The sequence below is a fragment of the Crinia signifera genome, chromosome 8 (assembly GCF_055691185.1).
Source record: "Crinia signifera chromosome 8, ASM5569118v1, whole genome shotgun sequence".
Taxonomy (NCBI): Eukaryota; Metazoa; Chordata; class Amphibia; order Anura; family Myobatrachidae; genus Crinia; species Crinia signifera.
This window is the reverse complement of record NC_139224.1, coordinates 173,256,003-173,328,091: the sequence shown is the minus strand read 5'-3', so window position 1 is coordinate 173,328,091 and position 72,089 is coordinate 173,256,003.

Below are 72,089 nucleotides of genomic sequence, written 5' to 3'. Positions count from 1 at the left end.
GCTTCCCTACATCCCAGCTGTATTGTGTACTGAGCATTGTGCTTCTGTTACCTGTGCTGTTGTAGTGTCTCAGTCACTGTAATGTTCTGTGTCCCCTGTATTGTACTAATGTGTGCCCTATGTACAGTGCTGCCCCTGGTAGTACACTGACACCTCCTCTGCTTCCCTACATCCCAGCTGTATTGTGTACTGAGCATTGTGCTGCTGTTACCTGTGCTGTTGTAGTGTCTCGGTCACTGTAATGTTCTGTGTCCTCTGTATTGTACTAATGTGTGCCCTATGTACAGCGCAGCCCCCGGTAGTACACGGACACCTCCTCTGCTTCCCTACATCCCAGCTGTATTGTGTACTGAGCATTGTGCTGCTGTTACCTGTGCTGTTGTAGTGTCTCAGTCACTGTAATGTTCTGTGTCCCCTGTATTGTACTAATGTGTGCCCTATGTACAGCGCTGCCCCTAGTAGTACACGGACACCTCCTCTGCTTCCCTACATCCCAGCTGTATTGTGTACTGATCATTGTGCTGCTGTTACCTGTGCTATTGTAGTGTCTCAGTCACTGTAATGTTCTGTGTCCCCTGTATTGTACTAATGTGTGCCCCATGTACAGCGCTGCCCCTGGTAGTACACGGACACCACCTCTGCTTCCCTACATCCCAGCTGTATTGTGTACTGAGCATTGTGCTTCTGTTACCTGTGCTGTTGTAGTGTCTCAGTCACTGTAATGTTCTGTGTCCCCTGTATTGTACTAATGTGTGCCCTATGTACGGCGCTGCCCCTGGTAGTACACGGACACTTCCTCTGCTTCCCTACATCCCAGCTGTATTGTGTACTGAGCATTGTGCTGCTGTTACCTGTGCTGTTGTAGTTTCTCAATCACTGTAATGTTCTGTGTCCCCTGTATTGTACTAATGTGTGCCCTATGTACGGCGCTGCCCCTGGTAGTACACAGACACCTCCTCTGCTTCCCTACATCCCAGCTGTATTTTGTACTGAGCATTGTGCTGCTGTTACCTGTGCTTCTGTAGTGTCTCAGTCACTGTAATGTTCTGTGTCCCCTGTATTGTACTAATGTGTGCCCTATGTACAGCGCTGTCCCTGGTAGTACACGGACACCTCCTCTGCTTCCCTACATCCCAGCTGTATTGTGTACTGAGCATTGTGCTGCTGTTACCTGTGCTGTTGTAGTGTCTCAGTCACTGTAATGTTCTGTGTCCCCTGTATTGTACTAATGTGTGCCCTATGTACGGCACTGCCCCTGGTAGTACACAAACACCTCCTCAGCTTCCCTACATCCCAGCTGTATTGTGTACTGAGCATTGTGCTGCTGTTACCTGTGCTGTTGTAGTGTCTCAGTCACTGTAATGTTCTGTGTCCTCTGTATTGTACTAATGTGTGCCCTATGTACAGCGCTGCCCCTGGTAGTACACGGACACCTCCTCTGCTTCCCTACATCCCAGCTGTATTGTGTACTGAGCATTGTGCTGCTGTTACCTGTGCTGTTGTAGTGTCTCAGTCACTGTAATGTTCTGTGTCCCCTGTATTGTACTAATGTGTGCCCTATGTACAGCGCTGCCCCTGGTAATACACGGACACCGCCTCTTCTTCCCTACATCCCAGCTGTATTGTGTTCTGAGCATTGTGCTGCTGTTACCTGTGTTGTTGTAGTGTCTCAGTCACTGTAATGTTAAGTGTCCTCTGTATTGTACTAATGTGTGCCCTATGTACAGCGCTCCCCCTGGTAGTACACGGACACCTCCTCTGCTTCCCTACATCCCAGCTGTATTGTGTACTGAGCATTGTGCTCCTGTTACCTGTGCTGTTGTAGTGTCTCGGTCACTGTAATGTTCTGTGTCCCCTGTATTGTACTAATGTGTGCCCTATGTACAGCGCTGCCCTTGGTAGTACACGGACACCTCCTCTGCTTCCCTACATCCCAGCTGTATTGTGTACTGAGCATTGTGCTGTTGTAGTGTCTCAGTCACTTTAATGTTCTGTGTCCCCTGTATTGTACTAATGTGTGCCCTATGTACGGCGCTGCCCCTGGTAGTACACGGACACCTCCTCTGCTTCCCTACAATCCAGCTGTATTGTGTACTGAGCATTGTGCTGCTGTTACCTGTGCTGTTGTAGTGTCTCAGTCACTGTAATGTTCTGTGTCTCCTGTTGTTTCCGTTGCTATATGGGATTGTGAAATATTTTGCTTATCTTTACACTATTTATAAAGAAACCCCTAAATAAAGCCCCTCTGTAACGTGATGACCAAGTCACAGTTTCAAATGACATAATCACGATGTAGGTAGGGAGGTTCCTTCCTGCTGAGATCATTCTTTTTTTCCTGTTCAATTTAAACCACTGATCGCCTGATGCCCCTCACCACTCAACACCTTGAACCCCGTGACTTGTCTCCTCACAATTCCCCTTGTACCTGAAATAACCATTCGGAGTCAAGTAAATTTGGCGAATTAATTGGTCACAATTTATTAACTTGTTTACAAATTCTCTGTTACTTAATTTTGGGTGGCAAAGATAGCACTGCGGTCCACCAGCCCCTTATCAACTGAATCATGTAACCGCCTGGGAGACCGGGATCCCCTTCTCGCAACTGGCGACTTGTACCCGTGGGTGATCCCGTTTTGCCCCCCGACACCAGGCCTGGCGCCCTCCATTGGCTGGCCCGCAGTACTTCCGCCCCCGACGCCAGGCCTAGCGCCATACCATGGCTGGTCCGCATTACTTCCGTCTGCTGCTTTGCCATCTTGACGTTGCTTAATGTTGTTCCTTCTTCCTCTTGGGATGGGTGGGTGGGATCCTTGCTGAGATGACTCTGAGTGTGCTGACCCCTGTCCTCCCCCCTCCTTAAGTATGGCTTATACCCTGGGGGGTGGGCTGCCTATTCCATTGTCTTTTCCCTATCTCCTTTTTGCCCTAATCTGTCCCCTTCCCCCCCTGCAGCACCTATGTCTCTATTTTGTGGGACACAGGCTAAGTTTTTATCTTCATTCGCTGCTATTTGCAGCTCACTCTCTTTAAACCACTGATCGCCTGATGCCCCTCACCACTCAACACCTTGAACCCCGTGACTTGTCTCCTCACAATTCCCCTTGTACCTGAAATAACCATTCGGAGTCAAGTAAATTTGGCGAATTAATTGGTCACAATTTATTAACTTGTTTACAAATTCTCTGTTACTTAATTTTGGGTGGCAAAGATAGCACTGCGGTCCACCAGCCCCTTATCAACTGAATCATGTAACCGCCTGGGAGACCGGGATCCCCTTCTCGCAACTGGCGACTTGTACCCGTGGGTGATCCCGTTTTGCCCCCCGACACCAGGCCTGGCGCCCTCCATTGGCTGGCCCGCAGTACTTCCGCCAACGCTAGGTCCTATGACCGTAGCCCGCCACCCAACCGTGACCCTGTCTCGCCCTGGGACCTACTCTATTCTGGTTTCCTGTCCCCTGATGCCTGCCCGTGTCCTTATCCCCTGTTTACTCGCTGTCCAGAAGTTTCTTGCTTGTTGCCGTGATAATCTGGGTTGGGTTATGGGATGCTCAGATGGGTGTTAGTTGTGTAACATTTCCTTTGTTGACCGTATATACTTTTTGTAACTTGCAGATTGCCATCTGCCAATGTCTTTTATAGTTTTCTCTGAGCACCCTGCTTCGGATGCCGACGTGGCTGCTCCAATTCTAAAAGAGTGCGTGCCATAATCCTTTTCTTTCCTGCCGCTTGTTACCACGCAGCGCTTGAACAATGTTCTGAACTGGTAAATGGTGAGTGGAGTTGCGTCTGCATGATCTAGGAATGATGTGCCCTCCCCCGTTCTGTGCCCCAAGAAATCTTTTACCCGCTTGACTGGGCATGTTGTTGGGTTGCTTCCTTCCTTCAGCGTCACCCATTTTCCTTTCCCTTGCTGGTCTGTCTTGGACCTGTGAATTTTGCAGATCACCATTGTTTCGCTAATCGATACGTTGCTTGCCAACATGCCCGATGTCTTGCACCTCTTTGACGCGGCCACCAGCTCGCTCACTCTAAAAGCCCCGTAAAAAGCCATTGCAAAAGCCGCCCTCAGCAGTGCTGTTTCGTGTTCTCCCTTGCAAACTTCGCTCGCTGCCGACATGAGCTGTTCTAACATGGGCTCTGTAATGGGCCGTCTAGAGTCCGGTTCGGCTGGCCTTCGCCTGCCCCATCCTTTCATCATCCTGCTGATGTTAAAGTTCTTAGTTATGTCGGCTCTCCCCGACATCTTGGAGAAGAAGGCGATGCCGGCTAGCGCCACCCTTGCTTGCGCTCTAGATTTGCCGTCTTTGTACATGTCCCACAGAAATGCCTTTAGCAATTCGTTCTCCTCCCTCTTTTTCTTACCCTCTCTTGCTGCCGTTTCTCTATGCTTCTCCCACTTTTCCCAAGCTGCATTGTAGTTTCTCCATGTCACCGGCGCTAGTGAATCCCTCACCATCTTGTTCACCCCGTCTTCACAATCTGCCATAAGTGAGGAGGACAGGTTAGACCCTGCAGCTGAGCCTGCGGTGCCGCCTCCCTAAAGGCTTTGCATTTTCCCCGGGAGAGGGCGTCGGCTATTGTGTTGTCTATCCCAGGCACGTGCTTGGCGTGGAAGTTTATGTTGTTTTGCAGGCAACCCAAAACCAGGTGCCTGATCAGGTTAATCGCTGGCGGGGAGGAGGCACTTTGCTTGTTGACCGACTGCACCACCCCCAAGTTGTCACACCAGAAAGTTATCTCCTTATTGGCTAACCTGCTGCCCCACAATTCCACTGCTACTATTATTGGGAAAAGCTCCAATAGCAGCAAGTTCTTTGTCAGCCCCTCCTCTGCCCAGCTAGGGGGCCACAGCGCCGCGCACCATTCTCCTTCTAGGTAAGCTCCGAAGCCCCATGACCCCGCTGCATCGGTGTATAGTTGCAGCTTCTTGTTGGGCACTGACGGTGCCGGCCAGATCCGTACTCCGTTGAATGTTTGCAAAAAGGTTTCCCACATGAGCATGTCTTCTCTAATTTCTGCCGTTAACGTAACTAAGTGGTGCGCCTTCTTCACCCCCGCTGTGGCCCTTTCCAGTTTGCGGCAGAAGATTCTGCCCATGGGGATCACCCTGCAGGCAAAGTTTAGTGACCCCAGCAATGATTGGAGCTGTTTTAGTGTCAGTTTCCTTGCCCTTGCGTGCTCGCTAATCTGCCCCAGGAGGTTGGACACCTTGTCTTCCGGTAACCTGCATAGCTTGTCTGAGGTGTCTATTTCAATGCCCAGGTAGGAGAGCCTTGTTGTTGGCCCTTCCGTTTTTTCGGTTGCTATTGGTACCCCGAATGTGTGGAATAGTGCCTGGGTGGATTTGAGCAGCTGCTCGCATCTATCGGTATTAGCCTGGCCGACCAGTAGAAAGTCGTCCAAGTAGTGTGCCATAGTCTTGCTGCCTGTTCCGGCTTCCACACACCAGTGCAGGAACGTGCTGAATTTTTCGAAGAAAGCGCATGAAATGGCGCAGCCCATCGGTAAGCATAGGTCAATGAAGTAACTGCCTTCAAATTTGAGGCCCATGAATTTTTGACTCTGGGGATGAAGTGGAAGGAGCCTGAATGCTGATTCAATGTCTATCTTCCCCATAAGGGCCCCTTCCCCGCAGCTGCGCACTATTTTGAGCGCATCCTCAAAGGACTGGTAAGCCACGCTGCACTGCTGTTTTTCTATGGCGTCATTTACCGACCCTCCTGCGGGGTATGACATGTGCTGTATTAGCCTGAATTTTCCAGGCGCCTTCTTTGGTACTACCCCCAAGGGGGACACTACTAGCTGCTGTAAAGGGGGTTCTTGGAAGGGGCCTGCTATGCGACCCGCTTCTATTTCTTTAAACAATTTTTCTCTTACTATGTGGGGGAATTCCGTGGCTGATTTTAAATTACGCGGTATTACTGCGCCTCTGACTGTTCCTTCAATGGGTAACTTAAAACCGTCTCTGAACCCCTTTTCTAGAAACTCTGCATCTTCCTTGTTGTGGTACCATCCTAGCCATTTTTGCATGTTTTTTAGTTGTATTGGAGACGCTGCCTTACTTATTGCGCCGTTCCCCTTCCTTTTTGGGCACGGTGAGACCTCCTGCCTTCCTGTAGCATTCCTTTGCTGGGTGTCCTTTGCCGCAGTGTGTGCATGTGTGTCGGAATTTGCAGTACTGGCCCCTGGTGCAGTATGTGTTGTTGTACGCGAAGCATTTTCCTCCCGGTTTTTCCTGTAAACTAGGCCTCCCCGCCCGACTCCCCCAATCGCTGGGCGGTTCCTCTTCTTTGGGCTGTGTAACCACCAGCCATATTTCCACATCCTTTGCGCCCAATGTTAGCACTTTCCTCCCGCTGTGTTTCCTACGGAAGGCTTCGTCGTACTCCCTCCAGGTGTTTGCCTTACTGTTCTCCACCATGTCATGTATCATATTCATGTATTTTAAAACATTCATGTTTTCCCCAGGTCTGGTCTTAAGGTAACATGCTGCAAATTTGTACATCCCGCTTAACCATCTGTTGTATGTTCTATATGCTGCCTCCGCCCCTGGGCCTTTGGTAGCTGCCAGCTCACTTGCCTTCCTGGCCTCCTTTGTCATGGCGAAGATGTCCACATATTTGCCAGTTTTTATATCCTTTACTACTGCGCTGCGTACACCCGTGTCGATTGTGGTGGATGCGCATGTAAGTGACTCCTGTGCATCTAGTTCCTTGCTCTTCCTCTTCTTCTCCCGTCCCTTACGGCTGCCCTTTTTCCCATTCCTGATCTGCCTGACCATTCTAAGGAGCTTGGCCTGGCCTTGGTTAGATGTGTTTGCATCGCTATCATTGTCACTTGAATCAGAGTCGGAGTCCGAAGACCCTGCGTTTGACTCACCATTACTCCCGCTTGTATTTCCATCTTCGTGACGCGTTTGGGACTCTTCTCCTCTTTGCTGTATTATTGCTCCACTCTCTTGTCCATCTTGATCGCCCGCCGGTGTCTGACGGGTGCTTGGCACTGTGGTATTGCTGTCCGTTGATTTGCTTGTCTGTCCTGTAGCCAGATGCCCCTGGGCCTCCCCCCTTGGTTGTAGTCCTGTGGCTTGTCCTTGTTCCCTTTGTGGCGGTCGATCCATGGTCATAGTGTCTCTCTGAAGTGGGTACCCGCTGGGTGGCACTACTTGTTGTGCGCACTGCTGTTGGGCAAGCGATGGCTGCGCTGGCTGGTAATGCTGCCATGGCTGGGGGTAATACCCCTGCCCTGGGTATATGTTGTGGGGCTGGTGTGAATAAGGGTAGCGTGGCTCAGAATGGGTTGGGGCTGGGTAATGTGGTCCCTGGTAGTTGGCCACCTGATACTGGGGGCCTGGGTGCTGCGAAAGGTGACCGTACCCTTGTTGCCCGTAATTGGGGAATCCCGGCTGCGGGGGGTAATTTGCTGCCTGGGTGGGGTATGGGAGGTTCCCCTGTGGGCATGGCGGGTGGATGGGAGGAGGCCATATATTTGCCGGGCTGCGCCCGAGGGCTTCAATGGATTGCTGCACGGGTAACGCGGGCGTGGGCCAGGTGTTGGGGTTGTGCCCATGCGGAATGGGCGCAGACTGTGCTTGGGGGACCCGCCCCTGCTGCTCGTACGGGTGTCCCTGCTGTGGGGGTTGGGTTTGCTGCAGGGGCTCAGTGGATTCACCTGCAGCCATAACTGGCTGCAAGTCGCTTTGTGGGGGCTGCAGGTGGGGGTTGCCTAGCAACTGGTTGTTGTTGGTGTAAGGGGCGGGATAGTGGGCTGGTCCGTTTTGTATGTGACCTCCCCCACTCCCTCCTACCTGCACTGCGTGCAGATATTGCTGGCTGGGCACCTGAATCCGGGGGGAAGGGCTAGGCTGATGCAGCTGGTTATACTGATGCTGCCTCTCATCGGATTGGCTGCTGGGGGGGGTAGGGTCCCATGCTGTAAACAGCTCTGGGGACTGCTGGCTGGGGATGGGTGAAGAAGCCCCCGGGGGAGGGTGATCTGCCTGGGGGTCCCTGGTGTGCTGGGCTGGGAGCTGGCGCTGGTGATTGCCATCTTCTCCCTCTGCCCCAGGTAATTGCGTGCTGATGTACTGGCCGCCAGCAGGGGAGCTGTGGGGGACGTTGTGCCTCCCTGCCTGCTTGCTACACTGCTGCAGGGGCTCAGGGGGAGTGCTGCGGGACACGGAGGCTGTGTCCCGCTGATGGAGCTCCGGGCGATGCAGGGGCTCGGTGCGGGCGCTGGGGGGGGCGGCGCCCGGGCTGGGGGGGGCGGTGGCCGGTACTTGTGATTGACTGCGGGGCTTGTTGAGGGCGGTGCGGGGGGTGGCGGGTGCGTGCTTGTCCCGGCGCTCCGGCTGCTCTGGCTCCCTTTCCGGCGGGTTGCTGCGAGCGGGGGCTTGATCCTGGTCTCGGCGGTGATTGGCAGTGTGGGCGCTGTGGGGAGCGGCGGCTTGCTGACCGCTGCTGCTGGGTGTCGGGTAGAGCGGGGACGGGCTGCTGATTACCGTGTCTTGCAATGCTGCTTCTCCCCGCCGCCGCTGGTCGCCATCTTCCGCCTCTCCGCGTCTCCTTCTCTTCGCCTCTTCTCTGCTGGATTCTCTGGGTGCTTCCTCCGGTCCCCGTCCTGCCGCCGACCTCCGGACTGCTGCTGGCCTCTTCGCCCTCTGCTGCTCTGCCGGTACGCGGAATCTTGCTGGGGCTTCTCTGGATCTCCTAGGCCGGTCCATTGTATTAGTAGTATTTTGCACAAAACGACGCTGCTGCTTGCTCCTTGCTGAGATGACTCTGAGTGTGCTGACCCCTGTCCTCCCCCCTCCTTAAGTATGGCTTATACCCTGGGGGGTGGGCTGCCTATTCCATTGTCTTTTCCCTATCTCCTTTTTGCCCTAATCTGTCCCCTTCCCCCCCTGCAGCACCTATGTCTCTATTTTGTGGGACACAGGCTAAGTTTTTATCTTCATTCGCTGCTATTTGCAGCTCACTCTCTTTTCTCTAACTCAAGCTATAGCAGAGAGGCAGGGTTCACTCACTCCCCCAATCACCACATTAAGAGTCATTTGTATCACGTGTAATTATATTTCTCTCCAGCCAATGCGACCAGCTACACTGTAGAACAGTAACGTAATGATACATAATACAATTAGTAAACATTCAGGTTGCATTTGTTTCCATCGTTGTACTGTAACTATATAGCTAACAATTTCTAGACCTCTTTTTACCTAACTCCGTAAAGGGTTTGCTTATACACCAAACATTGTGTCATATTACCCTGACCTATGTTTGATGACCTTAATGCTTTCCCTTACAGTTGAGCAGTACAGTTAGAATATATCTGTGGTATATTATACATAGCTTTCTACACTAGCACAGATAATGGTTACCTTCCTTTGCATGGTATAATTAGCGCAGTGGAGTGTAAGCAATTAGTGCAGAGGAATGTAAACGTGATGCACACTAGCCACATTATCAGTGATATAATGATACACTAACACTGCAGAAACATAAATGAAGTGAACATAAATACAAGGAAGCCGGATTAGACAGTCCCCAGAGGCGGCGTGTTATTATTACGTCTGACTCTATTAAGCACATAAATACAGACAGCCCACTGGTGTCAGTGTCAGATATCTCCAGTATTGGCCTAAAGCCAACACAGGCAGCTGAGAGGCGGCTAATTAGTGTCGGCTTCTGCTGGGTCAACAATGCTGCCGTGGGATTTAAAAAGGATAAACCAGTTTTCTGTTAACTTCTTACTAAAAATGGGGCAGATGTACTAAGCCTTAACAAGAGATAAATGCAAGTGTGATAAGGAAAGATAAACGTCCAGCCAATCACCTGCTAACTGACTTTTTTCAAACACAGCCTGTAACATGGCAGGTAGGATATGATTGGCTGGATGTTTAACTCTCTTTATCACCATACATTTATCTCTTTTTAAGGCTTAATACATCTGCCCCAATATTACAAATGATGCAACTGATGCCATATCTAGGAAGCGGAGCTGCTGACAATACCACCAGCTAGAGGGCAGGGCTGCTGACACTGCAGCCGGCTACTGTAAGTAGCACACTACCTGCGGCATCCTAAGTACTCGGCGGGCAGCTCTGCAGTAGTGCTAGTGGCTGCAGGGCCCTTCGCTCTGTGTGGCGGCTCTCTCACTCCTAGCTATGGCCCCGGGTGCAAATAAGGCATAAAAATACATAATAAGTGTCTTTTATGTTTCAGTAATAAAACAAGTTGGATGTGTGAATTGTGGAAGAATTTTTTTTTGTTGTATTGTTTTAATTCTTCTTTTGCGGCAGGTCTGAGCACAACCCTTTGTGCACGTATCCAGCTGTGACTTTCCTGTCACATAACATAACTGTAATCCAAAATGTACTCACACTTGGACAGATACACGTTGTGCGAAAGTGTAAAAACAACCTGAACTATGGGGGTAATTCAGCATGGATTGCTTATCAAAGAATTTGCAGTGCACAGCGAGCAGAAAGCCGCCGCGCAGATGGCTAGAAAATGGCAAATGCATCACAAATAGCGATATTTTCACATATCCATTAGCAACAACCAGTTTTTTCCATCTGCTCCACTCTAGGACTTCCACTAAAGGTGCACAGGTGCATTCAATGAACATGGACACATTTTAAAAGATCCACAGATGGAGCTAATTATTTCACTTGTGATTCTGTGAGGAGACCTGCAAAACATGCACCGTGTGGGGCCCTGAGGACCGACTTTGAGTACCTGTGCTCTAAACCACTGTTTCCTAGAACAGCATTGTCAGTTCCTGGGCCAAAACAGAGAGCTGGCTATTCAGAGACAGTCCATGTTATGGGGGTATTACGGTACTGTAGTAGGTGGGCTACCTATCTGGTTGAGAACCCTCAATCACTCACACTGGAGGCTGTACTCAGAGTAGCATGGGGACAGGAATAACCAAATGTATAATGGGTGCAAAGTGTGCCACAAAATGCCCCCCCTACAATTAAATCTCCAGAGCCCTGCTGCGATGGCCAGCGCTGCAGACATTAATAACTGGGAAAATGGCAGCCGTGGATGTGTAAGAGAGATGTCCCCAGGTACAAGGCCCAGGGGACATGTTCCTGGAGACCAGCTCATGCACAGTGAAGCCAGAGTGTACTCGCTGCCATAGAAGAGGGATCTGCATGGAGCCTTCTCCTCTCTTATAACGCCCCTGGGGCAAGTTTGTTGCAAACAATGGTGGCATCTAAACACCAAATAATACCACTTTTACACCAGAATCCCGGGTAGGACCCGGGAATTTGAACTCTGGAAATTGTGAGGGTGTGCCCAGCCTCAGACTCCATTTACACTGAGGTTATTCCCTGGTAATGCCCTTTAACACTGAAAACTGGTCAGCCTGACTTTCCTTGCTGCTGTCATTAAAAATTACCTTTTTGGGCTGTTTATGATGAAGTCACAATAAAGGGAACAGGAAACTCTTTAATAAAGTTTTTTTTGCTTTATTATTCTGAAAATATGCATAAAACTCTTCATACATTTGTAATCTTTATATATAGATGGTATACAGTATTATAATGAAAGATAAAGATGTATATGAGTAAGTATAGGCAAAAACTTGGAAAATAGACCATTAGAAAAACTTTGTGCCCAAAAGGTTTAACATCCTAGGACGCTTTATAAAAGGTGTCTTGCAGCACACTACATATAATGTGTTACACATTACCTACATTATATGGCACCGGTTCTGAAGTTTGGTCCACAGGACCCCACACAGTGCATGTTCTGACCTGGGCTTTGAGAACCACTGGTATAATAAAACTCCCTACACTGTATGTAAAACACAGAACCACATGACTGCTCCTATAGGGAATCACACAGCCATAAATACAAAGAAATAAAGGCCCTTATTCAGATCTGATCGCAGTACAAATTTGTTCTCAAAATGGACAAAACCATGTGCACTGCAGGTGGGGCAGATGTAACATGTGCAGAGAGAGTTAGATTTGTGTGAGTTTTGTTTGTGCAGGGTAAATACTGATTGCATTATTCTTACACTGCAATTTAGATTTCAGTTTCAACACACCTCACCCAAATTTAACTCTCTCTGCACATGTTACATCTGCCCCACCTGCAGTGCACATGGTTTTGCCCATTTTGAGAACAAATTTGTACTGCAATCAGATCTGAATAAGGGCCAAAGTGCAACCTTTTAAAAAAATTTTAAGAGTACCCAACCTTAGGTAAAATTCCTGTACACAGAAAATTCTGTTTTAAGATTTGTGAGTTGCTCACTGTAGAGCTAGGAGCACCAGTGCCATAGTTTAAATTGGTCCCTCTGTATTCTGGTGACTGTTGGTTTGGTTGGGTGTCACATCCTGAGGAAGGCCTTTATAGGTTAAAACCTGTAGGTGGAGAGTCGTGGGGTTCCAGAGACCATTTAACTGCTGCATGCACTGCACTTTACTTCAAATTCAGAGGTATCAGTCCGGACCTGATCTCCTGCAAAAAGTTAAGTAGTTCCATCTTGTCCTTGCAGAAAGTTGTGGTTTACTGACTCCAGTTTTGGTACTTGTTTCCTAGCACGGCCACAAATCTTGGCCATCGGGGGTAATTTTAGTGGCCTGCGACGCGACCGACGCGATGCCCCCGATTTTTCCATTGAAATGCATTGAAAACAGTGAAAAATCGGGTCGGTCGCGTCGTGTGCGCCTAAAAATGCTTAAATGGTCCACCCGCGATGGCCGCGATTTCCCCATAGAGAACAATGTTAAATGCCTCAATTTACCCGCGATGACCCCGATTTCCCATAGGAAACAATGTTAAATGGGTCAATTTTCCCAAATCATCATAGGGAAGAATGGTAAATGGGCCAGAAAGCACAAAAAACCCCCCTGACCAGTGAAATGTCCCCCCAAAAGTAGTTCACGCCACCCCGTGATGAACGTGAACCCGAAGCGTGGCGAGCGCAGCGAGTCCGCGAGGGGCGGCGGTACGCGTCCTCCGACCTTTTCATACCCCCACTATCCACTAGGGCGTGGAGTAAGAATAGAATAGTGTGGCGAGCGCAGCGAGCCACAGAGCCCGAAGCGTGGCGAGCGCAGCGAGCCCCGCGAGGGGACGCGGATACCTTCACAGGTAAACGCGTCCCTTCGCGGCCTTCACAGGTATCCGCGTCCCCTCGCGGGGCTCGCTGCGCTCGCCACGCTTCGGGCTCAGTGGTTTGCTGCGCTCGCCACACTATTCTATTCTCACTCCACGCCCTAGTGGATAGTAGGGGTATGAAAAGGTCGGAGGACGCATACCGCCGCCCCTCGCGGGCTCGCTACGCTCGCCATGCTTCGGGTTCACGTTGATCACGTGGTGGCGTAAACTACTTTTGGGGGGACATTTCAATGTTCAGGGGTGTTTTTGGCCCATTTACCATTGTTCCTATGATAATTTGGGTAAATTTAGCCATTTCACATTGTTTCCTATGGGAAATCGTGGTCATCGTGGGTAAATTGAGGCATTTAACATTGTTCTCTATGGGGAAATCGCGGGCATCGCGTCTGGCCCATCGCACCCAATTTTTTTGCGCATGTGATGCCCGCGATGGCCCCGATTTTACCCCCGATGACCGCGATTATGATCGTTGTGGCCGTGCTAGGAAACAAGTACTCCAGTTTTTTATTATATAATGTGTTTTACTGTTAAAACTTTTTTTAAATAAACAAGTTGTTATTTTTATAAGTACCGACTGTACTTTTTGTTTTGATCCTTACACGAACACTTCGAGAGAAAAGTGAGTTTGGGTCAGATGACCTGGTAAAGATACCCTGATAGGATTGACATCACACTGAGTCGTGTAAGTGGGGTACGTCCCCGTCTGCATTTTTATATACCTACCTTTATAAAATCCTTGGTGAAGGTGAAACTGTCTCGGTGGAAAAAGATACCTTTTTGTGAGGTGCCTGCACTTGCCTGATGTGAGTTTTGTGTACGAGATACACATATACCTTATAAAGAAACCTTTATATGAGGAATACACCCCCACTTGGTGTGAGTAGGGTACGCAACTCTCCCATACAATTAATCACGTTTACATCTAAGTGGTAGAAATATATCTGCAAAAATTGTGTATACATACTATACCATATCCTACTCTTCTCTTTTACATATACTCCCATGTACGGAGGAATAAAGAAGAGTAACAAACAACGGGAAAAAGAACTGAGGATTACCACCAGAATACACTTAAAGTAACTTCAGGTTGTGAGCGCAGTGTGCGACAGGGAAACCTCATTTTTGTATTTTTTTTTTATCAAAATCCAGTTGGTGATGTTCCACTATCACATTTGTCATCGCTTTAGCCACTTGTTCAGACCGGTTAGGCTTTTTCTTTTTGGCAGGAACGGTGTACGCTGCAATTAGGCGAAAGAAAATAATCACATAAGAAACTTCTTTGATACCTGATATAGAAGAATAGCAGTATTGTTTGTGTTAAATGTGCTAGTGGCCTTCTCCCACCTGCATGCTAGCAACATTCTGCAACAGATATCATCGTCTATTGTTGTTCGGACGCTGTCAAATTACATTGATGAATCCATCACATTATTCTCTGCTGCACTATCATCACCAAACAGGAGTGGGGATGCCGGGCTCAGATGTGCTGACGTCTGAGTGCCTTCTGAAGCTGATGAGAACGGTGATGAGAACGGTGATGATGGCTGGGTAGTCGGTGCGTCATGGCTATCCTGGATATTGTCCTTCTGGCTGCAATACAGTGCAATCATGGAGGACAGGGCTACTGGGTTGCAGAGTGCCTTGTTCCCAAACACACTGTAGCACAGATTGTAGTGCACCCAATCCGGCCTAGAAGCACCGCTTTTCTAGCGCTTCAGGTCATGCACTTTGCTGAACTGCTTCCGTAGAGATGTAAATTTATTCACAACCTGTTGTTGCGTGCGATGGATACCTCTGGATTCCAGTATTTTTCAATATTGCGATACACCACCGCGTCCGTAATGGTGCCGGTCATCTGACGCCGAATATCCTCATCTGCCCTGATTTGCAGGAGCTCATGTACCTCCTTATCGGACTAGTTCCTGGAAGCACATATGATGGTGCATGTCAGGTTTGGGGTCTCCCAAACAGTCAGGCTGAGGGTGATGCTGTGGGACACACTGCATGACACAGCCAGCGTGTGCTGCAGATGAGGCTGTAAACACAGTGTGGAGAGTTCTTGCAGCACAGACTGTTGCTGTAGTGTAGGGTACAGGCTACAAACAGCCTGGTAACGCTGCTGCTGCTGCTGAGATGCTCCATGTGCTCTGTACGGGTCTCCGGCTGATGACATCATCTACCAGAGCCACAGTAGCGCCAATCAGCTCTTTGTGACGTTCTCCGGGTCAAATAACCTGGATAAGTACCATTTACACAGCCACTAACCCCAGATAAGCCCCGTGTCCGACCCTGATCCTGTGTCAGATTGCCGGGGAACAGGACCCGCATAATTTTTTTTTTCAGCCCATTTACACCAACATCCGGCCGGACTGGAGTGGCAATAACCGAACCCTGGTCGAGGTTCTGATAGAGCGAGGGCCACATAGGCTGGAGGGAATTTAAGAGCCTGTGAATTTGTTGTCCATTAGCAAAGTTATAAGCATTAGTATAAAGCCCAAGGGAATAGCAGTGGAGTGGCAGCTAGAGCTGCCAATCAGGTAGCATGGGGGCAATTGGTTTGGTAATAGTGTCCTTGAGATTCAGCTTGAAAAAGGGGACAGCGTTATCCCCGAAACGCGTTGCTGGAGCGGCTATCATAGCTGCTTTTTCACTTGCTGCTGGCACTTGGCACTTTATTCACCAGGCACTTTCTGCACGAAGCACTTTCATCCCGGTTGGTACTCTGGACTATACTTGAAGCACGCTGCACTTTCTTTGGCAAAAGAACTAAGCTACCTGCGGTGTGGTCGCAGGACCTTTCCACTAAAGGGCTAAGCCCACCGCAGCACCGTGATTTGGTGAGGAGATAGTCACTTTGCAGATTGTCCAAATTGTACAGAATAACGAAGGGATGTATTGTGCATAATTAATGCCTGAAATGAATTTATCACTTGTGTCTTGTTTTATATGTGTTTTTTAGGTGTACACCATTGTTGAATAAATTCTTTTTAATTACAGATGGTGTTTTATACATCCTTCTAGTGTGGGTTGCGCCACCCAAGGACACTATTACCAAACCAATTGTTCCACATAGGAGGTGGTGTACCTCCATAAAGTGTCACTGGGGCTGCACCCACCTAGTTAATTAGCGCTCACCATACCACTATACCATATTTTTTCAAGGTAGCATGGGGGCGTCAGCATAGAGAGGGATATATTAGGGATCAGAGCCAGGAAGTAAGCCTCTTTGAGTCTGGATCCCCACCACCCCTACCCTTTTTCCTCTGTGCTACCCGGCCTAAGGCCATCCACCAAATTTGGAAATTTTATACTTTAGCTTTAATTAATCTGCGAGAAGGCGCTCTCGACCAGCAGTCAGGTGGGGTGTCAGGTGGTCTCTGTGCGGTATTGCCCCCCCTTTGCCAGGACGGCGGGCGAGTCCCCACACTTCGGCTGGGGGCGTTGGACACTTCATGGAAGGTCTGCGCCATGCAATAGAAGGGGCGGTATGTCCGTCACAGCGCGGGCTGTACCCCACAAGAAGGGGTGTTGTCAGATTGGGGCGCTCCGGTCGCTACCATGGCAACACCGGGACTGGTGCTGGTCTCAAGTGCTTTCTTTGCCATCCCTTAGACAAATAGGGGTCATCCCATTTCAATAAATAATCATGACCTTTTAAACTTACGCAGTTGGTTTCCGTGTCGTTATTTGTAGATAAGGTGTTTGTGTCAGTTATTTCTAGGCATAAGAGTTAAGAAAAGGTATCGGCCAACAACATAATTCATTAGAGTCTCAAACCGCTCATACCGGGCGCCCCAGCGCTTGCGCAGTCAGACGTACACTTGTACAACATGGGGAGGGTTATTGCCGTAAAGTCTCAGACACCAGTACAGTAAAAGATGCTAAAGCGGAGTCAGAAGCAGCCCACTAATCCTTACTACAGAGACAGGAATAGTCTGATGCTTCATTATTACATTTCCCGTTACCGCAGGTGATAATTGATCCTACACCGCAGGGAAATGGGCACTGAAGTCTAATCACTGCAGTCACTGAGATAAGTGTAAGTCAGATGCATTTGCTGCCAGTTTCAGGACCTGCGGCTGAGGACTGTATCAGTTCCCTAATTATAAAAGACAACAGGGGTGACATTAACGCTCCTGACAATCGCTAAACCTAACACGTAGAGCTCTGCCACCCAAGGAGAACCCAGGGCACCTTAATTACAGCGGTGAGCCAGCCCCGATGCTACATTGATCTTCCACCAAACAGGATATCTGACCTCAGAGAAATGATGCTGAACGTTTATTCCTTAAGTGAGCGCATCACGGAAAGCCGCAGATGGCGGGAATAAAAATAACACCTAGGAAAAGACAGAAAGCCAATTACAGGTCAGTCAGGACGTGACTCATTTGAGACCGTTCTGTCCAGTCTTAAGACAAGTGAGATGCTCTGCGGACTGAGTGATTGCGTCAGAGCGTTCATGGACGACATGAGTCAGCATCAATTCTGAATCTGTAAATAACACACTCAGGGGTCTATGTACTAAGAGAGAAATAAAGTAGAGAGATAAAGTACCAGCCTATCAGCTCTTAAATGCCATGTTACAGGCTGCGGGGGTCTATTTACTAAGACTTGGGGAGAGATAAAATACCAGCCAATCAGCTCCTAACTGTCATTTTTTAAACAAACAGTAAGGAGCGGATTGGCTGGTACTTTATTCGCTTTATCAATTTAGTACATAGACCCCCATAGTAACCAGAGTAGGATTTGCTGTGCGGTCTTTGCTGTGCCCTGGTTTTTTGGACGGATGCTATTGTTGTGACTCCTGAGGACGGTCCCTCTTGGGAATGAAACACTGAGTATCACCTGATTTGTACCAAAATGCAAGTTTGATTAAAACCACAGCATTGTTTTATTTGCAATACTAATCTGGAGAGTGCTTCCTAATTTTTTTCTATATATTTATTTCTTTGGTTCTGGAGGACACCCCAGTGAGTACATGATTTTTGGATGAGAGTGCGATCTTTTTTTACATAAATATATATATATATATATATATATATCTCCATCGCGTATATATTGGTTTACATGCACCCTATTTGCAACCAAATACCCCGTCTGTTTTTCCCAGTCCACATCGTTTTCGCTGTAATGCCATTCCCCTCCTCCGTTGCTCATTACATACCCATTAGTTGACTTGGGGCCTTATTCAGACCTAATATGTGAAAATTGCAATTAGGCAATTTTGACATATCTGCACATATCTGTGCATCCAATGGGGGGGGGGGGGTAAGCAAAGACACGGTGGGGGTGAGGACAGACCATTGGGGTGCAGGCCCTAGTGTTTTCTGGGAGCGCCCTGGAAAATGCCATGGTGTCTGGGCGGCTCCAGTGGAAGGCTGCAGTAAACATGGTGGTTGCCGGACATATGTGCTAGTGGAGCGGAACGCTTGTACTTTAGCAATGTGCCCTGTACATTTTTGTGGGCAGATTGCAGGGTGGGGGGGGGACCAAGCAAGGATGGTGGTCTTGCCCTGTTGTACTTTTGGGAAATTGCGCTAAAGTACAGTTAAGTCTGAATCAGGCCCTTGGTCAATGAAGGAGTTGAAGTGTACTGCTTGTGCAGGACACACTGCCATATAATGCTAAAGAGTATGTTGCACATTCAGAATACATTCAGTGCCCTGTCCCATATCTGCCTATGTTATAGGTGATTTGTTGGTTTATTACCTCCTGGACCTCTTCAGTTATTACTACGCCATTTAATATGCAGATACTTGGACCCAAGTACAGTCCTTGTAATATTATTAGTTTCTATCTTTGTGCGAGTGGCAAATAGATTCACGTTAATTATTTTATTTTTATGTTCAATCCATTATTTTGATCGTGAAGTGACTTCCTCTGTTCTCCTTCTGCAACATGGCTGAAATAGAAGATCGGCCCAATTGTCTCCTGGAACACTCTGTGCTGCTGTGAACATTTTCACCATCTCAACAAGCACAGATTGTTCTGCTCCTACCCTAAAACTGGCTATGCATGATGCAATCAGCAGACGTAGCTTGATAACAGGGGGGCTCTCTGACCCAAAACCTACATTAAATCACCTCCATTTCAATAACATTCTAAATAAGTCGGAAAAGAAATTAAAAAAAATGGGTCCTTTAATAGACATTCGGAGAAGTGAGGCCCAGTCCTGTAGAACAGAAGAGGAGGGCGGCTGACAAGGTGACCTCTTATTCTAAGTAGCACAAAGGATGGAGGGCGTCTCTTTAATACAATATAAGAGCAATGAAGTTGTACTAAAGCGAGAATTACTGTATTTATCAATGATTATCTCCAATGGCTGTTATAATGAATAATCTCCCACAATAGCCCCATATAATGTAAGCCAAGCCTACGGCTCCAAGAACAAGATAATTACAGACGATGGGAATTGGAGAATGAAGTGGTCGCGGAGATCAGGGTGTACGGGTCACCTCTAGTCGCCATTAGCACTAACAATACTCCTTGGTCTATAGTATACACGAGAGGCCCAGGAACATTGCTATTTCCAGCCTCTGGTCCCATCTACGCACCTCCTCCATCAGCCAGTTGTTGTTCTGTTTGGGTCTCTTGTATAATTTGCTCTTCCCACTGTGCTGATCCGAGGGATGATTAGGAAGATGTCCAAATATCCAAATATATTACAGTATTTAGATTTACATAGTACAGTGTATACATTTTAGTGTTCGTTCCAGCATCCTGCACCTTATGCTGCCCATACACTTGTGAGATATTGCATGCAATCATTAGATTCCGACCACATCTGGGCGATAAATCGAATGATTGCATGCACAAAAGGTTGTGTATCATTCGTCGCGATGCGCGGGTGAGCCGGTCGAATGTCGGGTCTCACGGTCTTATGTGCTGCACATAATAATTATCGAATTGCAGGAGCAATCGCCTGTGGTTTTTAACCACATGCGATGCTCGAATGCAATCCGATGGTGGGGGGGCGGATGGAATGCTTTTTCAGCGGCGTGGGGAAGGGGAGAGGGGGCCAGAGGGACCACTGGCAGCGTGGGAGACGGCGAGCAGAGGGCAGCATTGCAGCTGTAGCGCAAGCGGGCGGCGAGGGTCAGCCCTCTTCCAGCACCCGATGTGATATCTCAAGATGGCATGTGACATCGGGTGCTGTAAAGGGGGCACTTTTAGCAACACAAGATGTGATTGGGTTCGATGTACATCGCACTTCGTTGTTGCATCGAATCCGATCGCACAAGTGTATGGGCAGCATAGCAAAAACTTATGCAGTTCCTTTTTCCTGCCTGGGGTGTTGCTTCTAGCACAGCGTGGTCTGTATATAAGTGCTGAGAAACAGATCAGCCTGTGCTAGAAGCACCAGGCAAGAAAGGGGCACTGCATGGGTTTTGAATGGTGCAGGGTGCTTTATTAATGCACAGTTTGACAGCTGATTGGCTGGAGCACCATTGATCGTGCACAATGAGTTTTATCACTCATTGATAAATGGGCCCCTATAATTTGGGATGATACTGGACAGAAAAAGAGTTATTTAATGATGGATTTTGCTATGGGGCGAGTGGAAACGCCGCAAACTGGGGTGAGAAATCTGTCAGCAGAGAAGTCTCCGCCCCTCATTCTTACTTTTCCTTTGTATTTTTCTAACAGAAAAGTTCATTATGGTTGACATACAGTGGTCAACTGTCAAAATGTCGACATTAAAAGGTTGACATGCATAAAGTCAAATTGGTAATGCTTGAATACTTTTTCATCTATGTGGACTCCGATTGGGAATGGTAAAGTCTGCTGGGCACAGCGATAGTGGAGCGAAGGATGTAGCAAGGGTTCACAGGACTTTTTTTATAGGTCCACAAGCTGTAGTGTCAACGCTGACACCCAAAAAAGTGAAAAACCCCACGTCGACATTTTCCTGTGTCGACCTAATAACTGTCACCCTAGGCATTGTCTGTGAGCCATATATTATGGGGTTAGGAAGTCACTGCCCAGTAGATAATACACCACCAGTTATGGTCCTGCCTGGGAAGGACTATATGGGAGCCAGAGCCAGCAGAGGGCGTAGCACAGGCGATTATCCTGCTCACAACACGCATAGCAAGAACACGGACCTACATATGTTATGTGTCACCCAGACTGCTTGTGTTGTGGTATTTCCTGGCTGGATACAGGGGGTGTCATGGCGGCACAGGCAGTATGGCGCGTTTCGCTGCAGTCCGCCCCAGGTGGGGACAATGTCCTATTTTCTGTCTCATGGAACTGAATGAAATGAATCAAGCTCCAGGACTGAGCGGCCATTCTTCAGCACAGCGCTGAGTTCTCAGTGAGCGGCAATCACAGGACGTCCTGTGGTGGAATTTCAGAAGCTTCCTAATTAGGAAAGTTTAAACGCCCCAGGAATTTACTAATTTAATGCTCAATTTAAATCTGCTGCCGTGGAATAACGTGGCGTCAGTGAGAGGGTGACACAAACACCGGGATTATGCTGCAATCCTGGAACAGTACCGTGATTTAGCAATACGAATGCATTACAATGATATATAACTATTATTTATATATATATATATATATATATATATATATATATATATATATACCTTACATGTGTGAAAACAAATACAATTATAGGTATTAGTGTTAAAATTAAAAATATTTTAAATCTGGTTTGTTTAACCCTTTGAGTGCCAGCGTCGCTGTGAGAGATCCTCAAAATATCCAAATACCCTTGGGGTGTTCCTGCAGTCAGAGAAGAAAATGATTGGTCTGTGTCAGAGCCCTAATTAGACTTTTTGGTGCCATGTGCCAGGAATTGCCCTCCCACCCCATGATAAAATGAAGCACATTCCCACATATGTTTATATACAGTATATATTATACACAGTTGTTATAGAATACTGCTAGAAAATGTATTTGAACACAAATCCTCTTTTATACCATTAATAAATAACAAATTTCAGCTTACTGCCATTCCCAGGGGGTTAAACCCAAAACCTGTTATATCCCACTCAAGCACCCTACTCATTGAGCTATTAGGTCCTGCAATAAAGCTAAGATATTTGTAACAATATGAAGCTACTTGTACATTGTAAAAATGATTAGCATTGCAAATAAGCAGATCTATGTAGTGTGCAGCCTCACATCCAATTCCTTGCAGCCATGCACTACATCATTCCTCTCAACTGTTAGAGTTTTGCAGGACAGCGTTTTTGGGGGATTGTTGCACTTGTGGGTAGCAGTGCGCCATGGTGGGGAGGGGGGCAGCTGGGAATTCTCCTGTCACTCGCTGTTCTGCTTTGCACTAAAAGATTAACAAGGGGGCATTCCAGCATCTCGAGTGCTGGACATGCCCCAATAGGGATGGCTTGCGATCCTAAAAGAACATGCCCTGCACACCAGGGGCCATATTCCTTTTACAAAACATAGGAATTCCTATTTACAGAAACAAAAGTTGGGAGATATGCACTACATAGATCTACTCAGCTGAAATGCTGATTATATTTTCACAGTAAAAAGTGAGTCAGAATTATCTGATTTATGTGCAATGCATAGAGTGTCTGACTGCAATACTATAGGCTATAGGTCCGAATCCCTGGTATGTCAGCATTTCGAAAGATAATAATGGACAGTGTAACTGAAAATGAAAGAGCTCTCAAGTTACTAATGTTGTACAGGTATTGGTTGGAAAGGATCAGGGCCAATCCGGAGATGTTGGGCTTCAAAGAGGAGGAAAGCAATACGTGAAAGTAGATAATTGACAAGTGCCAACAACAGTGCCCCCTACCCCCAAATATTTCTGAACAGACCCAAGAAGTTCTCTTCAAAATAATAGTATTTTTTTTTTTTTTTCAAGAACTAGTGTTTGCTAAATACTGGAATACGAGAGTGCTGTAGAATTGGTTGTGAAGTTCAACGATGTAAGAAAATTTTCTTCTGGCAGAGAAAACAAGCAATAAACCCTTTGTCTCAGGATGACTAAGGAGAAATCCATGCATGGAAAATAAATACAGGAGAACAGGAAATCCAAACCCCAGAGAGGCTGATGTATCGTGCGTGGAATAATTGGAATAAGTCCGCAGGAAAATGGACCTGTGTTGTGTAACTCCACTTATCCGATATTCTCTAATCGATTACGATTATCAAAGACCAGTAAATAGCACATGAACCATTCTCTATAGCGTTCTACCGTCCTCCAATCCATCGTCATCACGACGGGCAGGTGACTAAGCGGTCATATGCATGGTATGGAAATAAATGAGCAAACATAGGGCCTGATACGCATTAGTACATAACCCGATGGTTTACATACTGTTCCTTTGTTTCTGGGTCTGTGCAGATGTAAGACCGATTTTGTGCATCGTCCTGTGTGAGCTCACTCGCTGCGGCGTCTGGGGGGTGGCAATAAGACCGCTCTACAAAATGCAAGCATGTTACGTAAAAGTTGTGCCCCCTGCCAAAAAGGTAAGTTTCTGCGGTACTTGTGTATTTTGGCGGCGCATGATTTCAGCATCGTACGATGAACGTATCGCATCGCATGCCATGTACCCGATGGCATGCGATGCGATGCGACGCGATTTTGACCCCCTATACGATGAAAAATCGTATAAGCACCCTAAAGGGTGCTTACAATGTTAAATGCACCCCCACGCCACCCCCCCACTATAAACGTGAACCCGAAGCGTGGCGAGCGCAGCGAGCCCGCGAGGGGCGGCGGTACGCGTCCTACGACCTTTTCATACCCCCACTATCCACGTCGGCGTGGAGTTGAGAATAGATTAGTGTGGCGAGCGCAGCGAGCCACCGAGCCCGAAGCGTGGCGAGCGGACGCGGATACCTTCACAGGTAAACGCGTCCCTTCGCGGGCTTCACAGGTATCCGCGTCCGCTCGCCACGCTTCGGGCTCGGTGGCTCGCTGCGCTCGCCACGCTTCGGGTTCACGTTTATAGTGGGGGGGTGGCGTGGGGGTGCATTTAACATTGTAAGCACCCATTAGGGTGCTTAACATTGTGTAAGCACCCATTAGGGTGCTTATACAATGTTTAATCGCATCGCATCGTATGGCATTGTATGCCATGTACAATGGCATACAATTTGAAAATTGTATGCCAACGTACACTAACCAACGAAATCGCGTCGCATCGCATACCATCGCATGCGTTATGGTATGCGATGCGATGGGCGCCGCCAAAATACACAAGTACCGTTTCTGCTTATTGCCAGGTTGTTGAATGCTCATTGCATGCTCATTGCCAGAGATAACATGCTCATTGACAGGTGTTTCATGCTCGTTACCAGGTGTTACATGCTCATTGCCAGAGATAACATGCTCATTGACAGGTGTTTCATGCTCGTTACCAGGTGGTTACATGCTTGTTGCCAGAAATAACATGCTCATTGACAGGTGTTTCATGCTCGTTACCAGTGGATTACATGCTCGTTGCCAGTGGGTAGGTGCTCACAGAACACCACCACTCCCAGAATTCTTCTGGGTAGAGCTGTACGCGCTGCACTCCCCTGACAGACACTAGAGGTCCAGTAGGACGCCTGCAGGATCCAAAAGTGGTCCAGATAACCGCACAGAACAGATACAAATATTACCTCAAAGTCAACAAGGGTGTGGATGAAAACATCTACCGTGTCTAGGTAGAAAACCAATAGGTCGAGACCAAAAGATCGACATACAAAGGCCAACATTGACAAAATGTCAACATGCAAAATGTCAATATTGCAAAAAGGTCATGAGACAGGATCCCCAATTTGTGTATTGTGTTTCCGCACACGGCTCACCATGCTTCAGGCACTGGTACTTCGCTCCACTTCCGCTGTGCTTGGCGCTTTTTACGGTTCCCACCCAGAATCCGCATGGATGGTAAAACATGAAACTGTGGACAAAAGTGAAAACCTCATGTCCACTTTTTGAATGTTGAAATAAGTCAATGTCGACCTTCTGATGCCAACCTGGACACTGGAGACCTGTCATCCAGATACCACAGGACTTACAAAGTGGAATAAGGACGTCACCCAGTTATTGTAGCTGGAACATTATACCACAGTAGTAATAGAGGTTTCTTATACATTATACCGCAGTAGTGATAGAGGTTTCTTATACATTATACCGCAGTAGTGATAGAGGTTTCTTATACATTATACCGCAGTAGTGATAGAGGTTTCTTATACATTATACCGTAGTAGTGATAGAGGTTTCTTATACATTATACCGCAGTAGTGATAGAGGTTTCTTATACATTATACCGCAGTAGTGATAGAGGTTTCTTATACATTATACCGCAGTAGTGATAGAGGTTTCTTATACATTATACCGCAGTAGTGATAGAGGTTTCTTATACATTATACCGCAGTAGTGATAGAGGTTTCTTATACATTATACCGCAGTAGTGATAGAGGTTTCTTATACATTATACCGCAGTAGTGATAGAGGTTTCTTATACATTATACCGCAGTAGTGATAGAGGTTTCTTATACATTATACCGCAGTAGTGATAGAGGTTTCTTATACATTATACCGCAGTAGTGATAGAGGTTTCATATACATTATACCGCAGTAGTGATAGAGGTTTCTTATACATTATACCGCAGTAGTGATAGAGGTTTCTTATACATTATACCGCAGTAGTGATAGAGGTTTCTTATACATTATACCGCAGTAGTGATAGAGGTTTCTTATACATTATACCGCAGTAGTGATAGAGGTTTCTTATACATTATACCGCAGTAGTGATAGAGGTTTCTTATACATTATACCGCAGTAGTGATAGAGGTTTCTTATACATTATACCGCAGTAGTGATAGAGGTTTCTTATACATTATACCGCAGTAGTGATAGAGGTTTCTTATACATTATACCGCAGTAGTGATAGAGGTTTCTTATACATTATACCGCAGTAGTGATAGAGGTTTCTTATACATTATACCGCAGTAGTGATAGAGGTTTCTTATACATTATACCGCAGTAGTGATAGAGGTTTCTTATACATTATACCGCAGTAGTGATAGAGGTTTCTTATACATTATACCGCAGTAGTGATAGAGGTTTCTTATACATTATCCCGCAGTAGTGATAGAGGTTTCTTATATATTATACCGCAGTAGTGATAGAGGTTTCTTATACATTATACCGCAGTAGTGATAGAGGTTTCTTATACATTATACCGCAGTAGTGATAGAGGTTTCTTATACATTATACCGCAGTAGTGATAGAGGATTCTTATACATTATTCAGCGAGATTTGTTTATCTAGGCTTATAATAGTCCCTTTCGCTTCTCTGTGTTAGGAAATATTATTCGTCTACGCGTCTGAGCTGACATGATTTATTATTCAGGCCACATCTCCCAATGTAACGCCCTCTTCCAGCCAACTCCTCTGACTCACGTTGCCACACGTGATCCCCACCTACAGCATCTGATCCTGATTTTCATCCTGCGGTAATGTGATTGCACAGTCCTGAGACCGATCACAAAATGTTACGTTCCCTAAACCTTTATTTAGTTTATATTGCACAACACATCAGTGCCCTGCGGGGTAACTGTATATAAGTCAACCTACTTAGGCGCCTGCCTGGGGCCCAGCAGGTCCCAATGGGCCCCATAAAGATACCCTGGTCATCCAAAACATTCCCATAGGAGCACTGAGCACTGTGCGACTACCACATGATGTTATGACATCACATGCACCTGCCCAAACTCCCGGAGACCCTTTGATGTTCTGTGATAGGATAAAACAAGTTTGGACACACAGAATGGTCTCCCCCACTGTATGTTGGCAGTCAGGTTACTGTACATGTGACCCAGGTATGAGGCTACTTCCAAAATAGCTACAGCCTGACTTGTGCGCAATGCCGATGGTCACGCAGCCGAGCATTTATCAGTATAAAGAGGTCTTATGCTCATATGTTACAATGGGGCCCATTTATCATCAGATGTTTGAGGCTGTTTCTCACAATTTCGGGGTTAGCCTCAAATATTAGGTATCATGTGAATGTTTAGGAGGACGGCAGTGTGGTACGGGCGTGGCTCACACTGTGTCTAGGCAGACAGGCAATAGGCCAACAATAAATGTTGACATTCAATATTCCGACATTAACAAATTGTCGACACAAGCAAAATGTTGACATTGCAATAGTCGACACCTTAAAAAAATCTACTTGCCTTTTTCATGATTTCTTTTTTTCCCACTGCCATCCATGTGGACTCCGATTGGGAACAGTAAACCTGTAAACGGTAAATGCGCTACACTACTTGTCAGCACGCGCCGCGGCCGGTGCCGTCTCTCTGCACACGCGCTGTAGCTCCATCAGGCTCATTGTTAATCCGGCCCTGCCTGCCAGGCTGCCTCATCTACGAATTTCTGGAATACTCCACAAATCAGACTCATGCATGTAAGAAAATCATTGCACCTTTGTGTTCTGACATTACCGCTGCATCCGACATTACCGCTGCGTCTGACATTACCGCTGCATCCGACATGACCGCTGCGTCCGACATTACCGTTGCATCCGACATTACCTCTGCGTCTCATATTACCGCTGAGTCTCACATTACCGCTGCATCCGACATTACCACTGCGTCTGACATTACCGCTGCATCCGACATGACCGCTGCGTCCAACATGACCGCTGCGTCCGATATTACCGCTGCATCCGACATTACCGCTGCATCCGACATTACCGCTGCATCGAACATTACCTCTGCGTCTGACATTACCGCCGCATCTGACATTACTGCTGCATCCGACATTACCGCTGCGTCTGACATTACCGCTGCATCCGACATGACCGCTGCGTCCGACATTACCGTTGCATCCGACATTACCTCTGCGTCTTACATTACCGCTGAGTCTCACATTACCGCTGCATCCGACATTACCGCTGCGTCTGACATTACCACTGCATCCGACATGACCGCTGCGTCCGACATTACCGCTGCATCCGACATTACCGCTGCATCCGACATTACCGCTGCATCCGACATTACCTCTGCGTCTGACATTACCGCCGCATCTGACATTACTGCCGCGTCCGACATTACTGCTGCGACATTACCGCTGCGACATTACCGCTGCGTCCGACATTACCGCTGCGTCTGACATTACCGCTGCATCCGACATTACCCCTGCAGCCGACATTACCGCTGTGTCGGACATTACCGCTGCATCCAACATTACCACTTCGTTTGACATTACAACTGCATCCAACTCAGAATGAGGCCCTGCATATTACATTCTCTGTGGATCATTCGGTTGACACTATTAGGTCGACATGCATTAAGGTCAACATGCAAGAAGGTCGACATTAATGTAGGTCAACATGGGTTAGGGCAACAGGGTCATTAGGTCGACATGGGGAAGGTCAACAGTCAAAAGGTCGACATGGGGTTTTTCACATATTTTTTGTCCCGAATTTCGACACAGTCGACATGAACACTGAAACATAAGACCGCGTCCCTTCACATGACTCACTTTGCACCCCATGCTCGCTGCGCTCGGCACACTATTTTATTCTCCCACCACGCCCTAGTAGATGGTAGGGCATGAAATGCCGCCTGTCCGCACATGTCGGCTCAAAATAATGTGAAAACCCCATGTCGACCTTTTGATTCTCCACCTGTCGACCTAATGACCCTGTCAACATTCCTGCATGTCAACCTTCCTGCATGTCGACCTTTTGATTCTCCACCTGTCGACCTAATGACCCTGTCAACATTCCTGCATGTCAACCTTCCTGCATGTCGACCTTAATGTTTGTCGACCATCTACTTGTAGACCTAGTGACCGTATCCCCTGATCAGGATATACATGTCATTAGCAGAACAGTGAGACGACGTGTCCGGGCAGTCACTGTTCTAGATGCTCCGTCAGAGAAGTGAGGCCGCAGCTGTGCCCAGCCCGCGCCTGTGAGATCCTGGCAGAGCGCTGTCTGAGTACCAGCTGCACAGAGCTCTGATACCTGGACTGGAACTGTTTCTGCACTGATGGGGGTGATTCCGCTGGAGTGTGCGTGTGACGGCCGTGTCCCTGGCAGAAATCCCATTCTTGCCTCTAAACCAGGCATGTCCAACGTTGGCCCTCCAGATGTTTTGAAACTACACATCCCAGCATGCTTTGCAATAGTTTTAGCATTCTCTAATAGCAAAACTGTGGCAAAGCATGCTGGGATGTGTAGTTTCACAACATCTGGAGGGCCAACGTTGGACATGCCTGCTCTAAACGTTTATTTTCTTGTTGTCACATGGTCATCAGCAATATACATGCAGTCGCCGGCACCCCGCCGGGTCAACTGACCTGCAGTACTAAAGCCAGGTACACACTGGGCCATATGCTGTCCGGTCAGACGGATTGGCCCGACATATCGCTCAGTGTGTATGCGTGATATGTGCACCCCCCCGGTCACTTGTGATGATCACTAGCGGCACCATCGATGGAACAGTGATCGCTACGTCCTTCATTAACATCGCTGCCGTATGTAGGACTGATCTGGGCTGGACGTGTCTGAACTACAGTGTGTACCCAGCTTAAGTATTACCTCCTCTACGCAGAGCAGGAAACGCTCATATTGTCTACAGCAACTAGGTCGACAAGCTTTGGGTCGACATCGGTCTAGGTCGACATGGGTCTAGGTCGACATGCGTTTAGGTCAACAGGTCATTAGGTCAACACAAGCATTAGGTTGACATGGGCAAGGTCAACAGTCAAAAGGTCGACATGGGGGTTTTGACTGTTTTTTGAGCCGCCATGTGCCGACACACAATATTTCATGCCCTACCATCCACTAGGGTGTGGCGGGAGAACAAAATAGTGTGCCGAGCGTAGCGAGGCACCAAGCCTGAAGGGGACACGGTGCACTTTAACCTGTGTCCATGTCAACTGTGTCAGGTAAAAAAAACAGTGAAAAACACCATGTCGACTTTTTTGACTGTCGACCTAATACTTGTGTTGACCTAATGACCTGTCGACCTAAAGCCATTTCAACCTAGACCCATGTCGACCTTGACCCATGTCGACCTAGACCCATGTCCACCTAGTGGTGTCGACCCAATGCTTGTTGACCTAGTTGCTGTAGACAATATGATCCACACCCCACAGAGTTGCAACATTGTTTCACCAATGTATAAAACAACAGACACGTTCTAGAGCAGAAGGTTCAGGTGCCCACACACTTGAACGATTTTTTTCCAATGACTGTTTTCCAACCGATCAGCCGATTGTTACCACAAAATCGTCCAATCTCGATCGAATGTGCGCTTCCATGGCTCTTTTTCTAAATCTTCTGATCTTACGTGCTGCATGAAAGATCAGAAGATTTAGCAAAAGATCCGTAGGAACGCACACGGGATCTTAAAGCTGCCCATACACTAGCCGATTTTGGTCCGATTTCGGCCAGATCAGTCGGATCTGGCCGAAATCGGACCAAAATCGGCTAGTTTTGATGCCCCCTCAGATCCGATGCGTGGTCCAGTGCGCATTGGATCTGCGTCGGGTGGTCGGACCTGCTGCACGTCCGATCACCCGACTTGGGACCTAGTCTGTAGTGGTAGTGGGGCGTTGGGGTGGGCGGCAAGTGCAGGGTCCGGGGCGGCTCTGCAGAAACACTGCGCTGGTCAGCGGCGGCAGTGTTTTGAAAACAATTCAAACGATAGGCCTGCCGCTGATTGGCTGAGGGAGAGAGCGCTCCCAGCCAATCATCAACGAGGTCGCTGATTGGTTGAGAGCGCATCCTCTCTCAGCGGCCAGCCTATAGTTTGAATTGTTTTCAAAACACTGCCGCCGCTGACCGCATGGTCTCCGCAGTGACCATGCAGCTGGACACTGTGGAGACTCCTGGACCCCATCCAGCTCGGACTCCAGACCCCCTGCAGCTCCCCGGGAATTTACATGGGATAAATCGCATGCAATTTATCCCATGTGAAAAATGGCACATCAAGTGCCAAATCGTAGTGAGCTCTCCCGGGGAGCTGCCGGAAGAGCTCAGAGGACATTAGGTCCGACTTGTCTTTCAGACAAGTCGGCCTAATGTATGGGGGCCTTTAGAGAAATCTTTGGTGAAGATGTGCGCTCGCCTGAAATCTATCGTCCAGGACGGACAAAAGATTTCAAGGCTAATTTATGCGCACATCTTAAGATCGCAGATCTTTCTAGTGTGTGGGCACCTTAACGGTAGGTACGTGGTGATTTCAAACAAACTGGTGACTAATCTGCAATCTGATGCTTTTCTGTGGATCAGCTGTCTCATCTCCGTAGCAGAACGTATTACAGGAGTAAGCCAGGAAAACCCATTTAGGGGAAGTTATTGGTTATTACACTCAGACGACCGTTAAATCCTCATTTCCTAATTATTGATCTGAAATAAATCCTGAAGTTTCCTCCCGCTGAGCACAGTGAGTACAGGGCTGAGGAGGACTAGATTAGATGCATCCTCTGTAAGCGGCGTCCTCTCCGGGCGACTTTGTGGATTTGCTTTTCATTTAAAAACGTAAATAAATTATTGATGCCCAATATGTGCTCAATGGGAACAGAACAAAGCGATAAAAGGTTAAATATAGGAAAGTAAAACTAGGCAATGATCTAAGAAAATCATACTTGTCCAAAAAGTAGGGATGGCCAGCGAACATCAGAGATTCATAATCATCGATGTGAAATACTGTGGCCAACTATGGCGGAAACCTAGATGGTTTACCTCCATCGATGGCACAGCATAACCAAATAGTTTGTTTTGTTCTCCAGGAGCTGAACCACAGATCATAGCTCTGTAGGCGACACCCATGAAGCCCCACCTGCATGTTGTGATTGGCCCACGCACCAGAATCACTTTATTGCCAAGTATATCAGTGCACAAATCCAATACACAATACACAAGGAATTTGTTTCCGATAACCGCTGCTCCCATACAGTATAGTTAGTGAAACCATCAATGGTCATTAATTGCATGGTATGCTGCCATCGATGGCCATTTGCAATACCACCATCGATGTCAACCATTGATGATGACCACATCGATAGATATACCTACGAGGGAGTAGGTGGCGGTGTGGGAAGTGATGCGCCACAGGCGTCAGGGGTGGAGACGAGGCAAGGGGACATGTTGGCAGAGACGCATCAGCGTAGCCCTGCTCCAATGCTAAGATTACCAGCATTATACAGCAGGGGGCGTGGCCAGGGTACCGCGATTCATCAGCCTCCTGCACCGCCCATTTTACTTGTGAGGTGTGGGCTGGGCCTGGGCTGTGCGAAGATGTCATTAAATTTAAATCAATTGAATTTATTCTTCCTCTGCCTCTCTGTGATTGTCATGGATCGGATGTAACTCCATGTAAAGTTGTAACTAGTGTTGTGTACTTACAGTATATGTGCTGTTGTGTATTGTACTTGCTGTATGCTTTGTAGTAGTATTAACTCCACCTCTCTGCAGCGCTGCAGACACTTTGTGGCGCCTTAAATACAAAAGCCCATAGTATTAATAATAAAATGAATTAATTGGTGAAGTCTCACGGAAAGGATTGAAAGTCAGGACGTGCCTTGAGCAGTCTATGGTAGAGGCATCCTGATACATGTAGTTCTTTGTATCCCACTGGCCTGTGTTGCTGCCCATGAAATCCGGCCGGTGATTTTATATTTTATTCATTCTGAATTTTATTCCCAATAAGAGTAATAAGGCGCCAGAGAACAGATGCTTGACGAAAAACAACATCAATATTTATTAAATCCGCATTATACTAATTTTGAAAAGAAATAAAAATATCTCATCATAACGCAGGACCGATACTGGCGCTGATATACAGCCTCTAATTATAACTCTCTGGCCACCGATATTGGATCAGTCCAATTATTAATAGGGAACTATAATAAATAATATACTCCAACTTCATACAGGTTCATTTAGTGTTTGTGGTGCATTAATGAGCAGTAAATAAATCTCTAACAGCAATAATCCATCATTCGTACAGTGCGTCTCATCCAGCTGCAGTTGTAGTTTAGCAAAAATTGGCATAACTTCCGACGCTAACATGAGGGGGAGGCAACGCTGCCCTAAATGATGGGTCTTGCCCGCAATCCCATTGCACCCGATTGCACCCATTTTGTGTGAGCACTTTGCTATATAGTGATGTTTCTGTTCACAGCAGCTGTGTATGATGTCACACAGCTGCCGCTGCCAGCTCCGCAAATGGTGCGCACACGACTGCTTTGTCTGGACTACGCCCCCGCAACGTGTGGCACCACCCCAAAAATGCTGCATTGCCTTCTCCCTGCCGGCCCTTAGATTTCAGTTAATGTGATGCTGTTTCCGGGCTCACGCACACAACATGGACACCGTATAAGTGTCCTGTACTTGCTGCGCTCGGAACCCTGTTATATACTCCCTCTACAGTATGTCCACTGGGATGGTAGAAAAATCATGTGATAAATTCATGTCTTCTTTTTTTTTGTCGACCTTTGCATGTCGACCTTTTGCTTGTGTAGACCATTTGTGTATGTCGAACTACTGCATTTTAACCTTTTTGACATGTCAACCTTTGGCCTGTCAACCAACAGTGATTGACCTAATAACTGTCAGAGTAGAGTAGCACAATGCCACGCAGTCACAGTGAACAATACAGCCGGCACCACCATTCAGCTCAGCCGCGCCGCTCCGCAGCTTACCGCCTGCATTCCAAATGTTTATCACTGGCGCGTTTCACCATCTTATGACACAGCGATTTCATCAGGGATCCCGGTTCTAGGCTGAGTTAGAACTTTATGTACGAGGCTAAGCGGCCCATTTGTCAAGGATTGCAATGCTATCTGGGTAGAATATTAGTGCCCTGATCCTATCAGCGGCATGTATTAACCCCGCTCACAGGGACAGGGCTTCGAAAGGGGTCTGCGCATGTGCCGGCCGCTAACATCTGCGTATAATAAGGACAGATTGTGCCGTCCTTTAGGCTCTGTAAATATAGCAAATATGGTTCTATGAAAGTTCCTTGAAGCGAATCCAATGTAAGTTAGAGACGAGGAATCTGGGCACTTGTAGCATCAGAAGGTAGAAGATCAGATTACTGTATGTTGCTTGGCCGAGGAGAGATCGCCCAGTTGTGCTGCTCAGCAGAGAAATGGGAACAAGGATGTAAGTGCTAGAACTGTTGAATGACATAGAGATTTCTCACCTATCCGGGATTCCGACCGCTGGGATTTTAACTGCATCCCGGCTACCCCAGCTTTAGATCCTACATGACTGGCGAGTCCCTGAGCGCAGGGCCGCCGACAGGGGGGTGCCAGGGGTACAACTGTCCCGGGCCCCTAGCCTCTGGCACGGCACCACTTTTTGAGCTAATTATTATTATTATTAGTTGCAAAAAAAGTTTCTTTCTTCCAGCGCGGCGCAACAGTACTTTTTTTTTTTTTAAATCACACCACTGCGTGCCGTTGCCCCCCCCCCCCCCCTTAGCAGGTGTTGTCTATCGGCTCGTGCCTTGCGGGCCTCGTGGGAAATCCGTCCCTGCTTGTGAGTCAACCAGAATAAGGGCCACTGCGTGCATGCTAAGCAGTGGCCCCAGTGAACGCTGGCATTCCCCTATCTGCTTGGGGCCAGCGAATAAGTCTGTGCATGCCCCAGTGTTGCATCGCTACAAGCAGCCACAGAGCGACTCCTGGGTTACGCGGCAGCTGTGAGCGCCGGGCAGAGGAGGAGAAATCATTTGCTGCTAAATAACCATCAAATGCTTTCTCCTCTGAGCGAGCGCTTGTGAACGTATGTGTATAAGTACGCGTATACATCTGTTTGCAGCCCTGCAAAGGGATTCGGACGGTGAGCGGGCCTGAATCGCCATAAGAAGCATTTAAGCATAGACACGCCCATATGTTTAGATAGCAACACCCATATGAGTATATATACAAGCCCATATGTGTAGCTAGACACACCCACATGTGGAGCTAGACACACCCACATGTGGAGCTAGACACGATCTTTGGGCAGAGTGTGACACCATAGTGTGTGTGTGATAGGGAGTATAGATTGTAAGCTCCATGGGGTAGCGGCTGATGTGAATGGCTGCAATATCCCCTGTATATACTGCAGAATATATACGCAGTGCATAAATAGCTGGTAACAATAATGGCTTTTCATCTTATTTCTGAATCCCACTAGACGCAGACAGCGACCGTCGCCTGGAAGCTTGCAATCACACAGAGACGTATTGACTGGGAAAATATTTCACTTTAACTACAAGTCCGTTTTGAAATGTCTCATTTTAGATTCCACCGCTCCGATTTACCCAGCGGGTGTCGGGACAAACTAGAACCTTCCATGTTGTTGTATATTAAAGGCAGACGTGACAAATGATCCGTGTGAAGCGCAGTCATCAGAGGTGGATAACAAGGGAAATGCAAAGTACAAAAGTAAATCACAATCTGAGTATTTGTGACAAAGAAGTGACATTGTGCCGATCATTATTATTTATATATAAACGTTCTTATACAGCGCAGGAAATTCTGTGTATATCATAATAAACGTTCCTGTATTGTAACATCAAATAACTGAGACAATGGGTGAGATATAATAGGATGAGAGATTCTGAAAGTGAGAGATTTGGGAAGAAATCTCCAGGTTTTTTAAAGCGGCAATCATTTACACTGCAACATTAAACTGGCTGTGCAGAGTAAATGATTGCCGCTTTAAAAAAACTGGAGATTTCTCACCAAATCTCTCACTTTCTGAATCTCTCATCCTATTAAATATCACCCATTATGTTCTGCTCTCCCCATTATGTTGTACATTCCAGATGAACAAGTATAACGAGCGCAAAGAGGAACGTCAGAGGAACGTAGCCCATTTTCAGTATTATGGATCGCATATTCAATGCACTCTGGGCAGGATCTTACCGCCCGCGATCACATTGCAATATGGGATCCTAATGGAGGGATGCATCACTGTGTACTGACAGGAACTCTGAAAGGAGCCTAATGCTGGGTACACACCAGGACGACTAGGGCCCGATCCGCACAATCTAGATCCAATTCCGATCAATTGGATGTAGATTGTGTGCTGATTGGGCCCTTTTCTGACCTGGTGTGGACCGATACCGATCCGATGCGCAGTCCCGCGGGTTGGTCGGTCGTTATTGAGATCCTACCTGCTGCAGGTAGGATCTCAATGACGACCATACAGCCGGGTGCGGGTCGCCATCGGATCGGACCCACTCACGGTGCACATCGTGAGCGGGTCGTGCCCCCCCGCGTCATCGTGAGCGGGTCGGACGAGACACTGACGACCCGCTCACGATGTGCATCGTGAGCGGGTCGTCCTGGTGTGTACCCCGCATAACCCTGTGATCTGCTCTGCCGGGTGCCGGGGGGGGGGAGTCTGCACATGTGCCGTCAGTGCTGACCCCTGGCTAGCCGCACCCCCAAAGTATCCTCTAAGTTCTTTAAAGTTTCTGGGCTTTGCACAGAGTCCGGGCCTCATTCCCCCCTAGGTGTATGCAGTGTCAGGCCTGCAACGCACGGACATACCTAGGGGGTGTATAATTGGGCCCAGAGTACACGTGTAGATGCAGCCAGACTGCAGTAATGGTGCAGCCGCCTGGGCTCTGGTGCACTCGTTCTAATGCAGGGTAACAATGAAGATGATGATCATTGGAGAATTACACCTATTTATGCAAAGGCACTAATCTTGCTGTATACTGATCTTTCACTATACACAGCAGGGCACACTCATGACTTACACCAATACGGAATGCATCACACAATTGGGGGAGGGGAAGCCTGCACATACATTATAATATGTCAGAATACATTATATATGTGCTTGTAAAATCTGACCGTGCATTCAGCGAAACGCGTTGGTACCATCGGGACCTGTGCTCTAAGGACCCAATACTTTCCTGCTTCATCTTCTGAACAGATTTCCTGCAATTCTGGAAGTCCTTTGCTATTTCTGACCTGGATAAACACCAAATGCTAGTTGAGGTTCTCTGGACTTGGTGACTTACCATACTAAATTATCAGGACCCCCCACCCCGAGCAGGACAGGGTTGTGTGAGCAGCTTACACCCGGACCCCCCACCCCGAGCAGGACAGGGTTGTGTGAGCAGCTTTACACCCGGACCCCCCACCCCGAGCAGGACAGGATTGTGTGAGCAGCTTTACACCCGGAACCCCCACCCCGAGCAGGACAGGATTGTGTGAGCAGCTTTACACCCGGAACCCCCACCCCGAGCAGGACAGGATTGTGTGAGCAGCTTTACACCCGGACCCCCCACCCCGAACAGGACAGGGTTGTGTGAGCAGCTTTACACCCGGACCCCCCACCCCGAGCAGGACAGGATTGTGTGAGCAGCTTTACACCCGGACCCCCCACCCCGAGCAGGACAGGATTGTGTGAGCAGCTTTACACCCGGACCCCCCACCCCGAACAGGACAGGGTTGTGTGAGCAGCTTTACACCCGGACCCCCCACCCCGAGCAGGACAGGATTGTGTGAGCAGCTTTACACCCGGACCCCCCACCCCGAGCAGGACAGGGTTGTGTGAGCAGCTTTACACCCGGACCCCCCACCCCGAGCAGGACAGGATTATGTGACCACCTTACACCCGGATCCCCCACCCCGAGCAGGACAGGGTTGTGTGAGCACCTTACACTCGGATCCCCCACTCTGAGCATGACAGGATTATATGACCACCTTACACCCGGATCCCCCACCCCGAGCAGTACAGAATTGTGTGAGCACCTTACACCCGGATCCCCCACTCTGAGCAGGACAGGATTGTGTGAGCACCTTACACCCGGATCCCCCACCCAGAGCAGGACAGGGTTGTGTGAGCACCTTACACTCGGATCCCCCACTCTGAGCATGACAGGATTATATGACCACCTTACACCCGGATCCCCCACCCCGAGCAGTACAGAATTGTGTGAGCACCTTACACCCGGATCCCCCACTCTGAGCAGGACAGGATTGTGTGAGCACCTTACACCCGGATCCCCCACCCCGAGCAGGACAGAATTGTGTGAGCACCTTACACCCGGATCCCCCACCCCGAGCAGGACAGGATTGTGTGAGCACCTTACACCCGGATCCCCCACTCCGAGCAGCACAGGGTTGTGTGAGCACCTTACACCCGGATCCCCCACTCCGAGCAGGACAGGATTGTGTGAGCACCTTACACCCAGATCCCCCACCCCGAGCAGGACAGGATTGTGTGAGCACTTTACACACGGATCCCCCACCCCGAGCATGACAGGGTTGTGTGAGCACCTTACACCCGGATCCCCCACTCCGAGCAGGACAGGATTGTGTGAGCACCTTACACCCGGATCCCCCACCCCGAGCATGACAGGATTGTGTGAGCATCTTACACCCGGATCCCCCACCCCGAGCATGACAGGATTGTGTGAGCATCTTACACCCGGATCCCCCACCCCGAGCAGCACAGGATTGTGAGAGCACTTTACACACGGACCCCCACCCCGAGCAGGACAGGATTGTGTGAGCAGCTTTACACCCGGACCCCCCACCCCGAGCAGCACAGGATTGTGTGAGCAGCTTTACACCCATATCCCCCACCCCGAGCAGGACAGGATTGTGTGAGCACCTTACACCCGGATCCCCCACCCCGAGCAGGACAGGATTGTGTGAGCAGCTTTACACCCATATCCCCCACCCCGAGCAGCACAGGGTTGTGTGAGCAGCTTACACCCGGATCCCCCACCCCGAGCAGCACAGGATTGTGTGAGATTATTATGCCCTCTCTGGTTACATTGATACAGGCTGTCATGTCATGTATGATACATGGAGGCAGAGCACTGTTACACGGACCAGGGGAAACACGCAGTACAGTGTGTTCTATCTGGTCATGTTCCTCTAGAGCGTTCAGTCCTGGAAATGACTGTTACAGCAAAGTGCTGCTTCCCGCGGCCTTACTTCCATTATCCACTTCAGTGTATGAAGCGTGAGCGGAGAGGACAGGCGGGGTGCTAAGTCTCACAGTTTGTGCTGCAGACGGTGACACATCCCTGAGCATTGTGACATTCAGTGCAGAACCCGGGCTTCTGTTCTTGTGTAGAAGCCTCTCCGTGGGCAGCCCGCATCTACCAGACTCAGTGGCATAACTACAAATGTTGCGCCCCTCCCCCTTTCAAAAAGTTTTTGGCAAACACCCCCCCCCCCCCCACAATACATTTGTTATAATTTCTTTGCTACATCACACCTCACAACTTCATCTTTAAAAAAGGGACACTCACACGATGGAGCTGCGTGCACACCCAAAAAGGGGGCATGGCCTATGTAGATGACGGCGTGTCATACTCAAATGAGGCACCGGGCCACGCCCCGTTTGTAGCCCTGCATCGCTGAATAGACGCTGTGCGCAGTTGTACTTCTCTTTGTCCATATGTTTCATGATTGGCAGCCACCAGAACTGGTCTTACTTATCCCGTTTGACTTGGTCCTGGACCACCCACCCGCGGTGCCCCTGCAAGAGCCTCAGGGGAACCCAAGGTGTCCAGCCACACAGTTTGGGAACCAGTGGCTTAGTGTCCTGGCTTACAAGTACATGCTGTAATAGGGGCCAGGGGGCTGTGTCTGCAACGGTGTCCAGACTCATGATAGACTGACTCTAGGTCGGCAGCCATACGGTACAGTAGACCACTACTGGTCGACAATCAAAAGGTCAACAGGGTCCAAAGGTTGACAGTTAAAAGGTCGACTGGGTCAAAAGGTTGACATGCATTTTTTTTACAACATTTTGAGCCGACATGTGCCGACAGGTGGTGTTTCATACCCTACCATCCACAAATATAATAGTGTGCTGAGTGCAGCTAGGCAACGAGGGGGCGAGGGGGGGGGGGGGGGTGAACACTGATAGAGATGTGCAGAACCAGTACTTCTATGGGGGCGAGGAAGAGTTTGTAGCGTGGTTCGGATTATGTGAATTGAGGGAGAGAAACGCCAGTCGCTCATTGTAGGGTCTGCGTTGTGGGAACAGGGTCTCTTGCACAACAATCCGGGGAGAGAGAGAGAGAGAGAGAGAGAGAGAGAGAGAGATCTGCTTTCCGTCAGCGCTCGGACCATTGTGACACACAAAGCAAAAGATGCCAAAATGCACCAGATTCTCTGCACGGCTAAGTATTTATGTGTTATTGTGGATTCCGGCAACCGGAAATAAAGGATATGTGGCAAAGTCACCAATTCACCCAGGCGTTGGATGTGCCGTTACTAGCGCAGGTGTGGCCCCAAAGTCCAGGCGCCCTGTCATCATTTTATGTATAGATTTCATCAAATACTATAGAGTTGAACGTGCAGGGATTTTCCTCCTACCCATGTGCGAAATGATGGGGTAAATAGCCACTGCGCCATTTTCTTGGTGATCTTGCAGTGCTGCCTCCGCCGACGGGAGACTCCGGACAGGGGAGTATAGTTCTGTGTCTTTACATCTTACATTCTCTTATTATAGTTGGGTTTGGGTGATGCAGGGATGACAGTCAAGTGTCTTGGTCAACTCCAGAAGGTGCACATTCCCAATGTCAACATGAGGTAAAATTTGACACTAGTAGAGAGTCGGCACAGAAATTGTTGACACATGAAAAAATCGAAATGAGTTTATCACCTTTTTTGTGTCAATTTGTAGATTTGAGCACATGGGCACCAAATGAGTGTGCCACGTACACCCGCGTTGCTTGCTTTGCCTGCCATGCTTCCAGCCTGGTGCCACGCTCTGCTATCACTGTGGTCTGCACACGTTCCCAGCCGTATCCATGTGGAAAGTATGAAAAACTTTAAAAAAATGTGAAAAACTTTTTCGCGTTTCGACAAATACATCATTACCTGTTATGTTGACCTATTGTCCATGTCGACTCATTGCATGTTAAACAATAGTAGTAGAACTTTTGGCTGCCGACCCATATTCCGTTTCTCCCGACGAGCAGCTCAGACATCATTAGTAGTACGAGATGTATATGACACACAGGGGGTCATTCAGGCCCGCTCGCTGTATGCTGAATTTGCTCTCCTGACCGATGGAGTGGGTTTGCGCATGCGCGGATATGTGGGCTGGCAGGGTGTGGAAGCAAGGGAATGCCCAGCCATTTTGTGGGCGTGCCCACAAACAATGCTGGCTGTACCCCCGCAGATGCAGGCGTGTGGATGCCTACCTGGGGCGGCAGAGGTCACATGATGGCAGTGCCCGCCCCAGATTCGGAGGGCATCTCTAAGTAAATCCTGGGGGAACCGTAAGCGTACTAGTGCTAGTGCAGGATTGGCTCGGCAGGGGGTATGCATTCGGCGGGGCGGCGTTTACCTGTGAGTATATGCAGCCTAGCGAACTGTCCTGAATTAGGCCCATAGTGGCTTTTGCAAAACATGTGACTCCCTCCCGCACCCACACATTTTACATAATCATTTCTTTAAAAAAAAAAAAAAGTTTATGACTGACTTTGTGTCACCTCTTTAATGAAAAAACATTGATGTCAATAGAAATGATGCCTGTTAGGAACAAGCCGCGCATTGTAGTGTGCTGGGAAATGTCCCGTCAGATGTGTTCTCACCTCTTACAGTCACCAATACTACAGTGTAGTGATGCAATGTATACTAAGAGGAGATCTGTGTTTGTGCTGGGCCGGTCCTTTGGCCCAGCGTGGGACACAGTCCTGGATAATGACACACGCAGATAGAGAACACACAATCCAGGCCTGACCGGCATCCAGGAAGTCCTAGAATGTGTGTTTTGAGTCATCTACAAATAGCCCTTATTACTGCGCTTGGGTCTTATTCATAGATGTACATAAACCTGATGTTTACACACATCCCTGTTGTTCCTAGGTCCTGGGGGTGCGGTGCGGATCTCAGTGCCCCTGATGCGGCAGCATGACAGGGGACAGCAATGGAAAGCTTTCCAGAAAATGCAGCGGTGTCAGCAAGGCTATAGATTCCCCAGGCAAGTTGGGGCGTGGCCGAATAAAGGATGTGGGACCACTCCCCCTTTTCAAAATGCAAAAAAAATATATTTGTGTGCCAAGGAGTTGCACCGACCTTAAGAGGGGTGGTGGGGAGGAGGGGAGTTCAGGGTGAGACTGCTACACCCACCGCACCCTGGACCCATTGCAGCCCAGAGACTGTGGCAGCACAGATGGTATAATGGTTAGCATTACTGCGTCACAGCACTGAGGTCTTGGGTTCTATTCCCACCATGTGTTATATATACAGGGCAGTACGGACGGTGTAATGGTTATAGCATTACTGCCTCACAGCACTGAGGTCATGGGTTCTATTCCCACCATGTGTTATATATACGGGGCAGTACGGATGGTGTAATGGTTAGTATTACTGCCTCCCCGCAGTATATGTATATATCCCCACCATTTGTTATATATACATGGCAGTACAGACGGTGTAATGGTTAGCATTACTGCCTCACAGCACTGAGGTCATGGGTTCTATTCCCACCATGTGTTATATATACGGGGCAGTATGGATGGTGTAATGGTTAGCATTACTGCCTCACAGCCCTGAGGTCATGGGTTCTATCCCCACCATGTTATATATATACGGGGCAGTACGGACGGTGTAATGGTTACATTACTGCCTCACAGCACTGAGGTCATGGGTTCTATTCCCACTATGTGTTATATATACGGGGCAGTACGGACGGTGTAATGGTTAGCATTACTGCCTCACAGCGCTGAGGTCATGGGCTCTATCCCCACCATGGACCTAACTGTGTGGAGTTGGTATATTCTCCCCGTACTTGCGTGGGTTTCCTCCGGGTACTCCGGTTTCCTCCCACAATCCAAAAATATACTGCTGGCTCCCAACAAAATTAACCCTAGAATGTTTGTGTGTGCGTGATGTGAATGTTTATTTTTCCTTGGTGAAATAATCTGACAGTTGGAGCCTGACAGGCAGTGACTCCAATGTCTCTGGCATCAGAGATTTTAGGCATGGCTACCTGCTGTATGCGTGCCACTTCTCTGAGTCAGAGAACTCTGCGATCAGCTCTCAGCTTGACGGCAGGCAGCGGTTGGCATGTCACCAGACCGGGACGAGCTGGTTGTGGCAGTCCTACCACGTTCTGTACTCTCAGCTCAGCTCTGAATGAGACAGTGGGAGCAGCATGTCCGTAACAAAAATGGCCACCGGAAGAGGGCTCCTGTGCATGGCCAGTAGCAACATCTTCTGTGCCCATGGGCCGAGCCTGCACTGATGTCCGCAGACCACCAGCTCAACGGAAGGGAGATGAGATCAGTCACATTGGCGTTTTCACGTCAGGTGCTAGGGGGCACAACCTAAATCTTGCTTTGCTGTATACGGGTGATATATTCCTTTTACGTGCGGCTCTGTCCCAGACATGCCAGCGTGGCACTGATGTGACTGCTGCCAGTGTGACGAGTCTGCGGAGACACTTTTGTAGCATTGTGAAATCCATGAGAGCGGTTATGTGTTCCTTGTTATGTGTGGCCAGACCCTGGTGCCCGGGGATCCCTGTGTAACATGATCACTGCTCTTACTAATTAGGCCTGATTCTGGTTCTCTTGCAAAACCAAATTCGGTACTTGTGTATTATCACGGCGCCCCCGATTTCCATCGTAGGGCATTGTACGATGAAAAGTCACATCGATGCAATGCAATGCGATTTCACCCGATTTTTAAATGTACAGGCACCCAGATGCCTTATTGCCATGTTAAATGCCCCCCCAGACCCGATTTTTAATTGTATACCCACCCTCATGGGTCATGAGTATGTGAAATGCCCCCCATTGTTAACGCCACCCCACTATTAACGCCAACCCGAAGCGTGGCGAGCGGTGGCGGTGCGCGTCCTCCGACCTTTTCATACCCTCACTATCCACGTCGGTGTCGAGCTGACTTTACAAAGTGTGGTGAGCGCAGCGAACCACCGAGCCCGAAGCGTGGCGAGAACCATACCTGTGAAGTAATGCGCATCCGCTCGCCACGCTTCGGGCTCGGTGGCTCGCTGCACTCACCACACTTTATAAAATCAACTCCACGCCAATGTGGATGGTGGGGGTATGAAAAGGTCGGAGGACGCGTACCGCTTCGCTCGCAACGCTTCGGGTTGGCGTTGATAGTGGGGGGCCGTTAACAATGTGGCATTTTACATATTTATTACCCATCAGGGTGGGTATACAATAAAAAATCGGGTCTGGGGGTGCCATTTAACATGGGACTCAATGGTAAATCACGTCGCATCGCATGCCATTGTAATGGCATGCGATGTGACCCGATTTTAAAATTGTATACTCAGCCCGGAAAAAAGGCTGAAATCGGGTCTATTGCATGCCATCGCATACCTTAATTAGTGGTATGGGCGCTGTGATTATACACAAGTACCGCAAATTCTCTCTCTAATGGACAAAACCATGCTGCACTGCAGGTGAGGTGGATGTAACATGTGCAGAGAGTTAGATTTGGGGGTGTTCAACATGAAATCCAAGTTGCAGTGTAAGGGCAAAGCAGACAGTATTTACCCTGCACAGAAACAAAATAACTCACCCAATTGTAACTCTCTCTGCACATGTTACATCTGCCCCACCTGCAGTGCACATGTTACATCTGCCTCACCTGCAGATGTAAAAAATCGCAAAAGTCGAAATATCTCATCCTATTAAATGTCACCCTTTGTTTCTGTGCAGCCTGTTTGTCTGACATCGGAATCCCAACTTCCAGGACTCGGCCAGGGGGACAAGCGCTACGAAGCTGTCCACAGGTTCTGTTTTCCCTCTGTGGGGGCTGTGAATCCCCATGAGGGAGAATAGCCCCTGTCAAGATCCCGACTGTCAGACATTTAAGTTGGGATTCCGATGTCGCACTAATGACCGCCGGAATTCGACTATCGTAACGTCATCCGACACCCGGCTAAATACTGTCTGCTTTATTTTTATTCTGCAATTTAGATTTAGATTTCAGTTTGACCACACCCCACCCAAATATAACTCTGTCTGCACATGTTACATCTGCCCCACCTGCAGTTCACATGGTTTTGCCTATTTTTAGAACAAATTTGCTCTGCGATCAGGTCTGAATTAGACCCTATGTACATACCCCTAACCACTTCGGTTGTATATGTCTAAATTTTTCGGGCTGAGCTGCACTGCAAGAGTAGGCATACTACCGATAAGGAGGTATACCCCAGTGGTGCCTCCAGCTCTACTTCCACCTCACCCTGTCACTCGCCTTACTGTTGCTCACCTACGACCAAGTCCCGATTCCCCACCCTCGTGATCGTACGCCAGATTGCGGTAAAGTTCTTGGCTTCTCGGGAGCACTCGGGAGTTTTGACGGCCGAACACATAAATACCAGAGTTCGCCCGAGTTGCTCCGAACCTCCCTGAGCGGGGCCTGCCGTCTGGTCACTGCTGGGTGAGGAGTCTGGACTAGCTGGTGAGCTGCAGCTGGGGATGAGAAAGGGAGGGGGTTGCCACTAGGGGTGGTGCACCAGGGGTGCCCGAACCAACCCAGCCAAAGTTAGCAGCAGCCCCAAGGGAGCAGGGTCTTCTGCAGAAAGCAGCAGCCCCCTAATTTCTGTGGTGGGTAGTTCTGGGGCAGGACAAACCTGCCCCAGGATTTAACTCAAGGAGTTAAATCTGGTGTTTCTGTTCCACTGTGTAAGCATCAGCCAGCAGACCATCTGACTCATCAACACAAATTAATAAGGACAGCTATAATCATGTCATTATTGCAATCCAAACCTCGAAATGTGTATTTAAACTTCGTGGGAAGATTCAAACTGGTACTCGGCTCAGATCGCATCTCCTTGGTTGCTCCATACCGGATCAGGATCGGAAGACCCAGTATAGTGCAAACATCCCAACATATTGTAGCTAAAACCGGGAAGGCATGCCGTCCAGTCTGCCATGATGTAAAGGGGCACATCACTACCTGCCCCCCCCCCCCTGACCCTTTCCAATGCAGAGCCAATCACACCATGGGCAGGTTTTTCTGCCGCCCAATCACACCCCTGCTGTGCAGTCCCGATTGTGAAATGGGACAGAGCCTTCGAACATGGACTATGCTGCTGAGATCAGGATGGTTGGGAGGTCCATAGGAAGGTCAATGATGCTGGCTCCTCTCTGCCCTCTCGGCTGCCTTTAGGGGACACTAAGAAACTTAGATCTTATGATGTCCATTTGCATTTAAAAGTTTTAGTGCTGAATTGATTATATTCTTCCCAGATACCGGGCCCTCAGGCATCTTTTTTATTTTTGTAAATGGCTTTTTAACTTGTTTTATTTCTTCTCATTGATTGTAATTCTACAGCAAACCAAAGGTTAATGGGCAAACAAAACAACATCCGCAGTTTAGAAGAAAACAGAATATAATTAGCAATTGAGCAATGGAAATGGCCTCAGCGCAAATCATTACCACCGCAGGTATGACACAGATCACAATCTGTGTAGTGTAGATCATTGTACTTCTGCTCCACATCTCAGATGACTCCTGAGGTTCTGTGTCTCCAGCTGGGCACTGACCGGTCCTGACACCGCCGTACAGTATACTCGCTGGTCACTCCTGAGGTCCTATGTCTCCAGCTGGGCACTTACCAGTCCTAACACCACCATACACTATAATCGCTGGTCACTCCTGAGGTCCTGTGTCTCCAGCTGGGCACTGACCGGTCCTGACACCGCAGTACAGTATACTCGCTGGTCACTCCTGAGGTCCTGTCTCCAGCTGGGCACTGACCGGTCCTGACACTACCATACAGTATACTCGCTGGTCACTCCTGAGGTCCTGTCTCCAGCTGGGCACTGACCAGTCCTGACACCGCCGTACACTATAATCGCTGGTCAATCCTGAGGTCCTGTGTCTCCAGCTGGGCACTGACCGGTCCTGACACCGCCGTACAGTGTACTCACTGGTCACTCCTGAGGTCCTGTGTCTCCAGCTGGGCACTGACCAGTCCTAATACCACCATACAGTATAATTGCTGGTCACTCCTGAGGTCCTGTGTCTCTAGCTGGGAACTGACCAGTCCTAATACCTCCATACAGTATAATTGCTGGTCACTCCTGAGGTCCTGTTTCTCCAGCTGGGCACTGACCAGTCCTAATACCGCCATACAGTATAATTGCTGGTCACTCCTGAGGTCCTGTATCTCCAGCTGGGCACTGACCGGTCCTGATACCACCATACAGTATAATTGCTGGTCACTCCTGAGGTCCTGTGTCTCCAGCTGGGCACTGACCGGTCCTGACACTACCATACTGTATAATTGCTGGTCACTCCTGAGGTCCTGTGTCTCCAGCTGGGCACTGACCAGTCCTAATACCACCATACAGTATAATTGCTGGTCACTCCTGAGGTCCTGTGTCTCCAGCTGGACACTGACCGGTCCTGACACTACCATACTGTATAATTGCTGGTCACTCCTGAGGTCCTGTGTCTCCAGCTGGGCACTGGCCAGTCCTAATACCACCATACAGTATAATTGCTGGTCACTCCTGAGGTCCTGTCTCCAGCTGGACACTGACCGGTCCTGACACCGCCATACAGTATGATTGCTGGTCACTCCTGAGGTCCTGTGTCTCCAGCTGGACACTGACCGGTCCTGATACCGCCATACAGTATAATCGCTGGTCACTCCTAGGTCCTGTCTCCAGCTGGACACTGACCGGTCCTGATACCGCCATACAGTATAATCGCTGGTCACTCCTAGGTCCTGTCTCCAGCTGGACAGTGACCAGTCCTGACACCGCCATACAGTATAATGCTTTTACTGTACTTCCAATTTATACTGTATGTCATTTTCATCTTTTAAAATCCCTATTTTGAGGTAGTGAAATTCTGGGAAGCTAATATAGATTACAGCAGCCAATTGACTTTACATCCTGAATAGAATTTACAAAGAATTGTTATGCAATTAAGGAAATTGATTTCTCCATGAAATAAACTAAGACAGATTAATAAGAGCAGTGATATCATCTGCGACCTGCTGCGGCATATATACAGTCATACAGCGCGCAGACCACAGGTACAAACACCACTGATTCCAATCAACATGTAACTGGAAACCAACAGATGTGAATTGGGAGTGATGGTAAATATGTCAGCCTTTTTGGTGTGTTGACTAATATTCACTGTCGACCAATAGTGATCGTCTATTCAGCGTCCACCTTCTTTATTTTTAAAAGCTTCAGTAAATGTACCCCTCAGAGTCCTACTTAATTGTATGACAGTCAATCTCTGGCACGTCCCCCTTCCACAGCTACCCCCCCTCCCCATTCACCCAGATTGTCGAGTCCCTACGCAGCTGCCTAATGGTAGGGCCAGCCCTGAGCATAAGGCCTCAGTGTTTCTGGTAACCCGCAGCCTGTATGACACAGACATTGTCAGTGCTGTCCGCTGTATCCCATTCCTCGCCACATTGTTCCTCTTAAACATTCGTATTGTTGAACTCATTAAGTCATTTAGTAACCTGGAGCGGCTCCAATTGTTGTTGTAACCACATTTAGCATAATCCACGTCTTCTAGCTGCATCGGAAACAGATGGTTCATTTGTAGCCGCATATTTCTTGTCCTGGGAAAGACTTTATGGCAATATTTTTTCATTGATATTCTCTCCGTCATCGTGAATTCATGCCGCGGAACAGAGCCTGACATGACAGCGCTGGACCTAAGAACTTACTACTAGGCGTATTCAGATAATGCTCAGGGTCTGATTCTCCGTAAAACGCAGTTCCCAAATAAGATTCCGTTGAGATCGTTGCCACTTAGGAACACCCATTTAGTGACCACAGAGATAGGGCTGAGATTCCAACGACTCTAAATCATACGCATTTCTCTCATTTCCATATCTGCCGGCATCTGGACCAACTTAGGACCAGGCACACGATTGGCTGTCACTGTTCTGGAAAAGTTGCTGATGTGTTTATATGTTACATAATACTATGTTTCCGGTTACATGGGGACTTTACCAAAATCATGGCTAAAACGGTACCTGTGGATTATCACGGCTCCCACGATGGCCATCGTATGCGAAAAAATCGCATCCCATGCGATTTGATCGCATGCGATCGCATACGATTTTTCACTGAAAAGCATCCAAATGCATTGGAATTAGTATGAAACATGTTAAATGGCCCCCAAATGTCATTTTTGAGGCTGTACCACCCCCACTATTAACGCGAACCCGAAGCGTGGCGAGCGCAGCGAGCCCGCGAGGGTCGGCGGTACGCGTCCTACGACCTTTTCATACCCCCACTATCCACGTCGGCGTGGAGTTGAGAATAGAAAGTGTGGCGAGCGCAGCGAGCCACCGAGCCTAAAGCGCGGCGAGCCCCGTGAGGGGACACGGATACCTTCACAGGTATCCGCGTCCCCTCAGGGGCTTCACAGGTGTCCGCGTCCCCTCGCAGGGCTCGCTGCGCTCGCCACGCTTCGGGCTCGGTGGCTCGCTGTGCTCGCGACACTTTCTATTCTCAACTCCACGCCGACGTGGATAGTGGGGGTATGAAAAGGTCGTAGGACGCATACCGCCGCTACGCTCGCCACGCTTCGGGTTCGCGTTGATAGTGAGGGTGGTACAGCCTCAAAAATGCCATTTGGGGGCCATTGAACATGTTTCATACTAATTCCAATGCATTTGGATGCTTTTCAGCGAAAAATCGTATGCGATCGCATGCGATGTGATCGCATGCAATTTTGACAAAAATCGGTCAAAATCGCATCGCATCGCATGCCATCGCATGCCACTATATATGGCATGCGATGGAATGCGATGGGAGCCGTGATAATCCACAAGTACCGCTAAAGCATATTTGGGCAGATTACTAACTCTTTTGAGAGAGATAAAGTAGACATAGAGAAAGGTCAAGCCCATCGGTCCTAACTGATATTTTTGAAACATGAAGGTATCATGGCAGGTAGGAGGTGATTGGCTGGTACTTTATCTCTCCACTCTCTAAGGCTTAGTACATTTTTCCTAAAATGTTTGATGTGACATGGGGGGACACTAAGATGCTTGAGCTCTTCTTCTTTTGCAGTGTTACAAACAGGTCAGGTCAGTCCTTTGTTAGGGTATTGGGTCCATTATGGTGTGTTTTATTTCTTTCTTACTGTGTGGCCAGTGTTTATTTTTATTTTTTTACTGTGAGTAGGATCAGTATTTTTTTTTTTTTACTGTGGGGGCTGTGTTTTTTATATTTTTTACATTGGGGGATAGAGTCTTAGTTTTTACTGTGGGGATTGGTCTGTTTTATTTTTTTTACTATGGGGACCAGTGTGTTTTATTTTTTCACTATTTGTTTTATTTTCTTACTTTTTTCTTTTATTGTCTTACTCCGTATGGCTCCGTATTTATTTATTTTTTACTGTGGAGGCAGAGTGTTTTTTTTTTTTTTGTCTGGCAACAGTCTACACAGATGTGTTACTAGACTGCGGCCCAACAAACTTCAATATCCTGCCAGTTGTCTACCTGCTGGTGTAATTCTTCGCCAAGATCATAGCTGGGTATTTAGATTCAGCCTTCAGCCAGATCAAGGTTGCCAGCTCAGGTACCATCTGTGATCTTCAGTTGTTAGAGATATTAACCCACACTGTGCCAAGAACTAAGACCTGGCAGCAGCCTAAGTACCGGTGTGTTTATATCAGTCACAATGGGAACCAAAAGTTGCTGTTATAGGTAGACGATCTCTCACCTAGTGGATCTGTGGGCTTCTCTAGCATAACACTATAGCATTATAACAACAGGGCATATTCAGCCTTCTTCCTTAATATGATTATGGCCACAAACCACCCCCCACCCCTGTAGTGCATTGTTTTGTGCAAGTCTCAGAGGTCATAGAGGATACAGTGTTATATGTGGGATTTAAATCTTCACTTGACTACATTTCCCTGTCTCCGACCCACTGAGCACAAAATGACTCGACAGCATATTGTTTAGGAAGTCATTGTGAAACCAGGAGAATCGGCCATTACTTCCATATGTTGTAGACCTTTTTTGAAAATTTGTTTTTTCCATTAGTATGTTTGGCAAAGTGCTTGACCTTCGCCCAGAAAAAAAGAAAAATGAGTTCTTGGTCAGAATGTTTTGATGAAATGTTTTTGCGTACATAATTATGTGTATATTATTAAGTATGACTTATCCCATGATTGGAACACGCAGTGGGAGGGGCATTGACAATACCACAGTCTGTTCGATACAGGAAAAAGCAATAAGAAGGGATGAGCGTTCCTGGACAATATAAGCCGTGGCCCGTGATCACTGATTCCCTGGTCTCTGGGGATGGTCCAACACGATGCAAGTCTATGGGAAACATGATATTTTGTCCCTGCAAATACCAATAGCCAGTGGCGGATTCAGGGGGGGGCACCTGGGCACATGCCCCCCCTGTCATTTAATTTGTAGCTGAGGACCAGGGCTTTCCAACGAGCCCAGCCCCGTGTCTCTAGCCCCCCGGGAACCGGAGATATCGTCTGGCAAAGTTGTAATGTTTTTCCCCATAGGATAATATGGGACCCGTCAATTCCAACCCCCACCCGGTTCTGACGGCTGACAGTTTCTCCCTGGCATCACAGAAGCTTGTGGTTGATTTAATTCAATTCCAAATCGCTGGGCCTTCAATATGGTACCAGACTGGTCCATATCGTTCAATGGGTTTCAGAGATATTGCATGTAAACCAATTTTTTTATATTTGAAATGTAATTTCATGGCTGTTCATGTTCTTTGAGGGCAGATTACTCTGGGACCAAACTTCCAGTTTCACTGGACCAAAATCATTCAAAGCCCACTCAAAAGTTCTTCAATATGATACTTGTCTCATGTAAATGGGTCAGTTGGTTCCGAAGATATAGCCGGTTAAATTAGATAACTGGTTAAAGGGGGGGAGGGGTGGTTTTCTCTCCCCCTCACACCAGAAAATGCAGGGACTAGGCTGGTGTAAAAGGGGCCAACCCGGGAATGCATTTTCTGGTGTGAAATGGGTATTATTTCAAATAGCCGGGACCTGCAGTGCTCTGAATACAGCCAGGCTCTGCCACTGTCAGTGGCTATCACTTCTGCCTGGCGGCGGCTGTCCCCCATTTACCACGAGCATGTATTCCCCCTTGGCAATGAGCATGTAATCCCATATGACAATGAGCATGGAACCTCTGGCAATGAGCATGGAACCCTTGGCAATGAGCATGTAGATAATCAGCACTTATGTAGCATAATTATGAATAGGCATTATGGTGTTTGGCATAATACATAATGGACATAATGGCGTGTAACGTGTAATGGACATTATGGTGTAAATGTGTAATGCGTGCCTTTAGTGGACAATGTCCTTGTTTATGAAGTGTATTGTGAATTTTGGCTTAATCTGTGTGGCATTATGTGAATTCTGGCTCAATCCATGTGGCATTATGTGAATTCTGGCTCAATCCGTGTGGCATTATGTGAATTTTGTCTCAATCCGTGTGGCATTATGTGAATTTTGGCTCAATCCATGTGGCATTATGTGAATTTTGGCTCAATCCATGTGGCATTATGTGAATTTTGGCTCAATCCATTTGGCATTATGTGAATTCTGGCTCAATCCGTGTGGCATTATGTGAATTTTGGCTCAATCCATGTGGCATTTTATGAATTTGGCTTAATCCGTGTGGCATTATGTGAATTTTTACACAATCCGTGTGGCATTATGTGAATTTTGGCTCAATCCGTGTGGCATTATTTGAATTTTGGCTCATTCCATTTTACATCGAGTGTAAGGGGCAAGTATAATGGGGTCTAGTATTTTGTTGCATGATGTGTAGAAGTTGTATATGGTGTTGTACACTACACTCAAGGACACACCCCCTGTTGAGTGACCACACCCCCTTTTCACGCGCCTTCGGCGCGCACACAACTACATCCTTCACTTTTGTCGCCAAGGTGAGCCTGCGTACTTTAAATGCCAGGGCCTCTCTCTGCAGCTCTCTTAGCATGTACACTGGCACCACTAACACCGCCCCTCCCCCAACAAAATCCTCTTTTATCATGGTGCCCCCCCTGTCATTTTATCCTGGATCCGCCCTGGCCGTAACCATCATATGTAACACATTCTTACAGCTGTGGCACTGTAAATATTGATATGCTGCTGGGTCTGGTGGATCTGTCTGTGTAGATGCCCCTGTTGTTCCAGGACTTAGTAATTATGAAGAAGATTCTGTATTGAGACATTCTAGCCGCTATGTGATAAACAGTACTGACCAGCCGCTATGTGATATACTGACCAGCCGCTATGTGATATACTGACCAGCCGCTATGTGATATACTGACCAGTCGCTATGTGATATACTGACCAGTCGCTATGTGATATACTGACCAGTCGCTATGTGATATACTGACCAGTCGCTATGTGATATACTGACCAGTCGCTATGTGATATACTGACCAGCCGCTATGTGATATACTGACCAGTCGCTATGTGATATACTGACCAGCCGCTATGTGATATACTGACCAGCCGCTATGTGATATACTGACCAGTCGCTATGTGATATACTGTCCAGTCGCTATGTGATATACTGACCAGTCGCTATGTGATATACTGACCATCCGCTATGTTATATACAGAACAGTCGCTATGTGATATACTGACCAGCCGCTATGTGATATACAGAACAGTCGCTATGTGATATACTGACCAGTCGCTATGTGATATACTGACCAGCCGCTATGTGATATACTGACCAGCCGCTATGTGATATACTGACCAGCCGCTATGTGATATACTGACCATCCGCTATGTGATATACTGACCAGTCGCTATGTGATATACTGACCAGCCGCTATGTGATATACTGACCAGCCGCTATGTGATATACTGACCAGCCGCTATGTGATGTACTGACCATCCACTATGTGATATACTGACCAGCCGCTATGATATACTGACCAGCCACTGTGTGATATACTGACCATCCGCTATGTGATATACTGACCAGCCGCTATGTGATATACTGACCAGCCGCTGTGTGATATACTGACCAGCCGCTGTGTGATATACTGACCAGCCGCTATGTGATATACTGACTCCTACCCTGCAGTTCTCTCTTCCCTCACTTCTTTCCCTGCAGTTCTCTCTCTCCTCACTCCTCCCCTTCAGTTCTGTATCCCCTAAATCCTCCCCTTGCAGTTCTCTCTCCCCTTATACCTAACCCTGCAGTTCTCTCTCCCCTCACACCTTCCCCTGCAGTTCTCTCTAGCCTAACTCTTCCCCTGCAGCTCTCTCCCTTCACATCTCCCCTGCAGTTCTCTCTCATTCACATGTCCCCTGCAGTTCTCTCTCCGTTCACACCTCCTTTGCAGTTCTCTCTCCGTTCACATGTCCCCTGCAGTTCTCTCTCCGTTCACATCTCCCCTGCAGTTCTCTCTCCGTTCACATGTCCCCTGCAGTTCTCTCTCCGTTCACATGTCCCCTGCAGTTCTCTCTCCGTTCACATCTCCCCTGCAGTTCTCTCTCCGTTCACATCTCCCCTGCAGTTCTCTCTCCGTTCACATGTCCCCTGCAGTTCTCTCTCCATTCACATCTCCCCTGCAGTTCTCTCTCCGTTCACATCTCCCCTGCAGTTCTCTCTCCGTTTACATGTCCCCTGCAGTTTTCTCTCCCCTCACACCTCCTCTGCAGGTCTCTCTCCTCCCCCTGCAGTTCTATTTCCACTCAGACCTTCCCCTGCAGATCTCTCTCCCCTCTGCTTCCTGTGGAATTCTCTTTCTACTCACTCCTCCTCTGCATTTCTCTCTCCCCTCTCTGCTTCCCTTGCTGGTATCTTTTACATTTATTAGAGAAAGCAAATCATCTCTCCACTCTGGAGCAGCATTCACATCACAGTGCACAAAGCCACTGCATCAGAGAAGACCTGTAATATAGCAGTAATAAAATATAGATACCACACGTCCATCATGTTTTATTACCACTGTATTATTATAATTCCAACCTATATAGCTCATTCCTATTAACAGGCAACCACACCGCTGTTATCACCAAAACATCACTCCCCTCACACACACGCACACACACACACATCAACTTCTAAATAAAATCTTAGTGTTTAGTATTATTTCCAGACACGCTGACAAGTTTTAAAATTAAATGCAGCTGTGCGTTCTCCATACACCATAACACATACACCACACACAGTAGACAAATACTGAGCACAGTACATGCAGCAAGGGAAGTGGTGCTGTGCGTTCTCCATACACCATAACACATACACCACACACAGTACAGCAGATACTGAGCACAGTACATGCAGCATGGGAAGTGGTGCTGTGCGTTCTCCATACACCATAACACATACTGTACACCACACACAGTAGACAAATACTGAGCACAGTACATGCAGCAAGGGAAGTGGTGCTGTGCGTCCTCCATACACCATAACACATACACCACACACAGTACAGCAGATACTGAGCACAGTACATGCAGCATGGGAAGTGGTGCTGTGCGTTCTCCATACACCATAACACATACACCACACACAGTAGACAAATATTGAGCACAGTACATGCAGCAAGGGAAGTGGTGCTGTGCGTTATCCAAACACCATAACACATACACCACACACACAGTACATGCAGCATGGGAAGTGGTGCTGTGCGTTATCCAAACACCATAACACGTACACCACACACAGTACATGCAGCAAGGGAAGTGGTGCTGTGCGTTATCCAAACACCATAACACATACACCACACACAGTACAGCAGATACTGGGCACAGTACATGCAGCAAGGGAAGTGGTGCTGTGCGTTATCCAAACACCATAACACATACACCACACACAGTACAGCAGATACTGGGCACAGTACATGCAGCAAGGGAAGTGGTGCTGTGCATTCTCCATACGCCATAACACATACACCACACACAGTACAGCAGATACTGGGCACAGTACATGCAGCAAGGGAAGTGGTGCTGTGCGTTCTCCATACACCATAACACATACACCACACACACAGTACATGCAGCATGGGAAGTGGTGGGGGATACGGTCATTAGGTCTATAAGCATTGGGTCGACATGCATTGGGTTGACACCATTAGGTTGACATGCAGAAATGTCAACATGGGTGTAGGTCAACATGTCATTAGGTCAACACAAGCATTAAGGCGACATGGGCAAGGTCAACAGTAAAAATTTTGACATTGGGTTTTTCACTGTTTTTCGATCAGACATGTGCCGACGGGCGGTATTTTATGCCCTACCATCCACTAGGGCATGTCGGGAGGATAAAATTGTGTGCCGAGTGTAGTGAGGCACCGTGCCTGAAGCATGCATGGGGTCGCGTTGCTTCGTTTTATTGCCTATGTCGACAGTTTGTCGACATTTGAGTAAAAAAACTGTGAAAAAACCCATGTTGACCTTTTGACTGTCGGACTTGCACATGTCGAGCTAATGCTTGTGTCAACATAATGACATGTCGACCTACACCCATGTCGACCTAATGGTGTCGATTAAATGCATGTCGACCTAAGTGGTGGAGACCTAATGATCCATACCCAGTGGTGCTCAAACACCACACACAGGGCCCTATTCAGATCTGAGCTCAGTACAAACTTGTTTGGAAAATGGGCAAAACCATGTGCACTGCAGGTGGGGCAGATGTAACCGGCGCAAAGAGAGTTAGATTTGGGTGAGTTATTTTGTTTCTGTGCAGGGTAAATACTGACTGTATTATTTTTACATTGCAATTTAGATTTCAGTTTCAGCACATCCCACCCAAATCTAACTCTCTCTGCACGTTACATCTGCCCCACCTGCAGTGCAGTTTTGCCCATTTTCCAAACAAATTTGTACTGAGCTCAGATCTGAATAAGGCCCACAGTACAGCAGATACTGAGCATGGTACATAGAGGGGTGCATTGTAACTGGCTGCAGGGGTAGTGTCGGCCCTGGAGGTGGTCCGGGCCCCATAGCACCTGCACCTACTATTGCTCTACGTTTGCACTGCAGTAGTTGTGTGCGGCAAATTAACAAGATTCGGTTCTTTGTCTTTCTAGAGCCGCTCTATATCGCGCACCCTCCCTAAGATTACACAGATTCTCTACAAAAATACATTATAACTAGGTGTTTCATCGCGCCCTACGGGCGCTCTTCACACCGTCATAAGGGGCTACGCCCCATTAAAATTATAAATATATTTTAATGTGAATTATGTTTGTTATTTGTGGATGAATGTGTTTAATTTTGGGTGGGGCGGATGGTGTTGGCGGGAAGGGGTGTGTTGGGTTAGGGATTTTGGTGGTGTGTCTGCGCAGTGACCTGGGAAGTGTGACAGTGAGTAATGAGTACACCTGTGTGTGTCTGCGTGGTGACGTGGGAAGTGTGTCAGTGAATAATGAGTACACCTGTGTGTCTGCGCGGTGACCTGGGAAGTGTGTCAGTGAGTAATGAGTACACCTGTGTGTCTGTGCAGTGACGTGGGAAGTGTGTAAGTGAGTAATGAGTACATCTGTGTGTCTGCGTGGTGACCTGGGAAGTGTGTCAGTGAGTAATGAGTACACCTGTGTGTCTGCGCAGTGATGAGGGAAGTGTGTCAGTGAGTAATGAGTACACCTGTGTGTCTGCACAGTGATGAGGGAAGTGTGTCAGTGAGTAATGAGTACACCTGTGTGTCTGCGCGGTGACCTGGGAAGTATGTCAGTGAGTAATGAGTACACCTGTGTGTCTGCGCAGTGATGAGGGAAGTGTGTCAGTGAGTAATGAGTACACCTGTGTGTCTGTGCGGTGATCTGGGAAGCGTGTCAGTGAGTAATGAGTACACCTGTGTGTCTGCGCTGTGACCTGGAAAGTGTGTCAGTGAGTAATGAGTACACCTGTGTCTGCGCTGTAACCTGGGAAGTGTCCGTGAGTAATGAGTACACCTGTGTGTCTGTGCTGTGACCTGGGAAGTGTGTCAGTGAGTAAAGAGTACACCTGTGTGTCTGCGCGGTGATCTGGGAAGTGACAGTGATTAATGAGTACACCTGTGTGTCTGCGCGGTGACCTGGGAAGTGACAGTGATTAATGAGTACACCTGTGTGTCTGCGCTGTGACCTGGGAAGTATGTAAGTGAGTAATGAGTACACCTGTGTGTCTGCGCGGTGACCTGGGAAGTATGTTAGTGAGTAATGAGTACACCTGTGTGTCTGCGCAGTGACCTGGGAAGTGTCCGTGAGTAATTACACCTGTGTGTCTGCGCTGTGACCTGGGAAGTGTGTCAGTGAGTAATGAGTACACCTGTGTGTCTGTGCTGTGACCTAGGAAGTGTATCAGTGAGTAAAGAGTACACCTGTGTGTCTGCACTGTGACCTGGGAAGTATGTTAGTGAGTAATGAGTTCACCTGTGTGTCTGCGCGGTGACCTGGGAAGTGTGTCAGTGAGTAATGAGTACACCTGTGTGTCTGCGCGGTGACCTGGGAAGTATGTAAGTGAGTAATGAGTACACCTGTGTGTCTGCGCGGTGACCTGAGAAGTATGTTAGTGAGTAATGAGTACACCTGTGTGTCTGCGCGGTGACCTGGGAAGTATGTCAGTGAGTAATGAGTACACCTGTGTGTCTGCGCAGTGATGAGGGAAGTGTGTCAGTGAGTAATGAGTACACCTGTGTGTCTGTGCGGTGATCTGGGAAGCGTGTCAGTGAGTAATGAGTACACCTGTGTGTCTGCGCTGTGACCAGGAAAGTGTGTCAGTGAGTAATGAGTACACCTGTGTCTGCGCTGTAACCTGGGAAGTGTCCGTGAGTAATGAGTACACCTGTGTGTCTGCGCTGTGACCTGGGAAGTGTGTCAGTGAGTAATGAGTACACCTGTGTGTCTGTGCTGTGACCTGGGAAGTGTGTCAGTGAGTAAAGAGTACACCTGTGTGTCTGCGCTGTGACCTGGGAAGTATGTAAGTGAGTAATGAGTACACCTGTGTGTCTACGCGGTGACCTGGGAAGTGTGACAGTGAGTAATGAGTACACCTGTGTGTCTGCGCAGTGACCTGGGAAGTGTCCGTGAGTAATTACACCTGTGTGTCTGCGCTGTGACCTGGGAAGTGTGTCAGTGAGTAATGAGTACACCTGTGTGTCTGTGCTGTGACCTGGGAAGTGTGTCAGTGAGTAAAGAGTACACCTGTGTGTCTGCGCTGTGACCTGGGAAGTATGTTAGTGAGTAATGAGTACACCTGTGTGTCTGCGCTGTGACCTGGGAAGTATGTTAGTGAGTAATGAGTACACATGTGTGTCTGCGCAGTGACCTGGGAAGTGTGTCAGTGAGTAATGAGTACACCTGTGTGTCTGCGCGGTGACCTGGGAAGTGTGTCAGTGAGTAATGAGTACACCTGTGTGTTTGCCCGGTGACCTGGGAAGTGTGTCAGTGAGTAATGAGTACACCTGTGTGTTTGCCTGGTGACCTGGGAAGTGTGTCAGAATACCTCCCAACTTCTGTACTGATGAAATAGGGGCGGGCGTATGCAAATGAGGATGAGGCTTATGCCAATTAGCCGCGACCGCATTTTCATACGAGAATAGACGCTGTGCGCATGCGCACAGCGTCTATTCTATTAGATTGGGGGGTCTCCCAACTGCCACCCCCCGCAGCGGGACAATGCCTGCCGCGGGTGGGACAGCGGGACAGGACCCGAAAATCGGGACTGTCCCGCTGTAATCATGACAGTTGGGAGGTATGTGTCAGTGAGTAATGAGTACACCTGTGTGTGTCTGCTCGGTGACCTTGCTGCTGTGTGCAGGTGGGTGTGTGTGTGTGTGCCAGGGGTGGGTGTGCAGGACGGTGGGGTGTGCAGGCCGTGGGAAGCGGGTTGCTGCTGTGTGCGGGCAGGGGGGGGTGGTGTGTGTGTGTGTGCCAGGGGTGGGTGTGCAGGACGGTGGGGTGTGCAGGCCGGGGGGGGAGGGAACGGGTTGCTGCTGCCTTGTGCACCCCCCCTAAGTTATTATAGACAACCTCCTCTCAGGATGATTGATACATGTAGCCAAATATATAAGAGATGTAGCAGCTGCTCTGGGGCCAGGTCGATGCCTTCCGACACACCCGTGTAATTAGTACCCACTCCTCCCGGCACCCCTGGGAACAGCTTCCTGCCAGGACAGCTCTTCTGGTAGCCAATATCCAGGTTTATAACTCAAGGGTTAAAAATGTGTTTGCAAACCGCAAGTAACTGGGTTCTTCGCATCTATGGGCCTAATTCAGACCTGATTGTTTGTTGACTGCGAGCAGATAGCAGCTGCCCAGACTTAGAGAAGTCCCGCCTGTGCAAGTTTGCAAGAGTATTGCTTTTTTAAAGCGGCAATCATTTACACTGCAAAATCAAACAGGTTTTGCAGTATAAATGATTGCCGCTTTAAAAAAAAAACCCTGGAGATTTCTTACCGAATCTCTCACTTTCTGAACCTGTCATCCTGTTACATTTCACCCATTGTTTCAAATCCGCAGAGAAATTGCATCTATTGCTTCTCTGGGATAACGGGTTTGTTCTCAGGAAGCCTCTGAGCGGATTAGCTGTCTCCCTGCTCCATCCGGCATCCAGCAATAACTGCCTGGATGTTATCTGTATTGTATATCTTTACTAGATACAACAAACATGAATTACATCTTTATTTCTTTGGTATAATGAAAAAAAAATGTTCTGCAACCTCCCGGTCAGCTCCGTAGTGGCTGCTTAGCGTTTCGTTCAGCCAAGTACAACCGCTAGTAATTCCTAAGCCAATCAGCTGGCTTAGGGCGCAAACCGCCAGAAACGTCAATGGGCAGAGGGGTCTGGAATGCGTTGTATTAAACTGTGTCATAAAGCTTTAACAAGATCCCAAGGAAAAAGGGGGTTAAAAGCCACCGGAACGCTCTGCAATTAAAGACTACATAAAGCGAAGCAGACATAATTCTTGGACACAATCTACCATTTGTCTAGGGAGAAATGCGATCTTGCGCCCGGCCAAACTCCGCAATAATATTCCATAAACATTGTTGTTTATCATGAGTTATCATGATATGGAGGAAAGCGCAGATGGGTGTTGTGTTGTCACATTCTTGCAGCGGTATCATTGTGCGATGTGTATATTTTTGGAGCGTGCCCACATCTAAAAGATCTATGAATAATTCATGCGGTATCGTTATCGTCCGCGTGATGCTGATGACCGGGAATGGCGGTAGTCCCGGGCGGTCAGACTCATCCGTGCCGAGCAGGCGTGACTAGCAGATCCACGCTAAGTAACCCTAATCAGAGAAAGATGCGGTTTATTTACACGGGACTTGTGATGTGAAATGCGAGAAAGTGAGGCCGTAATATTCACCGTACAAAAATTCACACACAAATGGGAGGCGCTCGGCCGTGTCTGTAATAACGATTTCAGTGTCCTCACCCCTGACACAATTATCTTTATTTAACATGCACTTGTCCTAAATTGCCTTGTACTATAAAGCTGGTTATACATTAGACGCGATACCCAGCGCGATATCACCGGCGACAGGACTTGGCGGGGTAGTTGGCATCGGCAAGTACATACACACTTACACCAATGCCGGATGCGACAAGTGGCGAGAGGGAGGTAGTGCCATGCTGCATTTTGCACAATGGCTCTTGCTAGCGATCCTCTCCATCGAGGTAACATGCATAATAGCAGGGTTCCCTACTTTTAGACTGCTCTCTCCGGGAGACAGCAGCCAGCTAGAGGAAGCAGGGGGCAGGGCCGGCAGCTGTGCTGTGAAAAGGGTGGGGCCAGGGGCGTAGCTCAACAACTGAGCCCTGTGTGGGGGCGTGGTCATTGAGCTTGCATCATCACGACGCCCCCGGCTGTGAATTGCCGGTATTACAGGCATTGCACAGTTGGAGGCGGGGCCAGAACAATGCAAATCGCGCCATCAGGTATCCGCGGATCCCACGCTGAGGGGGGATTGATGGAGGGTGGGGGGATTGCGGAGGATGTGCCCACCTTCCATGGGGGCCTGGAGGTAGACGCCATTTTCGGAAGCCTCCCAGCCTTTCCAGGAGGGTAGGCAAGTATGATGCACAGTTAACGATATAGTGCGGACACACTGGACGATATGCAGGAAAATATTGTTCACTACAGTTGTTATTTCTCTGACTGCAGCTGCACATGTGAATTATGAACTGGAGTACAAACAAGCAAAACCGAATCCAGCTCCTGATGAAGGCGTGTGAACACGCCGAAACGCGTTGAGCTACAGCATCCCTGTTCCAGCATTCAATTGGAGAGTATTCCATCTCACACCTCCTTCAGCCAAAATCCTTGGAATTCCACAACATACTTCATCCGGACCAGTTTTCACCATTAACATCTTGGATCCCACAGTTGAGATTTTCTCTGCAGCCACAGAAAATCAGGTATTGCCATCCCATAAGGACTGCATCATTCCACCATTGTGTGACGTTTGGGAATCCACCACTGGGAAATCACTTTGATTACTTCTTCTTTCCAAACAAGGATATCCATATTATATGGTAAATATATGCAAATTGGTGTTGATTTGGACACAAAATGAATCCTCCACAATATTGAATGCTAGCTGGAAAATCTATATTTCATCAATAATTTTCGCTGACTTTCCACAATGTTTTTTTTAAGAGAAATCTCATATAAAATGTATTGTGTGTGATATTTTTATCTATATTCTTTTTTTCTTGTTCTGTATCAATTGGGAGCCGCCTTCCACCCTCCCGTTACAGCAGCTTTAGCAACACTGGTGGTTCCCTTTCTCTTGGAACAAGAAATGGGCCTGATTCAGAATTTGTTGTCATTTTTCAAAACTTCGCAAAAGGGCAACTCCTACTGGCAGGTTGTGGGAGGTGGGGCGCATAGCACGGGGGAGGCTGGCACGCACACCTGATCACATCCTGTGTTACAAAGACAAACATTTTGCATTTACCCTGCTAAAGTGCGAGCTAGTAAAGTGCTCACACATTACCGGTAGCCCCCAGGCTGAACAGAGTACCTGCAAAGCCAGGTGCAGCTCAACCATGTTTGGGAACGCAGCGACTGCAAATGCCATTGCACTAACACACCAACCTTCCCCCAAATGGTATGGACATGCCTGAGCCAAAACAAAGGCTTGGGCACCACCCAGTCGCTCTGTGGACTGAGGTCACATTTTTTGCAAAGCCTAAATTACCCCCATGTTCGTCATAGTTCGGCAAATGCTGGTGAAAAACACAGCACTGGAATATGAATGACTTCACCACCGGAAAATCCGAATTGCTGAAACACCATAGCTTAGTAAATTACCGAATTGGACCCCCTAAGAAATACATCTGGAAACGGACGATATCAATCGAGATTGAACTCTGTAACACTCGGTAGAAACGCCAGAGCTTAGTAAATTGGGTACTTGTGTAGTTTCACCACGGTAGGGAAATCGCATCGCATGTGATTGCATGCAATCGCGTGCGATGCGATGAAATGCGATGGTACTTGTTTAGTTTCAAGTTGCCCCTGCCCGTGGATCGCATTGCACGCAAAACACATGCTTTACGATGCAATGCGATTTAGCACACCCCCACTATTCACATTTAGCACACTCCCACTATCCAGTTCACCTCGAAGTGTGGCGAGCGCAGCGGTACGTGTCCTCCCAACCAGTTCATACCCCCACTATCCATGTCGGCATGGAGTTGATTTAATAAAGCGTGGTGAGCCGACACTGAGAATGAGCCCGAAGCGTGGCGAGCGAATGCGGATTACTTGACGTGTATTCCGCGTCCACTCGCCACACTTTGGGCTCGTTTTCAGCGTACGCTTGCCACGCTTCGGGCTTGGGGGCTCGCTGCGCTCACCACACTTTATTAAATGAACTCCATGCGGACGTGGATAGTGGGGGTATGAACAGGTTGGGAGGACGCGTATTGTGGATAGTGGGGGTGTGCTAAATGTGCTAAATCGCATTACATCACATCGCATGCGATTTGCGGGCAGGGGCAACTTGAAACTACACAAGTACCATCGCATGTGATGTGATGCGATTCCCTTCCGCCGTGAAACTACACAAGTACCGTAAATTGACCCCCAAGTTTGTATTGCAATGGTGGCGAATTCTGCTGCAACCAGACAGATAAGAGTGATTCGGTTGAGTTAGGCTATTAAGGAATTGCATCAAGAACTGATATATATATATATATATATATATATATATATATATATATATTTATGAATAATATTCCATTATTTATGAGTATTTTAAATATTCCTGACCATGGACATGCGTGGGAGGCTGGGGATAGCGGGTTACTGTCTCCGCAGTGAGGAAGAAGTGATTTTCCCTAAAACGTGCGATAATTATGATGAGTAGAATACCGTGGTGCGTAATACAGTGATAATCTCCCGCTCTATACTGGCAATGTGATATACGTCTATTAACCAGATTGTTTTCCCAAACCTTCCCTGTCGCCTCTGCTGTCACATACTTAGCAGCCCCCTGTCGCTGTTATTGGGATTCTTTAAACCTCCCTCAAACATGATATTACCCGTAGCACGAGGGATTACCGGTAGCACGAAGGATTACCGGTAGCCAACAGCCGAATCAAACACTTGTCTCACCTCCTACACGCAGCCTCTTATCCTCCGCTCACCGCAGGAATGACTGAGTAGGTAACATGTCAGAGCGCTGATGATGAGATCTGAGGATTCCGCTTCTCCTCCATCAGCTCCCGAGTAAAGATGGGATCATGTAACATCTATGTTTATACAGTTCCAACAGTGACCAAGAAACAGAATATCTAACACTTTGTGGTCGCAGTGTTTCCCGGCACAATCATAGGCCCAACAAAAAATGTCAAGGACCTTTCAAGGAACACATATGGATGATTGGTGTTCAGGATGCCAGCGGTCAGAATACAGACGCCGGCATCCACGTACAATAGTGCGGTACTTAGCCCAGGAGAGATTGGTACCTTATCGGCTGCTGTTTATATTCTGTCACCTGTTATCTTCAAAGAACCTACTTGTAGTCATTAGGTGACCAATCGTAGGATTGAGATCAGTGGGATCCTGGGATTTCGAGATTCTAATGCCGGGCAGCGTCTGAGATTGGGGTCCATCTCCCGGCCCTCCATAAAGGTGGGCAAGTCCCCCAAAATCCCCCCAGCCTCCTGCAATATCCCCTTAGCTGGTGGCCTTCGGAGATCTAATGACACAAAGCGTGTCATTGTGGCCCCGCCCCCCACTGTGCAATTACACCTAACATGGTTGTTTAGCTCCACCCCAAGCCCCACCCCTTTTATGTACCGCTTGCTGTCCCCGCCCCCTGCTTCCTCTGTCTGGCTGCTCTCTCCCGGTGGGCAACCTAAAATTAGTCATCACTGTCACAGGCTCGCCCAAGGTCCCCCGCCCGCAGGACACTGTACCCCTTGGGTGGGACAGTGCCCAAATAGCAGGACTGTACTGCTGTAATCAGGACAGTTGGGAGGTCTGTTATAGGGGGATACATAATAACAGATGGAACCACATCCATATTACAGCTCCATTTAGGGCAGAAACGCCGCGGCCCCCCGTCCCGCACCCTTATCTGTTGGGGGAGACATGAAGTAATAGTAACATAAATCCTGAGCCGATCTCAGCCACATACTGTATACAGCATCAGGGACAATGGCGCGGCTTGCGCTAGTCATAGACAGTAAGTATTATTTATACAGATGACAGCTTGTTTATAGCTCTCCTGATTAATAGAATTATTTTTGGACATAAAAGGAGACGGAACAGTTTAATGACTTCTTTATCTTGGAGAACGAAAGAAACAAACAGAGGAAGCCGGAATCGCAGCGTTTCTGTCCTGGGCAGAACTAACAGGTCACTGAGGATTGGAATGAGAACCTCCGTGGGCCATACACACGGAGAGATGTTGTGCTCTTTTCCAAGCAATCTGACTAGATTGCCTGGAAAGTAAGCACAGATCTCTCCATGTGTATGCCCCGAGAGAATAATTATCTCCTGCTATCTAAATCAGTGCATGCAGTCAGAATCTAATCAGATTGCTTAGCACAGGCATGTCCAAACTGCGGCCCTCCAGCTGTTGCGAAACTGCACTTCTCAGCAGGCCTTGCCATAGTTTTAGCATACCCTAATAGCATAACTGCGGCAAGGCGTGATGGGACTTGTAGTTTCACAATAGCTGGAGGGCCATAGCTTGGACATGTCTGGCTTAGCAAGTGACTGCAAATCTCTCTGTCTTTACAGAATGGGAGATACTGATCGCAATTCACCAATACCCTGTAAACAATCTCATGTCGACAAGTTAAGCCACACCCTAAATTAATATATGTTAATTCTTATAACACTGCATTATTAAAATTCAAATAATCGGTAAAGGAACGGGGATCTGTGTGCACGGGATTGGCATGTAATGTATGTGCAGTAGATATCTCAGCCGGAGAAAGTATCACATAGAAGAACGCATAAGGGACACTCGAAGCTACAGTATTGATGTGATGTGCGGAGGGCCCTGCATGGCTCAGATACATAATGCAGGTACACAGAGCTCCTGACACAAGTCATAGGATGAGCTGCACTTTGTCTTAGATAGAGTCGCAGGAACAGAACAAATGGTACAAACACCTGTGAGGAGGAGATAATGAGTCCACTTCCCGGCTCCCTGACTCATCCGAGGGGGATGCCAATACCGTGATCCGACAGTCCATCGGAATCTACGCAGTGCTGCCATGTACACCAGTGGCGTAACTACAAATGTTGCGATCATCTACACAAAGTTTCTGTCGTCCCCCCCCCCCCCCCCCCATTCATTAATTTATTTTTTATCTATATGCTTGTTGCCAGGGGTTTCATGCTCGTTGCCAGGGGTTTCCTGCTCATTGCCAGGGGTTTCATGCTCATTAGAAGGGGTTTCTTTGTCTTTGCCAGGGGTGGGTATAGGTCGACCAAATTAAGGTCGACATGCATTGGGTCGACCACTGATGGTTGGCAGGGCTTAGGTAGACACACAAAAAGGGTCAACATGGATAATGTCAACAGGGTCAAAAGGTCTACACAAGCATTAGGTTGACAATGGGAAGGTCAACACTCGACCGTTAAAAGGTCGACATGGACAGGGAGAATGTGCACCGAGTCCCCTGGCCTGCCTCGCTGCGCTCGGCACACTATTATAGTCTCCCTCCGTGCCCCAGTGGATGGTAGGGTATGAAATACCGCATGTCGGCACATGTCGGCTCAAAAAAATGTGAAAAACCGATGTTGACCTTTTGGCTGTCTACCTTCCCATTATTAACCTAATGCTTGTTGACCTTTTTCATGATCGTATACAAGGGGTTACATGCTTGTTGCCAGGAGTCACATTTGCTCATTGCTAGGGTTTTTTTGCCCGATGTCAGGGGTTACATGCTCATTGCCAGTGGTTACGGGCTTGCCTCTATGGGTTTCTTGCTCGTTGCCAGGGGTTACATGCTTTCTGTCAGGGAATTTTTTGCTTGTTGCCAGTGGTTTCATGTTCATTGCTAGTTTTGTTGCTCGTTGCCAGAGGTTATATGCTCATTTCCAGAGGTTACTTGCTCGTTGCCAGGGGTTACATGTTCATTGTCAGACTTTTATTGCTCGTTGCCAGAAGTTATATGCTCATTTCCAGAGGTTACTTTCTCGTTGCCAGGGGTTACATGTTCATTGTCAGAGTTTTATTGCTCGTTGCCAGAGGTTATATGCTCGTTGCCAGGGGATTCTTCCTTGCAGGTGCCCCAGTGCTCCCGGAGACCAGCACTTCCTGGTAGTGCTGCACACACTGCTCTCTCCTGACAGATGCTAGACGTCCAGCAGTACCCTTAGCATCTTTCTCCACCAAGATAGCAGAGAAGTTCGGAGGGCCATTTTTAGCAGAATCCATGCATACAGCCAGACAGCATAGAATGTACGGAGATTGTGCAGCCTCGCGGTGCCGTTAGTCTGCAGCACAAAAGCAGATTCTCCCCTTGTCCCGTAAAGGTGATATAACAGATGTTTGTATTTACGTCTGTAAGAGCCTATTGCTGGTTATCGTGATATTATTATTGCTGGATAACACAGTCCAGACACACACTTTACTGCTTATGAATTGTATACAGTAACATCAGCATTTACTCCCACCTTATAATTCCTGATATAACCCACACCTACAGCCGTTCTCTCCTGGTGGACACTGAGCTGATCCCCATACATTACAGCTACTTCTGCCCTTGGAGAAGTCACCCGCAATACCCCCATGAGTCGCCGGGGAAGGTCCCGGGGCGGCAGGATGAAATGTGTTTATATTGCATGCAGTCCTTTTGCGTGCGATATATCGCTGCGTTCCTAGCCAAGCCTGCCCGGCTCCTAAATAATACAAGAGATTGCTTGTGCAGCCGATGAGCATCACAGATCGCTTAAGGTGCCCACACACTCACCGATCCCGGCGGTGCGATACTATGCGATGGGGTGCGCGCTCCCGCGGCACCTCATCGCACACTACAAAAAGTATGTGCTGCACATACTTTTTGTACTAGCTTTTTCTAGCATAGCAGCGCATCGCATGCACATCGTATGCACAAGGCATACGATGCAATGCTATGTGTGCTAGTTAAGCCCACAACGCACGCCGGGATCGGTGCGTGTCCTTGACTCTGACTAGATTGCTTAGAAAAGGAGCGCGGATCGCTCTGTATGGCCTGTAAACCCCCCTTTCACTCCTCTCCGGGCTTCTCCCGGAGAGGAGTTTGCAAAAGTTGGCAAGTATGATTTTATTTGAAAGTCCCATGTGAGTGCCTTCTTTCTAAATACAATATACACTGTACATCTCTCTCTCTCTATGTATATATTTTTATTTTATTGACCCACCCCCAGACCCGGAGTTCCTGGACCTATTTTTCCAGTGCAGCTCTGAGTTTCCGGGAACTGTCCCCCAAGATGACCTGGCCCACACTCTGGGTGAGATGTAGTAAGCTTGAAAAGTGATAAAATGGAGAGTGATAAACAGCCAGCCAGTTGGCTTCTAACTATCATTTTTTCAAACTCCGCCTGCAACATGACAGTTATGAGCCGATTGGCTGGTGTTTTATAACTCTCCATTTTATCACTTTTCAAGCTTAGTACATCCGGCCCTCTGAGTGGGCCCAAATGAGCTTCAAGAGCCCCGCAGGTCTGCGAGATGTCTCACGTACATACAACCTGACTAGATGCTCGTCTCAGATACACCGACTCCCATCTGAAGTCAGCGACACTAATAATGAACGCGTGACATACAGCAGCACCTGAGATTATATCAGCGCCGCACAAACTCAATTTACTTTCTGGTCCAATTAGGGAAAGTGCAGAACAGCGGCACTCAGAGATCAGAGCTGTAATCTCCTGGAAGACGGAGCCGCTCAGCAGAGAAACGCTTCTAAACAAGATGTATGGGAAACAATCCGCACACAATGCGGTCCTTCCAGACAATCATCTAAATACAGCGATGCCTTGTAATGAAGTCTGGTGGTGTGAGAGCTTGCATAGTACATCAGCAGGTAAATGGAGACGGATGGAGATTGAGGGATAAACACAAGCTACAGACAGTTATATCAGTGCAGTGTATACAACTGCTATATACCTGAGGGAGAAGGAAAATGCATCTCCTTTGTGTAACAGGCTGACAACACAGTTGTGTCCTGCCCATGGGGGGTGCGGCAGTTCCGTGTTGTTAAATGTAGCTTAACAACCCCAAACATGGCCGTTCTGCGCCTGTCTTCACAGCTCAGCTGCGCAGCCAGAGGACAGAGGAAGTGCTTCGTGCGAGCACTTCGTTGTATAGTGAAGCCCTCGCAGTTCAGTGATGCAAATGCTAAATGTTTGTGTTTACTTCGCAGGGCAGGATACGGCCTGAGGATTGGCCTTGCCTTGTGCCCGGCAGCTTGCCGCCGGGAGTTGTCATTTTGCGAAATTAAATATTCATCTTGAATGAGGCCCAGTCTTGCAACAGTGACTGAGACACCCAGTATTAGAAATGTATTGGAAATGTGACGGGACGTTCCCTGGCGGTGATTGGGAGGTAGTTCAATAAACAAGTTCCGACAGTGGAGGCTAAAGATGCACTAAGCTTGTTTGTTGCATATGAGGACGCATAAATTGGGCACATTGGGATCCTCGGCTGTACCCCAGGGTAAGGGTGACAGTCTGATGACATTTTTGGGGTGGAAGTGGGATCGATGGCCTCCGCACCGAGGTGTGTCATTGCCGTTTAGGTGGAGGAAAGAGGCCAGGATTCCATCTTTGGACAGAGATTTCCTGGCCTCTGCGACGGGATTCAGGCTCGTTCTCATGGGTTCCGCAAGCGCCCAATAGTGACTCAGTGATCTGATCTGCGTTCTAAGACACACCACGAGGAGTCTCCTTGTAATAGACGCCTCCTGCTGCATCACCATACAGCGCTGTCACCAAGGAAGGATACAGCCACATCTGACTCAGGCCTCCGTGATGTGTATAGTAGGTGTAACGATCAGATCAGGTGATCGATCAAATTAACCTATGCCTCCTGTTATGATTATCTGTTCGATCAATGTATGTCTGATATTGTTGTAAAGTTATGTCTCCTGTGAGTATTGGAATCAGGACATGTCTTTTATTATGTGGGTAAACTGTAGGTGACCCTGGTTTGAGTTTGAGGCCTGTATTCCCTCTGTTTGACATCTGTGGACTCCTCTGGAGTTAGGATGTAAGATAAAGATCTGAGACCCCTCATAAACCAGACTGGGGGGGAGAGCAATAGTGTCCAGCCAACAGGCCAAAGTTGCTCTGGCCCTCCACTAAATTACCTCTGATCACTTGAGGAATGTATAAAATCTACTTCAAAGCAGGGACAAATTCTTTATGGGAAAGATCCTATATCTAGGGACCTTCACTAGGCTCAGCAAGGGAATGGTTAAAAATCACAAGGGTGGGAGGGATGAGGGAGGCTGCAGATAAAACCTCTGTACTTTGGGATAGTCGGTGGTCACTACCTGGGGGTCTAGCAAACAGGCTGTAAGTGACCAGAGATTTCTTGTGGAGAACCCCCCCACGTCAGGATTGGTACTTAAGTGTAAGATACGGTTCTGTCATTTTTCCCTTTTATTTTATTTCTGAAATTGCATTTAACCCTGTGTGTACTTTTAAAATCATTGTAATATCTTGTAACCATTTTTCTAAAGCTCTGTAGTATTTCTAGGAATAAATAATACATATTCTCAGTCCTGGTTCTGTGTTCTTAAGACTCATTAGCCTCAGAAGAGAACGCTCCAGCGTGTTACCATTTGTATATTGTATTGTGCGGTCAGGTGCGAGCCAAGCCGCCCCTTGCGCAGTTTCAAGCGCTAAAATCAGGTTTTGGCTGGTGGCAGTGTACCTCAAAGAAAGGACCCGAGAGTCCTAAGTGAACCCCAGTCACGGCCGGAGCTGCTCAGATTGACGTATCGGAGCAGGCGACCGGTGGGTCCGTGACATTTGGCGGCAAGCGGTGGGGTGGAGAATTCATTTTTCTCTTTAAGAACTTAAGTGAGTGTGGGTAGAATTTTGTGAGAAATACCCACATCACCAGAATCAGAACTCAGAGCTTTACTATAGTTTTAAAAGTCACACAGTGAGTGCAATTTCTGTTCCCTCCCTTCTCTTGTTTTTCTTTCCTATCATTTTATTTGACAAGTGTGAGACTCAGGATGGCTGATTACCAGCAGATGAGGAGAGATGACCTGGCGGTCGTGTGTGTTCGGAGGAATATCCCTTGGTCTGGCCAGAGTAGAAAACGTTTGATTCAGGCACAAGTGGATGCCGATCTGACTCTAGCTGCTGGAGGAAACCAGTCCATGGACAATTCTACCCCAGGGACTCAGTCAGCACTGGACAGTACAAACGATGCCGCGCCAGGGTCAGACACTTCTGCTGGACCCAGCAAGTCTACACTGCAGAGCGACCTTCTAGCTGCTAGCAGGCAAATGAAGAATGTGAACCCCGTATTCGCTTTGCAGCTGGTGCAGCACTGCCAAGCCATTGTCGACAGAGAGGCTGCGGAGCGCAAAGCCACTGTGAACAGAGAGGCTGCG